Source organism: Haemaphysalis longicornis, unplaced genomic scaffold, assembly GCF_048455015.1.
Source record: "Haemaphysalis longicornis isolate Haplotype H1 unplaced genomic scaffold, Haemaphysalis longicornis Haplotype H1 scaffold_7, whole genome shotgun sequence".
Taxonomy (NCBI): Eukaryota; Metazoa; Arthropoda; class Arachnida; order Ixodida; family Ixodidae; genus Haemaphysalis; species Haemaphysalis longicornis.
The window spans coordinates 146,852,545-146,924,633 of record NW_027526422.1 but is presented as its reverse complement, the minus strand read 5'-3'; the positions used below and the strand labels follow the sequence as shown (position 1 = coordinate 146,924,633).

Here is a 72,089-nt window from a genome sequence, read left to right as displayed (position 1 = left end):
TCTCTAATTATTATACTTACGTATACACCCATCGCTATAGGCCAGGTATGACGGTTCTGCCTAGGTCGGTGGCTAGCCATGACTGTGATTAGGCTTTGGTAGACAAGCATCGTTACCCACACGTGAATTGAGAGCTGAACGGCACACTGTTCCTCAGTCTCGCACGCTAGATCCACGCGCTTGGAATTCCGGACCCTCTCCAGTAAAGCACTTCGCCGCGATATCCGCGTCGTGGTAAGACGCCGCTTCCCGCTTCCCGCTTCCGCGTAACACTTGGAAAAGGCGGCCCGGCGTCGCTCTCATCCAAGGCAAAGCTCACACTGACTAGGCGAGTGCGGCGCTGCTCTTAGCCAGGCGTGCGGTGAGTCACATGGTGAGGCGGAGGCGGCGGCGGAGCTCGGCGCGATGAGTCACGTGATTCGTTGCCAATGCTATGGCGCAGCTGCGGTCAGACGAAGTTCAAATTGTTAGCGATGGCGAAATCCGGCCCGACTAGGTAAGTAAAGCTATGCTTTGAAGAGAGCTTTTAATCGCTCAATAAACTAAGAAATGCCCTATCTCTTACCAAAGTTGGTTAGTCCCGATCTATGAAACTACAATAACCATTGCTAGTACGTTAGAGAGACGAAAAAATTACGCCCACCTCCCCTCGCGGGAACCCTGGTGTGATGCGACGCTGAGGGGGGTTCAAGCGCAAGCGGAGAGCAACCGTCGACCGAAAGCCCACCGGAGAGCGGCACACCGGTTATATGCGCAGCGCTGTGACGCAACACAATCCAACACAATCCACTTTAATCCAATCCAATCCAAGCCAAGCCAAGCCAAGCCAATCGAATCGAATCCAATCCAATGCCCCTCGCGAGAGAGTGTTCGCTATCGGAGAGGAGAGGGGGAGAGTGGCTGCGGACAACGGACGCACGCGGACAACAACGGACGCACGCAGGAAGGACAGGGCCGCCGACAAGAGATGCTCTGAGCGTCGCATCTAAAAACGAACTTGGAATGTAAGCCTTAAGAAAGGGATGGCGGCGCTGCCACTGGGATTCGCCCATCTCGGCGACATTCCAGGCCAAAGTTCAAATCGGTCATGAAGTGGAATAGGCTTGAAATTTTTGTGTTTTTTACGGGACCTGCAACACTCTTTGATTAGTGCGAATAAACCTGCCCAGCGTTTAGATTACACTGCCAGGAATGCCTCCGCCAAATATTACACGTGCACGTGAAGCGGTGAGCACGCACATCGCTGTGAAAGACGTGGAAAAACCTACCGCGCTCTGTCTAATTTCCCCCATTATGCACCACTGACGTAATTTGTGCGGTGGCTGTCCTATTGGGCGCCGCTAGCCAACTTCACGGCTTATTTCTCGCATTGCCTGTGACGATCCGTCGTCATCGGCCCTGTCCACCAGCCTCTTGTATGCCTGAACCTGTACGAACAGTTTCGGCGTTTCTTTCGTGTTTTGAGTGTGCGCGGAGTTTGAGTGACGAACTCAATACATCCTTCCAACAAGACCACTCGACCACAAGTGTTTGGTGCTTCAAAAACGCCCTACCAGCCTGAGGACTTGCTTCCGAGCAGGCAGCCATGCCTGCTTTTTTGTGGCACCAGTCCGGAAATCAACTCCCCCACGCTGCAGAGAAAAGGAGAAAACTTCACGGCATGTGATATATCGAAGGCCGTATAATAGAGCGCTACGAGTCGCCCCAATCTTCATGAGAGAAGCGCGCAGCTTCCGTCACGTTGTCCCTGGTCGAGTTGAGGGGGAGTGATTATGCGCGATTTCTCGTCGCGTGTAGTTTCGGTAAAAGCCAACCGATTTCCAAAGTTCTTGCGGGAGGAAATTGCTGGCAGAATAGGCCTTACCCCAAAATCCATTCCGAGTTGAGTATGGGAACTGCTGATTGGTTGATTGTAGGGTTTAACGCGCCGACGCAACGCAGGCGATGAGGCGCGCCGTAGGAGAGGGCTCCAGATTAATTTCGACCACCTGGGAATCTTGTACAGGAATCTTGTACTGGGAATCATGTGCGCCGAAATCTTGTACACACGGGTGTTTTTGCTTTTCGCCCCCATCAGAAAAGCGACCGCCGCGGCCGGGAATCGAACCCGCGATCTCGTGCTCAGCAGCACAACGCCTTTGTCACTGAGCCGGTGCGGCGGGTTATGGGAAGTGCTGCAGGGTTCCTTTAATGCACGAAATGTCCCCGGCTTCCCTCTTTAACTAATTTTCGCATAAATAGGAATAACCCACATTGGCGGATGACAACACTGCATTAAATATTGAAACTGCGGATGAACAACTTGACAGGAGGAGGATAGGCAGTTAGTAATTAAGATAACAGACTGATAAGGGGAACGATAGAATTGTATTTCTAAGTAATCGGTGCACTCAAAAGATTTAAATCGTGAAATTGACTCAAAATACATTTCTCCGTCAGCGATACAGGCCCGCCGCATTGCGGACAAAAAAATATCGCGCGTAAATACATTTCTCTTAGCTCGGTTCCAAGTTGCGTTCGATTCCCGGCCGCGGAGGCCGCTTTTCTGATGGAGGCGAAAAGCAAAAACGCCCGTGTGTACGAGATTTCGGCGCACGATAAAGATCCCCAGGTGATCAAAATTAATCCGGAGCCCTCCACTACGGCGCGCCTCATCGCCTGCGTTGCGTCGGCGCGTTAAACCCTACAATCAATCAATCAATCAATCAGTTCCAAGTTGCGTTTTGTACACAACAACCAGGGGGCTTGATCAAAAGAATTATGTTTCGCAAGTGTGTAAAGTCGCAAAAGCGGTTGCACCACTGCGCGTGATTTCAATGAAGAGAGATCGAACCTGTGCGGATTAGCGACAGTTCAGCGCGAGTACCGGTAGGGGTAGGACAGAACGAGTGGTAGTACAGCACGGAACAAGAAGGGCCGGTGACGTCAGCCTGACCCGCGCCTGCGCAGTAGAAGAGCGCGAAGGACTAGCAGTCCCGGGCTCGCATGTGGCTCATCACTCCAGTGTTCGTGTGTGTGTGTGTGTGTGCGTGCATGGCCTCCGCCATCAGTAACAACGCAAGAGGCGCCACGCCGATACGAGAAAATGGCGATAGGCGCACAAACAAAAAACTGTCCGGAGGAGTATGCGAGAGTGTTTGCAGTGCGAAAGAGGCACCCACTGCATTGAAGGTAGCTCTGGGACATCATTTTGCTATAGACCGCTAAGAGCACCAATAGTTATCCAAAGCAGTATTTTATGCGGAGTTTCATACACGTACGCTGTAGACAAGAAGCAAGATCAATTTCGGCAAGATTTGTGGCGTTACCGAAGAAAACCACGTAATAAGACTTGCTTGCTGGCTAGTTACTTCATGATCACATCGAAATTACACTTACGGCGCGATCGACGAGGACAAAGACAGGAGAGAGGAGCAGCTGGACTCGTCCTGTTAGCCACCTGTCTCGGGCCTCGTTTATACAAGCAGTAAGTGTACTTTTCCAATGAACGCTATTAGGCGTGCTACCGTTCCTTTAAAAAGACCCTGCAGGACTTTTTTTTTTTAATTTGATAAAGCCTTTATGCTTTTAGAACGTCCTCAACAAACGCATCCAGTACTTGAATAGGGGTCACAGACTACTTTTGCAAAAACTGGTGCTATGTGCCTATCAGAAAACTTTGAAACTTGCTCAAGAAATATTTCTCTCTTGTCCCGTCTTAAATTTTTTCCAGGGCTCGAATGACGTCAGTCGAGCGGTGTAATGGCTATTGGCCGGCTTCGTTTCAGTTGCAGCAATAAACGCATTTGGTAGCCCCTTCAAAGAAATCGCCACAAAAGCAAAGCCTAAACGGAAGGCGGATCTGCTGCCACGAGCAAATCACGCAGTGCCGATCCGCGCTGGCGATTCCTATAGCTTTCGCAATGCCTCGAGACACGAAGGAAAGAGTGAAAGTGTTAACCGTAAGTTTTGTGAAGTCCCTTGAAATCACCTGAATGTTACCATACAAATTTTTTTCTAAAATAGTTATTGTTTGTATAAAGACTCCTGCGCAGCTATAGCAACGACTACGTATAGATCCTTTTTTGTTTAGCATCAACCCCAGGGGAATATCTGAATTCTAGCCCGTTGCACACAACGAAAAGAAGGAACGCTCTTATTTATGTCAGCATACAGCTGCAATTAACGCGCGCAGGCGCAGCATGCATATCTGGAGTGCCAAAAAAAAAAAAAAAAACACGCATGCCCGGCGGATTGTTATGAAGCCGGCTGCACAAGATGAGACAGTGAAGATATAGGCTACGGCCTAGGTAGTTCCACCGTTAAAAGTTGGCTCTGCGTTGAAAAGCAGGCGTATAGAGTACTACGGGCTACAGTTTACCCAAAAGCACCCGCGTTCTCTTCGTATTCCAGCAAAGCGTGATTAAGTGTGGCAGGGAGTAAGAATACTGCACCAACGTCGCCTGCCATTTCTGAAGTGGGTTCGTGTAGTTTCAAATACAGAATGATGTTGTAAAAAACATTTCGAGATTATGAAATCGAAGCGTTTATGTCTTACTGATGGCGTATACGTAGCGTCGAAAACTGGCTGTAACAAATCCAACTTTCTCTGATGATGATGACGATGATGATATCAAGCGCCTTAAAAAAGAAAGAAAAAATCGCTTCCCGTGGTCGGAAACTTACCCGTGTCTTTCGCATTATGAAGCCTACGTATATGCGATTGCGCAATTCCGACACAGTCGAAGCAGTTTGGATTTGTAGAGGGTCACAATTAGAAAAGTCACGTACGTCTCCGTGTAACGACGATCATAGTTAATCGCGAAGCTTTCTTTGTGTGATATCAAATGGCGAAGGGTCAAACTCAAAGCCGCTGCCACCAAAAGTTCAAACTGCGTGCGACTCACAGTCAAAGCTCAAGGAGACAAAGTCCAAACCGCCTGCGAGCAAAAGTACAAACGTACACGACAACTAAGGAATCCCTCCCGAGTAGGCTTCGCGTTCAACCATCGTCGTCGTTATACGGCGGGGTGCATAGTTTTTTCGAACGTTTGCTATGAATGTAAAGATTGCTAGACGCCCATGCACTGGAATACGCGTTAAAATTGGATGTGATGTTTTACTGCAGATGAAGCGCTCGAATCAAGAAATTTCCGCTCCTCCTGACTTCTCCGTGCGCAGCATCAAGGATATCGACGACAGTGAAGTCGTAAGTGCCGAGGAATGCGGACTTAAAAGACAAAATAGTAGTTCACAAACTCAATTTATTTGCTTGGCTTCGTCTCTCTTTTCGTGATATGCCTCATATTTTTTAACCCGGAAAGAACAAAGTTTATGCATCACGTGCTGGCAAATGGCGCGGACTGTGGAGAACTGTGGGACCAGTATTTGGTTGCTCCAAAATCGCGTCATAATACCCGAGACAACAAACGGTTTCAAATTAGAATGAGAAAGTGACGTTAGCAGCAGCTTCTAAACAACTTTTTTTGATACGTTCAGCGTTGACACGACGATTGTCCCGCTCACAGGTGCCTCATCAAAGGTTGGCAGGATATTTCTGGACAAAGAAAGCTACATCCTTAGGAGGAGGGGGGGGGGATAACTCACTAAAGGTACACCTGGCCTATGACTGCCGCTGTAGTAGAGCGCTACGTATGAAAATGTACCATGTGGAGAACTTGACATGCGCCGAAAACTGAACACACGGGCATTTGTGTTTTGTGCATTCCCCCCCCCCCCCCCCCAAAAAAAAAAAAACAGCCAACGTGGCTGGCATTCAAAAAGCACCTTCAAACTCAGCAGCACAACGCCTTAGCAACGAAGAAATTATGATCGTGAGAAAAAAGGAAGCTGACACTAACGCGTAATACTTGAAGGCAGCGAAGCTGTAAGCACCCTTCACGACCATCACGACGCTTTAAGACAACAATTGCAACCGATTTGCTTCTTCTTCACTGCCGCAATTACGTTTACTCCACCATTGTTGCTATAAGTGTGAGCTTCTTTCATTTTTTTTTGCAAGTGATAATCATTGGACATCACTTTGAATGGTATGACGTGTATTTTTCGTTCCGAGCAACTGTTGTCGCGGTTACGGCAAACGCTGGTGTTTCTTTTTTTTAAGTGGGTATGCTTGGCTCGACAAACGTGCGCAGGGGACGCTGGGCGGCCGTCGCGGGGCCAGGCACACACGAGCGCTAGGCATTTTCTTGTCTTTGTTAACTGCCCGGCAGTCGCCGGCACAACTGCCGTCGCCGTCACCGGCAGTCGCCGTCACAACTGCCGACACGAAAGTAACGATCTGGTAAACAGCACCGCTGGTAAAAAGCGGGATAAGCAATGTAGGCGTGCTCTTTGCATTGATGACAGTTTTTATAGGTCGCTTAAATTTTTTTCTGCTAAGGAGGTGTGAAAATTTGTATAAAAGGTAGCGTGAAAGACACTTGGAAAAGCGTCGATTGAATTGTTACCCGTGTAGCAAATGTCCTGCCAGTTAAGGATTCATCATCTGGCGTCATTGTTTTTGAGAAGAAACGAACGTTCGGTTAACTGTGCTCGTTTTCACGCAATGTAAGTACAATTTCTTTCGTAATTCCTGAAACTCCAAAGGACAGCAAGAATATTGTCCTGTTATGGCTCGAATCTGGCATCGTGAATGTGTCTTCAAACATAATATGCTGCGGATTATGCCTGGCTACAGGTGTATGACAATCTGAGCATTCTAGAAAATTCTGCGTCACTAATCTTTTCGTGGAAAAGCGCAGGGGGGCTTTACAAAAAACTTCCTAAACCTTGTCAGGCATGCTACCGCTTTGCAGTTTCTTGTGTAAGCTTCTCGGAATTACCCGCCGCAGCGGCTCTAGCTAAGGTGTTGCACTGCTGAGCACGAGGACACGAGTTCGATTCCCGGCCGCGGCGGCCGTTTTTCTAATGGAGCGAAAAGCAAGAACGACCGTGTGTTCGATATTTCGGCGCACGTTAAAGATCCCAAGGTGGTCAAAATTTATCCGGAGCCGTCCACTACGGCGTGCCTCATCGCCTGCGTTTCGTCGGCGCGTTAAATACTACAATCAATCAAGCTTCTCGGAATTATGCAGGAATTGATATCGCGCTTAAAAGTTTCAACAAAGCTGTCATGTTGCTTAACGGTAATGAACAAAAAAATAATACTGTATTTTCGAAAGTATTATTGTGGGGCATTGTCGCGACAAAATTTGTCACAGGATGGCCTACACTGCATTACTTAACTGTTCTCCGCTACCCGTAACTCAAAGCATACCCGATTGCAGTCGCCTCTGTGGGCCGTACTGCAGAAAAAAATGTGCACTTATGTTGCTCTCCTTATAACTTGCTAATAATGTTCTTCAGTGTATTTAGCAGGACTTGGAAAACTCCGCTTCCGATTCCGGGCCGTGCGGGCACCCTTGCGTCGTTGTAAATAAAGAGAAAGTGTGTTTCCCTAGCACCTAATTGAAAAAAAACCGAACTTTTCTAAGCATTTCCTTTTAGTGAAAAAGTGGCCAAACTCTAACACGCCGACCAGCTTTGTTCAAGTAAGGAAGCAGTTGGATCTACGAATGTTTTAATGACATCTCCTCTACGAGTAGCGATAGCAGCCGCACGTACCTGAGTATTCTTTTTTTTCGACAGACCGCACGGTAATCCAGCTGGCTCTGTTCGCCCATGGTTTGACACCAGCGCAGGAGGCCAAGAGCGGACCAGTTTTTAAAGGCACAACCAACCGGTTTTTCCGGAATGCACGTGCTCTAGCTGATATGAAACCAAGCGCTTTATATAGTCGGGTAACCGCAAGGAATTTAATAAATTGGAGGAAATAATTTTAATTTCGCTCTAAATGTTCTGAAATCTAAAAGGTGGCGCCACGTAGTGTCTAAACGTGACACCACCGCACGTATACACACAACTCCGCCGCTTTCAATGCATGATTCCAAAATGGCATAAACGAATGGGGAATAAAGCAGTTTACTGGTGTTTAGGCTGGGGAAAAGTTTTTAAATCACTCTTTTCATCTCGGGTACATCAAGAAGCAGTTAAAAACATGTTGCCGCACTGCTGACAGCGATGGCTGCCAGCATATATTTTGGGAGCATTCGTAAGCTTGGTAAATCTAAAAATTCGGCTTTCAAACTATCTGGAGCCCTATGAAAGAAACCGTTTTTATTCAAGGTGATTTAAGTGATGCCATTTTATTTTGGATAGACATCGAATAGTCTAACAAAATATGTTGTCTGTCCGTTTAATACATCGGGCCTATGGGGAGTTCCACAACTTTACATATTGAGTAAGTTTACTTCTTACCTCTTGCCACTTTTCATAATCGATATTAATTACCAAGCAGGGCTATCCTTGTTCAATTATTGTAGCGCTAATTTGGATAGTATGCTGCTTTCTGGCCAGGGACCTGATATTACCTAATTCTTACATAATGTTGATTACAATAGTTCAGTTCCACAATAGCGGATGTTTTGGAAAGTCGTTTAGCTGCATAAGAGGTGAAACTTCGCAACGAATGTGACATCTTCAAAGCGTGCCTAACTGGGCTATCCCTTACGAAAACGATTGGTAAGCGTAGCATTAAAGTCCCAGTTGCATGTTATTTTGCCGCAAAATGTTGTGCAGACTTCGTAGCCTTGTTGCTTTGGTTTACTGCTTAATACATTTTCTACTAACGTAAAAAAATATCTGCTAGGTGCTGCACTCAAGTGATGTGCTTTGTTTTGTTTGCAGTGGGACTGGGAGGAATTCTTGCGCGTCGTACTGAAGGATGTATACGATGAGCCCATCACACCTATTACGCTGGTCCTCTATAAAAAGCGCTTTGTCGTCTCACTTATGCAACTGGTTCGCCGACACAACATGTGAGTGGTTGGCGTCACTTTTCAGGCGAAAGCCCTACACGATCCATTGAGCGAAAAGCCGGCAACGGGTGCCCGTAACAGAAAAAAGGATCCTCCGGAGGCGTTCCATTGCACCATGCGTTCTATAGTACGTGACGTTCTACAGCGCGAACTTGAAAAAAAAAATAAAGCCATTGCATGTAATGTGAAATCTGTCGGAAGTGCAGAGCAGTGATTCGCCATAACGGGCTGTACCGCAGTTATTCGCTTACTGCTACGACCCCATGCAATTCAAATTTCCCGCCTTCGCAGTGCTCGCGCGCCCCCTGCATGAAACTGCGCTTCTCCCCGCAAGGGCCGGCGTTGCACTGCCACATTTTGCGTTCACTATCGTTAAACCAACCCAACGGGCGTCCTTAACTAAACGAACGCGGGCGCTACCGGTCAATTACGTATATTTTTCCTAAAATGTGCCTATAGTTTTTTTTGCGGTAAACAACGGGAACATGTATGACAAGCGCCAGCGGGTCACGAGTTTCGAACCCTCATGACTATAATAAACCACTTGGCTTTCGAAGCCTCTGGGCTACGCCGCGAACAACGTCACCCCAGGACGCCGTCTTGGTGCTCTAAATACTTGGGTCGAGCGAGCGAGCTACGAAGACAAGGCGAGCGCCTAAAGTGGTCTGCACTTAAAAGGCTGCCACCCGGTGGCGTAAAAATAGAAAAAAACGACTTCTCGGGAGTTATCACGAGCCATTGAACAGCGCGAGCCTAGACTCGACCGTAGCGAAAGGTTGTCGCCAACGCACATGCGCCACAGATGAAGGGAGCAGAAGAAGCAGCAACGGAACTCACCATCGTAGTTAGCCCTTTGTAAACGCGATCCGAAAGCAAACCAAGGCGACTCAGGCACTCAATGAGCATCTATGCCTCTGGTTTTAAACCACATAAAAAGTGCTTACGTGTCTGCGGATTTCGTTTTAAATTGCCAGTTTTCAGCGCTTTCATTTTTACAATCGTGATATACGACGCACAGTTATATTCGCTAAGAAAAAGGGGGCAATGGACAATGGTTTACACAAGTACTCATAAATTACGCGGTTTGCTTCAACAAATTACAAGTAATCAGGACTTCAATCCGTCAATTCAAACAACTCATGAACACCACGATGAACACCACCATATCCAAACATTTTTCGGCCATTTCCGACAACGCGTGCGTGATTATCCTTTAGAAGGCTTGTGCTCAACACGACAAAGAAAAAACGCAATAATTAGGCATGTCCCTCCCCGCTTAAATTTCCGCGATCATTCCGCGCGTCTTTGCGTCCCTGGGCTCGTTTTTCCGCCTATTAGACAACTTTTCAAACTCTTTAATGAGGGAAGCATCATGCGTTCACCCTCGGTGGGTTTTGTCACACCTTTATTTAACTATCATTGCATGCAACACAAGTGCAATTGCCGCCGTCTAGGTTTAGGCGCCTCTACATGCCTTCCCACATATTTTGTCGCAAGACATGGGCGCAGCTTGCCAAATTACTCGTGCATCCTGCTTCAGTGCTGCAATCATTTGTGCTGTGTCGCCTTGTCGAGGCCTTCGCTGATGCTGAGAGTGCAGTCCGAGCATTTTTCAACAGTACGAACACACGCATTCATTAATGGTGAATTCTTCACCAATTCTAGCCTGTCGCTCTTGATGCGTAGGTCGAAAACGTCCCTGTCGAACGGCCTGCTCCAAAGCCAGCACAAAAAAAAATTACAATTTCGTTCAAGCCCACCTGTGCAGACGTGTCCGCCATCTCGCAATCACGATGCGTACTTATAGAGGGTGCAGGCAATCAGTAGCGGGAAGATCCGCAACGAGTCGCACTGCTCTGTTAAGCATCCAACCACAAGTTGTTCGCAGCTCTGCATGACCAGACATGCCCCGTTATGAGCTGGCGCCATGGTGCCGTGTACTGCTCCAGGATAATAAACCAACGCATAAATATGCGCTTGTGATGCTAAAGGAGTTCGTTCATATGAGAGAATTTACAAAATTCCGCCTGGAGCCATGTGCACAAATTGTAGTGTGCGGGAGCTTTTGGACTCTGTAACAACGGTAGAGGTTCTTCAAAACTCCTGTAGGATGGTGCTTGAAATGGAGGTTGTCGGACAAGAACCTGCGTATTCAGCATGGTATGGCCGATGGCGAAATGGAGGTTGTCGGTTCTTTGAGGATCTTGTAAGGTGGTGTTTGAAGAGTAGGTAGTCCAGCTGGTGGGCAATCGATAGAGTAGAAAGGGAGTTGGTGCGCAAAAGGGTGAGAGTCGCCGGCTTGTCTCAATATTTTAAATAGGTTGACCTAGGATTCGTATTCCCAGTCAAAACTAAGGTCTTATGCAAGCTAGGGTAAGGAAGTACAGCCGGTGGTTGCCTGGAATTGAGTTTTGGAGAGTATTAAACTTTGTTGCATTTATCTGTGACGCACCATTGCCACGGTGTGTTTGGCGCTAATGGTGCAGCTCGACGCGTATTGGTGAAACTGCAAAAGATGAAACAGCGGTGATGAGACGAGATGGAGGTGCGCTACGGCCAACTCTCTTGTCCCTTTGGGGTCGTAATCCTGACATAACTGTGGCTGTCGTACTGTAGGTGTAAAAAATGAAGCGCCACTCATCCGCTCATACTGAGGTGTTTCCACATGGTGGAATCCCGTGGACTCCTTCGTGCGACGCCCGCTAGCCAAGCACGCAATTCCATGAAATTAAGCAGCTCCCGCTTCATCAGCTCCGAATCGTTTTGGAAGTTCTGGGTAAAGAAATATCGTGTTGCATTTCACAACTACCGCCGGAACTGATTGCATGGACGATGCAACGCACATTTGCCAAAAGGAGCGTGACTATGACTCAGGCCACTACTCCCATTCGAGGCAGGCGGCCTTAAATTCACCCGAAAAAGGGGCCAGATGAGCCATGTCTTATGACGCAAGACAAGAAAGGCTTCAATGTCTTCATGTAAGCCAGCTCGTCCAGAACACTTAAGCTCTTGCTCGCTAGACGTCACATGCCTCGCGAAGCTGATTCTCTAGTCAGTGTAAACGGCGGGCTCCGCGGTAAACCTATGCAATAGGTCACGTTGTCGGGCCGATTCCGGCTTGCAGAAGCCCCATGTGCTAGTTTTCTGCTTGTGAGAATTCCCTGCCCGAACAAACTACATCTAAGAGCTCTTTGTGCAAGTTACACGTCTCAACACTTTGGGGCCTGAGTATCCAGCAGGGTCACTAGGCCACGAAGATGTGTCGCCAAACTGGCGACTTTTCGAGACTGGTGGCGATGGACATTTCGCTGTGGCGACTTGGCTACTTTCTGGCTCCTTTGAGCAATTGCGATTTCATATATTTCCGGGCTCTTCCAACGCCGAACTTTTCAAAAAAGTGGCTTGTGTGACCCTTCAGTGCACTTCAGCTATCGAGACAAACTGAACAAACGGAACAGAATGAACGTTCACGCATATGACGGTAAACACACCATCGAAGAGTGCTACTTACCGGCATAAATCGGAATTTGCCTTTTTCTTTTTAACATGCGACACCTGATGTCGTACGAATAGCGTCAAACCTCCATGCAACACTGTCCGTTAAAGTGTAATGCTTCAGTACTTTACGAGAGCTAGAGATTTCACGCAGAGTAACGTGAAGTGTGCGCGACGATGAAATAGTAGCCACGGGAATGTAAAGAGGCAGCGAAAGTGGTAAAACGTGGTGTGCAGCGAACGCCAGTTTTAAGCCCTTATTCTTTGAATGCTTTGCTAAACTTGCACATTTTAGCTTTTCTGTACACAGTAGTCAAACGCTGTCGCTTTCTCGCAAGACAGCAAACGAATAAAAAAAACGTCTTATATGGTTTTCTACTCCTCGCAATTTCTGCAGTTTTTTGGCGAGGGTAATCAAAAAGTATTTTAAGAGCAGAAAAAACTGCGCATCAAAGACAAGATTAGTACAAAGTGGACAGGACGGGCGCACCTTCTCCCCTCTGCTGTGGTGTGCGTTAGGAGGCAGGACCTGCGCCCGTCCTCACCCTTTGCAGCTGTCTCATCTTTGATGCGCAGTATATTGTCTACACTTGAAATGCAGCACCAACTAGCCCAACATGCTGCAATCAAATAGTACTCACTAGCATCGCTTTGCAGACGCTGGCGAGTTTTGTGGCTCCTTTTCAAATATTCACTTTACGGTGGCGACTTTTTCGGCTACTTTGGGATATTTCTTGGCGACATTTCTTGCTGAGGGCCCGGAAACCTAGGTAGCAAGCGACACAGGGTCCTCAGAGGGAGTCCCCAGCTCCCCAGAAACTGTGTGCACAGAGAGAACGTGACGTCCAACTAGTGTGCGTTAGGAGACATGCCCCATTTCCAAAAGGCTGTGTCTAAAGTTCCGTTCGACGGTACTATAAGCACTCCACCATATTGACCTCGACCTCTGTTTTGTAAAAAAACATGACGCGTCTAGTACTACATCGCTCTCCGCAGTGTAACTTAAGGTAACTCCCCCTAACCTAACATAACGTAACATAACATAACGAACAGAAAACAATCATTTAAAACTCCAAGGTCTAACCTAAGTCATGAAAATCGTAACTCAATTTAAAGATGAAAAGAAGAAAAGAGGCAACAGCCGGTATCAAACCACCATCCGCGGCACGGGAATCTATGACGGAGCCTCTACACCACAAAGGCACACGCTTGGTGCTGTGCCAGCCAAGTCTTCAATTACCGAATGTCGTCGGACGGCACTCTAGTCATGTCTGGAGCCTAGAGCGTCTTCGGATGGCACTTTAGACACCTAGTTCCCAAAACTAGTAAATCCCTGTCGCAAGCACCGCCAGGTGGGGCTCGGCGGGAGGGGATGAAGAGAGGAAAATGCTCGGTTCAGTACGGGCACACCTCACGAGATCCATCCCTTTACCCCGCTTCTGAAAGCACTGCAACACGTCCTTCGAACCTGCAATTCCGCCTTTCATTTAATATTATGTTTCGTGAATAACTGCAATTGAGCTCACGCGATGCAGCTGTGTGACCAGAGAAGTCCCTTAAGACTCCAATGATCCGTTTTAGTAAACCTCCACCACGCTGTCCAACGGAGGCCACATCGAACCCAATTTTTCCGTCTGCCGAGTACAATGGCGACTTTATTAACCCTTTCGGTCCTGATTTTTTTATTTCAAGCAAAACAGTGTTTTCTGTGTGTTTTCCTAAATTTTAGGGTCCCATAAGCCCACAAACAAAAAATAGTCTTGAAAGTAAAAGTAATACCAGATTTATTAATGAGGAAATTAGGACATTTGACAATTAAAAATTTTGTGTAGAGCAATGACATCACTTTTGCACATTTTCCTAAACGTTATGACTGTATGAAACTGCAAACAAAAATTCAGCTTCGTAGTGCACGTATTTATAGATTTACAAGGTTGGAAATAAAACTGAGACCACCATTTTCTTCACCCTTAGTGTCGTAATTTCGACTTCACCAGTCTGGTTCTTTTTTGCAGCGAGCAGCTCCACCAAAATGAAACAACACTGATATCAATCGCAACAGGAATCATTGAAGGACAATTAACCAAAAAACTATCAGTTTTGGTTTCGTTCTCTATGCGCTAGAGAAGCTACAATGTGATGGCGTCAGTGGACGCCACCAGGGCTGGAAGGGTTAAGTCGTAAAGACATGCCAGCTATCGCGGAGCCCTGGTCAGACATCGTGGCCCTCTTGGCCCTTAACTGTGGACACCCTTTTTGGGAAATCTCCTTAGCTGATCACCTGAAAGAAGATGAGCAGAGCAATTAGCTTCCACTTTGGCTTTATTATAACAGCTAAAAGCAGCGAAATAGTCTTATTCCCTTTCTATTCCCTCCCACGCGGAAATGCCACCGTAATGGGGCATTCGGCCCTACGTCACACTGTTGTTCTATGCGCTAATTTGCGATAGCACTATTTCGAATTTGCATTCCTGTTACCCCTAACATGACACGTCGAAGGGACTTCGTCTGTTGTGTGCATCAAATCGCTAATGTGGTACCGGTAACACAGCCTAAATAAGTTAGTCAAATCATCTCTAGTTTCAGTCAACTAGTGCGGAATATTTTATTCACACATCCAGTTGCAGCTCTGACATGTCTGTCCAGTCTGTGTGTCTATACATTCCCCAAATGTGAAAAAAAGAAAAGAAGAAGCAGCACGTTACCGTTCACACACCGTCTACGGTAATAATACGCAATTGTATTGTTAGAAAGTAATAATATATCTACCAGACTGAGTATTCTTGTGGACAGACTTCCACATGCCTCCCGTAGCAAGGAAGATGCAGGGGAAGCGCTGATCAGCGGGCTCTGCTAGAATAGCTACTACTGTAATCTTGTACCCATGGCGTAGACGCACATTGAATAATATACGATTTAAGAGATTAACTGAAGAGATTGGTTCAGATACTCCCACTTTTCGCTAACATCAGTTGCAGGACCGAGTCGTTTTAAAACTGACAAATGTCTTACGAGACGCGGGTCACAACTCGTCTTCGGAGCATCTCCCATATAACTCTAAAAGGAACTTTTAAATAGTGCCCTAGTTTTTCAATGCGTTCTTTTCTAACACCCGTAATTTATTTATAGTTGACATGACGAAGCTGGTCGTTTAATTGCTTTGTTATGCATCAAAATTTGCTTGCAGTGTGAAACTGATAGTGTCGCCGGCGCTAAGTAGACACTCGAATTAAAAAGGTACGTATTTGGATAGGCAGGCAACGCCAACTAAAATGCGTCCAAGCGCTGAGCGCTATTCGGGCAATGTTCGTACAAAACTGAGGTGAAATCCAGAATGTCGTCGTGCAGGCGTGGATAAATTTGGCACGGGTTCAACAAACGACTCAAGTTTTCTTGTTCACATATATGTGTTTCCAAGAAGGTGAACATTACTAAATAAACGGTAAGTAACGAAAATACGGATTCTCAGCTGTTTTAAGCAAACAAAGGGGAAAATTGGGTAATTTTTATGGATGCACTGCAGTCAAACGCAGTTATAACGAACAGCGTGATTCAACGCGACTTGTTCGGTATACGAAGTAGCTCGATACTGCCGCGAATCATGCATTGGGTTTGTTCACTTGTGTGTTTTGTTCTTGGTGCCCGGCTGCGCAAGGCTGTTATCTGTGCACGAAGCGAAGCGCGTGTTCCATTCTTTCTTCTTTATGCCACGCGGGTTATCTCACTTAATAGGAGAATGTTTGCCCTGTTGTTACTAGACTTCGTCTTCTTCATCTTCTTTGATCTCCAGTGTTCCCGATGTAATTCGACGGTTCTAGAAACAAGCACGGCGAATGATAAAGGCTCGCGAGCAGACACCAGGCCGTTCGAATTTCCGACGCTCGCCTGCGCTCGGTCGAAGTCTCGGCCATTCGAAAACACTCGTACGCCGACTGCATTTCACGCACTCCTGTCGACTCGCCCCCACGGGACTCCGACAAAGACTCCACGTTTCTCGGCATCGTGACGGAAAGCGACCTCGCCGCCCAGCAAAGCGCAGGCCCCGAGTTGCGCGTCATGATCGAAGGACGCAATGTCACAGTGACAAGGGGCTTTTAAGCGAACCTCTACTACATTCTGCTTGAAGAATTCGGTACTAGTAAAGAATTCCGACGCCACAACGAGAGATAAGTAACTTCTCATCATCCCCGCCGTCCTCCACGACGAAATCTTGGAAGCACGTCACGACGAACCATCATCAGGGCACCCCGGAACGGCACGTATGCATGCTCGCAAAGATCCCGACAATATATTGCTTGCCCCGCCTTACGACCAACGTCACCCATTGCCTCCGGAGCTGACGCGACTGCCAGCTGCAAAAGACGCAGCCGACGAGACTCGCCGGACTTCTCAGCCGATTGCCGTACCATGGAGGCCCTTCGAACAGGTCGGAATGGACCTTCTGGGCCCGTTCCCTACGCCACGAGCGGAGAATAAGTGGGTTGTTGTAGCGGCTGACTATACCGCCGCTCTCACAAAGAAGACTGCTCAAGAAGTCGCGTAGTTCTTCACAAACCAAGTTGTGGTGCGACATGGAGCCCCTTAAGTCCAAATCACGGACCCCGGAACGGCCTGTACTGTGGAGCTCATGCAAGGAATCTTCGTTACAGAAACACGGATCGCCGAAGAGCGACGACCTACCACCCAAAACGAACGGGTTAACGAAATGTCTGAACAAGACGATCGCAGATATGCTATGTACGTCGACGTTGAACATAAGACGTGGTACTAAGTCCTCCAGTATGCTACGTTTCCGTACAATGCGTCTATCCAGGAAACTACGCAGATGACACCGTTCGAGCTTGTCTACGGAAGACGGCCGACTACGATGCTTCACACCATGCTACCACATGTGGACGACGACGACCTCGACGCCGCCGTCCAAGAATACCTTCAGCGTGCGGAGGAGGCCCGCCAGCTCGTTCGAGTTCTTATAACGAACCAACAGCTGGTGGATGCCCGAAGCTGCAACCTGTGACGCCGAGACGCCGATAACCACTCAGGGGGTCTTGTCTGGGTTTGGACCCCTATCCGACGACGCGGACTCCAACGGCGTGTTGGACAACTTACGAGGTGAACTCCGACGGTGATTCCGGCACATCGCGACTGCGAACGCGGCCTGAAGTCGTCCACGTGGTTTGCCTCAAGCGTGCTACGCAAGATGACGGACTTTTAGGGCGTTGCCCTTGGGCCGCCGTCTATGGGGTGAGCCGTGTCGTCGGCGTCACCCAGCGAATGATGGCAAGACCGACGAGTGAAATAAAAAAAATTACACATCTTCACGCCGTGAACGATGCCGAGGGTGCGAAGAACTGGGACGCAAGTTGTATATTCCCTGTGTGATGAGCGTCATAGTCCGTGCGTGCTGATGCACTCTCACTTTTAAAATGATTTTGAGGTGCAGTAAATACACTGTAAATGACAAGCGCCACACGAAAGGCAAATTGCGTCCCAGTGCTTCGCAACCTCGGCATCGTTCACGGCGTGGAGATGTGTGATTTTATAGGCCCGAATTGGGCTGAATTGACACTAATTATCGCGCAATACATGCATTAATTAATGGACAAACGTGTGTGCTGTGTATATATGTACAGTGTTTTATTGATGGTATAGGTGGTCCGTTGTGACGAGTTCCGGGTTGCGTTTACCCTTCACGATTATGTGATCGGTGAAGTGCAGAGACAGTGATTCTTCGAGCGGGGCTAGATTGCAGTTGGCAAAGATGAGGTCTATGCACGCTCCCCTGATGGTCGTCGGTTTATTCCGGAATGCGCTTATATAGGCATTGCACGGCAACGCCCTCTCGAGTAGCTGGATGTATTCACTGAAGTTCTAACTGTAATTGAAACTGCTCTTTTTCCGCGAATTATCGGCGACAGTTTATGGTTTTTGCTTTGTTTTTGCGTTTTATACCCTTTGAGAATCGCGCTCTTTGCTACTGCAGTTTGCGGCGCTCTCCCCAGATGGCGCGGGGATGGTACTAGGTGGCTTGACTCAGATATTTCTCTTACAATACTGTGCGAACGAAGAACGCCAACGGATAACGGAAATAGCAAAATCCTAAGGTGCTTCGCACCTTACAGCGAACGATAAAAGAAAGCAAAGGCGGAGAGTCGCGAAATTGGGAGGGGAGGGCGGTTCGCTCTGGCTGCGCGAGCCAGCGTTCTCCCAAAGGGGGAGCGGAGGGGGCAGTATGCTGTGCCCGCATGAGGCGCTCGACGGCGCGACGCTTGGCGTTCGCTTAAAGAAACCATGAAGACAACACATAGGTTTGGTTCATTCAAAAGATCGCCACATTGGAATCATTGTGACACCACTTTTAACGTAACTTTCGCTCAAATAAGCTCTGTAATTAGGAAAAACGGGAAAGGCCATGCGACCCACTGGCTCATTTCCCGCAACAGAACCTATTATGTCATACCAGCCAGCTCTGTGATTTGCGGAGGCCGGCAAACGCAAATTCAAACGCAAAAGCAAACGCAAATTAGGCATAGCTTATAAGCTTTCCGAATGAGCTATTTGCGCTTAAATTTAGGCCACATTCTTTTTAAAGCAGTAAGAATGGTGGGACCGACAGTGGAAGCTACGAAAGCACACATAAGCACAGAAGTACCCATGCCTACTGCTGCAGGTACTGCGCGAACTATGCTTGGTTTAGCTACACAGCACTGCGGGTCATTGGGGTTGTCTCAGACGATACTTGCCGATTGACGCAAGCAACGGTGTATTACGCGACCATATTTGTCGAGCGAGCACTCTGTTTCACGAAACGATTATTTTCTGCCTGAACAAAAACAACCCTGGTTTAATACGGTCGAAAACAAACCAGAGGCAGGAAACGGCTTGCAACACTATGGTGTGGTGGCGCCATCTAGGTTCACTAATGGTAAAAAAGGCTTTCCAATCGGCTGCAGAGCGGACGCATCCTGTGATGCCATTGCAGACCACGAAAACACAGGATTCAGCGGGTTAATGAAACTTTTAACGCAAATGAATTCCTCAGTGAATAAAACATCGTTTGCATCCGGACAAACGCTGGGGACACTATAAGGTACGAAATCTTTCGAATAAAACAAACTTGTAGTTTGCCTTCATGGCTCCTTTGCGCGTTCGCTTGAGACGCAGCTCGCTGTCCCTACCTGAGACGCACTTCGCGCCGCCGACGTAGAGGCTCATCATCGCTGCCGTCGAGAGAACCCACGAGTGAGTGCTGCATCAGCGCACTGCTGCTGCGCCCAAATATCGCATTACGGAGTACCGCAATCGCCAGCCATTTTTTTATTGTTTGTTAGGACTGTCCGTTTATTTTAGCATCGAGTCGATGCACTTTTAGAGGGGAAGGGGGTAATGCGCGAAATATGCACAGGGTTTATTTACGTATGTGTTTTGTTTTTCGCGCCTGGCTGCGTCTGGCTGTGTTACCTGTGGGCCAAGCGAAGCCCGGGTTCCATTCTTTCTTTTTTATGCCGCATGGGTTGTCTGTTTTGATAGGGAAAGTGCTTTGCCTGTTATTACTAGACTAGAATAATCTTCTTTGATCTCCAGTGTTTTCGGTGTAATTCGACCGTTCGAGAAACAAGCACGCGGGAAGATAAAAGCCCGCCGGGCAGAAGCCTCGGCATTCCCTTGGCCGACGCTCGCTTGCGCGCGTGACTTTGCTGACTGCTGCCTCGCCACCTTGTATTCTTTGAGTTGTTAGGGGAGCACAAGTTCGCTCCAATAAACTTTGTCCCTGCAAGAAAACTCAGTCACCTTTGGCTTCGTGACAATGTAAACGAGCCCGCTTATAACAAACTTCAGTGTCGAATTCCTTATAGACAATGTGAATAGTTGATTGGTAACGCGTTAACGAAGTGAAGACCAAGTCACACACCATGAATAGGAAGCTACTGGAAAAGGAATCTATTGGAGAGAATTTACACCTTCGAATGCGTGTATCTTGAAATGCGCTTCGGCATTAAACTTATTTTCGTCAAGCTCGCGCAGAGAATTATCTCAAGTTTGTCGGAAAGCGGCACGGTTGCATTCCAGCGTTTCATAGCAAGGTGTCAACGTAGCAGTGCCAAGTGCACGGGACGTAGGTATGGCTGGAATGCCGGCATCGTGAGAGCAGCACAGCTGTTCTGGCCGTTTTTTTTTTTTTTTTTTTTTTCATAAAGCGCGGTCTCTCCGGAGCTGCTCGCACGTCCTTGATCACGTGGCAGGCAGCTGCCGAATAGGAGAGCTGCAAGGCGAGGCGGGCAGAAGGCGCGAATTTCTCGCAGTGCAACAATGTTCTAGAACCCTTATTCTAGAACACTCTGCCACTGCTACGTTTGGCCTGGACATTAGGCGCCGGCTAGGCACAGCCGGCGCACAGGCCCGTTGGCGGCCGGCTGGTGGCCGATTGCCCGCGCTCAGAGTTCGATATACCGAATGTTTATTTCGTCATAAAAAATACATTTTACAGGCATAATGGCAGAAAATTCGAACCTTGAGCGTTCGCTATAAAGCATAATTAGCTCTATCCGAGTTCGTTACAGTAGGGTTTCATTGTAAGAGGGTGATTCTTAATGGCACCCCAGCAAAGTCCGTAATAGGAGGTTTAGATTTCCTCCCAATTTTTCGTTCTTTCTTTTCGCACGGTACAAAGGGAGCGATGCGGTCACTCAGCTTGAATCTACACGCTTACGAAATGCGGGAAACTGCGACAGACTGAGTTGTTTCCCAAGCTTAAAAACATTGAAGTTCGTATCAACATTTCCCAGGTCAAACGCTGCTCATTAAGGTTTGGAATTTTACGATTAGGCATTTTGCATTTATCATGGAACCATTCGCAACGAAAATAACGGTAAACCCAAAAGCTACCAGTCGGACGAGGTTATTTACTGCTCCTTACAACGTATCTTGCGTTCTCTGACGTCGCAGGACCCACGTGATGACTTTCCTTGGAATGCGCGCCGTGCTGAACCTGCTGCCAGCCGCAATGGGTGACGCTCATGACGAACCGTTCCTGCAAGACGTGCTGGCGCAGCGCTACGGCGGCCGCGTGGAGCACTTTTGCGCGGAAAAGACATTTGCGCTCTTTCGCTTCCACTTCATCAGCGTGTTTGCCCAACGCATCTCCAACGACACTACGCAGAAGGTACGACCAGTTCTGCTGGCGAGAAGGAACTGGCAGTATGATAGCATGAAGCAGTCGCTCAAAGCAGGCTGTGAAAGGCCCAACCGCATGCACGCGTGACATCGAAGCACGCGTATAATCGACGTACTCGCGCAACGACGCACGCCTGCTGCGACATACGCTGCGGCTTTTACGTCGACTGAGGACGCCGGAGAGGGAGAGTAACCACATAGGCGCCGCACCGCGCACGTGAACCCAGCGTACTCCAATGCGTCGCGCAGTGCGGCTAGGCTACCCCGGATTCAGCTTTGTGGCGACCTGTTCAACTACATTTTAACTGAAATAAAACAGATAATACCGGTTATCACAAAATACAAAAACAATTGACTTAGTTCTTGGGACAATGAAAAACTTTAAGAATTAGTATGCTTACCTGGCAGGCACTGAACCCTCCGCATATGGCGCAAACTCCCTTGCTCCCGTAGTTGCTCCTTGCTTGACGTGTTTTCTTTCGTTGCCTGCTCTCCGTATTTTTCAAATTGTTTAGTTTTATCGCATAATAATAGTACATTTAGCTTATTTATCAATTAGCTTTACCTGCTATGCGACCGGACGTGCAGGTAACATCACCTCCAGTGGTGGACGTCAATGCTGTGAGCCCGATAGTTTGCGTCGATATCTGGCTGGCTCAGAGTTGGGCGTAACAAGTGTGCAGCAGAGTTTTCCGCGTACGCCGGAGTACGCTGATCTTACGTGCACTTACGCCGGGCTACGTCGTTGCGGGAGTACGTCGATTTTACGGCGCACGTTAAAGATCCCCAGGTGGTCAAAAGTAGTCCGGAGCCCTACACTATGGCGCGCCTGATCGCCCGTGAAGCGTCGGCCCGTTAAATCCACATATTTAAATAAATAAGTCGATTTCACGCGTGCATGTAGTTAGGCCTTAATGGACTACGTTGTGTGCATCAGAACTTATAGCGCTTTCCGCTTTCAATCCCACGGTTATAACTATACATGTCGCCTTGTATTTGCGTGTGCGTGGTGGCCTTTCTTGCAAATATTCTAATACGAACAAAATTTCGCTAAACAAAAGGAATACAAGGACTGTAGATGACGACACACGTATGTCTGAATGTCCTCCAAGCGGGCATAAAGCAGTCCGCAGCTCCTCTTCCAGCAGTTCAAAGTGAATTTTCATAGATTTATTAAGGCGTGTGGATTATATTGTTTTGCGCAAATTTACTTTTTGTTTTACGGTGCAGATCCGGAGCGATATTAAAAATATTTATCTACCATCTATCCAAGAGATCTTTAAGAAAGACGTTGATTCCCCGCCATTGTACCAAACTGTCGAAAAGAAGGTACGTAGGAAATTTGCAGTATGTGCATCCTCGCTCTTAAAATATTGATTTCACTTTTCGCTGTTTCTCTGAAGAAGTGATGTCTGGCTTGAGTTTCTGCGAGAGCTTTGCAATTGCGCTTCTTTGCTGTCGTGCGGTCATAAGATTCGCATGGTTTGAAGAGTAACGAAAAAAACACGGACAGACAGGACAGGCGATATCCTGTACTCTGTCCTGTCTACTATGTGTTTACCTCTATTCTGTCCTGTCTACTCTGTGTTACCTCTAGCACCTGTCCTGTCTACTGTGTGTTCACAATCCTTCTTTTGTAGCGTAAGCTACACTGGCTGAGGTTGAGCAGTTTCGCGTGTGCCGTGAAGGGCCGTTCTGCGCAAGCGCGAGGGGCATCGGATTGGATTGGATTGGCTTGGCTTGGATTAAATTGGATTGGATTGGATTAAAGTGGATTGTGTTGCGTTATAACCGCGGCAGACGCACTGGCACAGGCGCGTGCCCAGATGCGCAGTAGCGCATCTGGGCAGTAGCGCAGTAGCCAAGTCTGACGCTGCGTCGGAGCCGCTTGATAGCCGTTTCGTGTAGCTCGTAAAGAGCCGTGCTGAGCATGCGCCAGCACGGCTCTTGGCAGCATGCCAGCACGTGCGGAGCATGCGCCAGCACAGTGACTGGACAGGACTGGACTAGACTGGACTGGACTGCACTGGATTGGGCTCGATTGTACTGGGGTGCTGCACTTTAGCTCAGGCAACGTATATCCTGGCATAGCAGAGCTAACCACTACTAATTTTTTTCGTTGCGCTTCAAACCCTGGTAACAACACACCAGTAAGCGCAGGCTGCAAAGGACCTATTTACATGCTATCATTATAAAGGCGTGCGAAAAACTACTGTCACTTGCTTAGTCAAGTATTTGATATTAAAATCGCATTTTAATTCTTGCCAGTACCTAACTCACTTGTGCGTGTAATCTTTGCTCGTACATTTCGACACTTCAAAAAGTGCTAAGGAAACGGGGGTTTATATACACTCGCAAGAAATGTTTAAACTGATACTCTACACAATAAACGTGCGCTAAATGGAATGCATTAGCATTGTTTCCCATCGGGAAATTCGTAAGACACGTTTATTTTTTACAAAAACACCTGAAGTAAATTTGGTACCTCGCTTTGCCATACATTCTGAATTACGCGATTCCAGTTTTGAGAAGTCATTTACGGCATGGGAGCTTAAGGATCCTGCACCGACACTTCGCAAGATCTCAGTGACCTATAAGCCAACGTAAAATTAGGCATCATGCAATAGCTCATGAATCTTGAGACAGCTTTACTACGCTTGGACACTCACCCTCTGTCCGAACAAAAGATTTTGGGCACGTGGGCTGACAATAGGAAGCAAAGCGTAGCCGTTAAAGCCCTGCTTATATTACTTGGTGACTCCTTTTTGGATTCTCGCCTCTAGGTTGCGAAAAATTGAACAGACTGCGAAGTAATGTCTGAGCAGTTTCTTTTTTTTATGGATGATAGTCATGTGCTTAAAAGTGAACTGTAGTCATCTGACTCAGCACCCCGTTGTACATGAGACGTTTATTGGTTTACTGTTGTACATAGTTCATTTGTCGATTTCATGGTCACTTGTCATACCTTCCATATTCATTCCTTTCTCTTTCTGTCCCCAGTACCCTCCCCCCAGAGGGAAGTAGCAGGCCCAAGATCAATTTCTCAGGCCGACCTCTTCCGCTTTTTCAATAAACATTTACTGTCTCTCTTAATTCTAAAAAAAATCGTATTCAGGGGGTTAGCCTTCGCAACCCAATAGTAGGCACCAAAATCAAATTTATAAACTAAGTTTACCACCTTGGTTGTGTCTGCTCCGGTAGCGTAGCCGCCTTATAAGTCGTATGATATATCAGACAAAGCCACTTATTCAAAAATCGTCTGTGCTTAAGGGGACACATCCTATAAACCAAACAGCGCAATATTACCGAATGTTGACACTCTGTATGCTCATTCTCCTCCGTGGTCACGGTGTTGACTGGGACCTGACTGCGCCTGCGCGCGAGGGAAGGGTGAGGAGGACACCCTCCACCATAACGAATGCGCGGGCATGGCGAGGGTCGGCCTCCTGAACTAATCTACCTTACCGCGACCAATTGCGCGAGCGCCCAGACGGGTCCCGGTCAAAACGACATGCACGCATACCACGGCGCATACGGAGTGCTAAAATTCTCTAGGATCCGGTATAAGCCGTTCGCTGAGCAAAACAAAATCTGTAAACATCTGTGTTTTAAAGCATTTAAGTAAATCGATTTGTTAACATTCTGGTTCAAGCCTGTCAGTAAACCTGTCGAAAGTTGAGTGGTCATGTTTGGCTTGAGCTAAGAACGTCAACATGGAATTGGGGTCATGTAGATCTCCACCTCCAAGATTTCTCTCGCTTGCCAGCGTTGAGATCTACTTCAATATCATTGAAACCTAGGTATCTTTTTTTCCTTTTGTACAGGAGCGCCGAAGTGATATGTAAATATTGTAGAGTTACTTGTGCAGAAAAATGTCGAAGTTGGTAGGCCATGTTGCAACCACCCGGGGTGTTTTCGCAAATTTATACACTAGAAACATCAAGTCGTATTTCTGCTTCCCCCACCCCCCTACGACGTTCTGTAAGACGTGCAGGGTATTTTTTTTCGGAATTGCCACCCGCGGCTTGCCGATCAAAACCGCCAATCAAATCGTCCGACCGACCCGCTGACAAGCCGTCGGAAATCAATTGGGAAACGAAGACTGAGCATCAAGAGGATCCGTGCTGTGATGACCGTTGATCTGCTTTGTTAGCTTGTAGCATATAAGGTTCTACAGTCAAAAGCGGCCGCGGCGGCCGCTTTTCTGACGGAGGCCAACATCAAAAACGCCGGCGTGTTCGAGATTTCGGTGCACGAAAAAATCCCGAGGCGGTCGAAATGAATCCGGAGCCGTCCACTACGGCGAGCCTTATCGCCTGCACTGCGTAGGCGCGTTAAACCCCACAGTCAATCAAATCAGTCAAAATAACTCCGCATTAGCGTGAATGTGATCCGAATTTTGGTTTGATACGCCGCAGTCACTTCGATTCAAAAGAGCTCAAGCTGCATATGCGAGCCGCACTGGCACGCTTGTAGAACTTCTATCAGCCAAGAGCAGAAGAGTTACCTAAGTTAATATAGATAATCCGGAAATAAAATCGACCTACGCTTTTATCGTGAACCGTGAAACAAAGTTGCCAGGCGCCCTTTTTGCGCAATGTGAAGTAGAGATTTGCAGGACGACCGCCCATCTTCGAGCGCTTTCCCTGTCCGCAACGACTGCGTCACTTAATAAGAACGAAGTCCCTGATGATTGTGAAGAGCTAAGAGGAATCTTAGAGCGCAAGCGTTTATTGAAGATCTTCTGAGCTAAGCAGCTTAGAATGCTGCAAGGAACACATTAGGAGCTTTTATAACCCGAAGAGATAGTCATCAGCCAGATTTGCCCTAATTTTTACGATTACCGGTCAGTTCTTGTGGCTTAGTGATCAAAGTAATGGGAACGGTCCAACGTCACTATGCGAGAAGTTCTCGTTTGAACCCATTCCCATTTCAACTTTCTCGTTTGGTCCCTCCCGTTTCAATCTGGTACGAAACGACCTTGCCGTTTCGAATTTCCCCATTTAGCGCCTTCCCAGAATACGCACTCAGTTCATCTCGGGTGACTCGTACCGAGGTGTGCGATTCGTGAAATTAAAGTTACGTCCGACTCTACTTTAACCCAATGTTTTGAGTTACGTCCGACGTGACGCAATATAAACATTTACACCTACGTCCGTCGTAACCTAAAAATTAAATCGAAGTTGCGTCCGACTGTACTTTAACCCAATGTTTTGAGTTACGTCCGACGTAACGCAATAGAAAAAATTACACCTACGTCCGACGTAACCTGAAAATTAAATCGAAGTTACGCCCGACTATACTTTAACCCAATGTTTTGAGTTACGCCCGACGTAACGCAATATAAAAAATTACACCTACATCCAACGTAACCTGAAAATTAAATCGAAGTTGCGTCCCACTTTACTTTAACCCAGTGTTTTGAGATACGTCCGACGTAATGCAATATAAACAGACGGATCATACGAAGTGCTAAAACTCTGTATTATTGCGCTGTCTGGGTTATAGGATATGCCCCTTAAGCGCAGACCATTTTTGAATAAGTGGCTTCGTCTGATATATCGTACGACTTATAAGGCGGGTACGCCACCGAAACAGACACAACCAAGCTGTTAAACTAGGTTTATAAATTTGATTTTGGTACTTACTATTGGGTTGCGAAGGCTAACCGCCTGAATACGAATTTTTCCGGAATTAAGTGCTGAGATACTGCATGATGCCTAATTTTACGTGGGTTTAGAGGTGACTGAGATCTTTCGAAGTTGCGGCGTAGGACCCTTAAGTCCCCGTGCCGTAAATGGCTTCTCCAAACTGGAATCGCGTAAATTAGAATGTATGGCAAACCGAGGTAGCGAATTTACTTCAGGTGTTTTTGTAAAAAATAAACGTGTCTTACGAATTTCCCGATGGCAAAAAATGCTAATGCATTTGATTGAGCGCACGTTTTTATGTAGTGTATAAGTTTCAACATTTCTTGCGAGTGTATAGAAACCCCCGCTTCCTTAGCACTTATCGCAGTGTCGAAATGTGCGAGGAAAGATTACACGCACAAGTGAGTTAGGTTCTGGCGAGAATTAAAATGCGATTTTAATATCAAATATTTGACTAAGCAATTCACAGTAGTTTTTCGCACGCCTTTTTAATGATAGCATGTAAATATGTCCTTTGCAGCCTGCGCTTACTGGTGTGTTGTTACTGGGGTTTGAAGCGCAACGAAAAATTGCCCCCATCTCCCCGCGAGGGAACCCTGGTGTTGTCCGGCGCATCTGGGGGTTCAATTGGCGTTTCCATTCGGTTGATTCTCTACATCGCGTGAAACGTATTGTGAACGCGTAGGATGCCTTTCATCACATACGGATATTCTCATACGCGCACGATGGGGGCAATTCTACATTTTCATGCACATGCATACGCGAAATGAGAGAGTACACGTGTTTTAGCCATAACCTCTTCATCGAAGAATCAAGTGAAGTACGACGTAGTCAAGCACACAGTCTTCAAGCAAAGTGACGCGAAGTCGAACGAGAGCGAGCGCTGACTGAACCACCTCGGAGCAATACCCCCTTTATATTCACAGCGCTTGAAGGAGAGGAGACCGCGGGAGAGAGTCGCGCATGCACGCACATGCGCACCGGAGCAGCTTGGTGCTCCGGAGCACCGGAGCACCAAGCGCGCCAGCTGTCGTTATGCTAATGCGCCAGAGTGAGAGTGTTGCGCACAGCTGTGGGAGAGACGAACGAAGGAGAGTCGCGCATGCGCAGGTGGCGTGCGGACGGACGCCGACTACGCAGGAGGGACAGGCCTCAGAGCAAGAGATGCGCCGCATCTAAAAATGACACCTACGTACGACGAAAACCTGAAAATTAAATCGAAGTTACGTCCGAGTCTACATTAACCCAATGTTTTGAGCTACGTCCGACGTAACATGAAAATAAATCGAAGTCACGTCCGACTCTACTTTAACCCAATGTTTCGAGTTACGTCCGACGTAACGCAATACAAAAAATTACACCTACGTCCGACGTAACCTGAAAATTAAATGGAAGTTACGTCCGAGTCTACATTAACCCAATGTTTTGAGTTACCTCCAACGTAACATGAAAATAAATCGAAGTCACGTCCGATTCTACTTTAACCCAATGTTTCGAGTTACGTCCGACGTAACGCAATATAAAAAATTACACCCACGTCCGACGTAACCTGAAAATTAAATCGAAGTTGCGTCCGACTTAACTTTAACCCAGTGTTTTGAGATACGTCTGACGTAACGCAATATAAAAATGACACCTACGTCCGACGTAACCTGAAAATTAAATCGAAGTTACGTCCGACTCTAGTTTAACCCAATGTTTTGAGTTACGTCCGACGTAACACAATGTAAAAAATTACACCTACGTCCGACATAACCTGAAAATTAAAGCGAAGTTACATCTGACTCTACTTTAACCCAGTCTTTTGATTTGCGTCCCACATAACGCAATATAAAAAATGACACCTACGTCCGACGTAACCTGAAAATTAAACCGAAGTTAGGTCCGACGTATCCCACAGTAAAAAAGTTACGGCTGGCGGAACCAAACTGCAGACACAGCTCTTATTCTACACAGTCGTTTTGCATCGTGTGTTTGACGATACGTGGTGTCAATTAAAAAACAACTCGTAGGTTGCTGCGTTGCGTCAGACCCGGTGCAGCGTTGAATTACAGCTGAAACCACACCCTTCTGTCCGCTTCCGCGTTAGTCGGGCGGTCTGGAGCGTGTTACGCGCATGCGGACTCCGGCAGAGGAGTGGATTCCAGTCCCAAAGGTTGCATGAGAGTTTAACAACGTTTAATTGTTTTACATACGAATGCACGCGCACTTCGTTCCACATGCAACACACGAAAGCAAAGGAAAACACGGGAGTTAACAAAATGGAACCTGTTGCCGCGGTTGCAGTGCCAGTTTGTAGCGTTCCTTTCGTTCCGAGAACGAAGTTGGGTCGTTGATGAACAAATACAATTATTACTTTACTAGGGGTAGTAAAAGGATACCCTTTATTTCTACGCGCGAAAAATCTTTCGAAATTTATTACCAAATCTGGCTCATAATGAAAGCGGGAATTTTATGAAAGCGGGATTCGCTATGGGCCGAGAATAACGTTTTTACGATCAATTTATTGTGAGTCTAACGGTTAGTTCATATGCAAACCGGTGTAAAATTATGGCCATTGAAGTAAAAAGCTGACATTTTTTATTGGAGGAAATGGTTCGCACAAATTTTTCATCCATGCGTTAGCAACCAAGGCTTCATTCTTCTGCGTGTACTTGTTACGGATGATACATTGTTGGGCACGCAGTACGTCGAAAAGCAAAGCAAATGTAGTGCATAACAATCAGGTAGTTATCCTTTAATGCTTCAAGCAATTTTTGCACAAGGAGCTGCCAGATTGAGAAATTTTCTGTGAAATGCCAGCGCGGAATGCATCACATGAAAGGCACGCACTTTCTTCGAGTGGATCGTTGCAGTAGTCGCATTTCCAACTGGCTAATCTACCAATTATGCATTGTTGTGAAAAATCAGTGCTAGACTGCATTTTCACAGCAATGCATATTTAGCAGATTTAGCCCATTAATTTATTATAATAGCGCAAACGCAAGTCATTGGCAAAAAGAAACAAAGGAAAGCATAAAACAACACAAAAATAACCCAACCAAATTCGTTATCTACTGGTATCCAAATGTGGCTATAAATATCACAGTGAAGACACGCGGCGTAAGAATGCTGTGTAGTAGTAGACAAACCCCTGAATTTCTGCAGATTCTTTTTTCTTGATTTTCTAATTAATCTTATAGATCACTGGAAGATAAATACAAAGTTACGCTTTAAACAATGAGCTTCCAAGAGTCTGATCAATGCAGCCGCACCTATGTGCACCAAATACAGAGAACACAAAGGCGCATCCCTTCTCAAGTTCTTAGCGATCTCTTACACTACGCTTCCGTATCTGCCAATTCTGTAGAAAAAGCACAATATTGGCGCCAGACATTTATAAACATTTATAAATATGTACCCTATGAGCAATTCGCTAAGAGTCCAGAGTTTACACTAGTGCACGGCCCGTTCCGTGTATGCATATTTTTTGGAACGCTTTAAAAGCTGGTAATGCCTATTTTTAGATATTGGAAGGGGTTGAAAGGTAAAATGATACGGGCTCAAATGGGAATTTCGTTTCGGGAATGGACGCACACGGGACGGGCTAAACGGGAAGGGCGTTTCGGGAATGGGTTCAAACGGGAATGGATTGGTTTAAGCTACGCTCCACCATGCAGTTTCAAATGCCCGTTCGCAAGTTCACTGTGCTGATAGACAGGGTGTTTTTACAGTTGGTTTCCGCCATTTATATACCGCACTAACTATTTTCCGCCACAACCTTCATTACTCGATGGCCGAGCCATCAGACTGCATGCGATCACGCGCCGCCGAGTTATCGCCGCTGCCGGTAAACCGCCTGTCGGCGCGGTGCTGCTTGTACACCGACAGCTCGCAGACACAGTGCCTAACAGCAGACTAACGGCCTGGAGTCCGTAAATATCGGAGTGCTCCGAACACGCATCTTATGACACAGAGCACCAAGGCCAGCTCTAAAACTACGGCCCGAAACACTCACAAGGCTATATTGACAGACACAAGGCCAGATAATTGACACGAGGCATTGAGCGTCTCCGATGATGCGAATGACCTTCAGACGCTGCATAAGCCCCGCCGAAGGGGAGTGAAAACTTCGTATCACATTTGCCCTGAGCGTTGCAAGCCGGCTTATTCTGGCTGTTCTACAGCCGAAGACATCGCAGAAGCGCTGCATGCTGATGGCTGAGGTATTCACAATACGCAACCTAGGATTATGTCGGACGCCAAGCCTGTTATTTCAAGAAACCGAAACGGACGTAGACAACTCGATAAAAATATAAGAACAGCATTCCGCGCTGATGCTTTTTGCAGACAGAACAAAAGCTCTTCCTTAAAGAAATAAATAAAATTGACACAGCCGCAAGTACGCATGCATAACACTTAATAACTCGGACATCGCCCAGTCACATTACAAAAACACTGAATCCCACTGTATTTACTACTGTAATTCTTGTGGCCACCCCAGATATCGCAGGGTATTTTTCTTCTTTATAGCTTTATAAATCAAATATTGCTTTAGCATCCAGACAAACGCTGAAAAGTATATTTATTTCATCAAGTCTACGTAATACAAACACCAACTGAAGTTGAACTATTTCCCTTCATTTACGCTTCATTTCGCACAAAGTTCTTGTCGGCCTAACCTTCTCAGACCTACTGAAACTTACAGAACGTAAAGCATTTGTTAGTTGCGTGTTTGTATTATCTTTTGATTTATGCAAGCCCGAATGTTTATAAATGCTATTTTTTGAATCTCGAACGTATACCCCAAGCGGCTGCACACACATCCCCCTACTAGAATTACTTTGGATTCAGACATTTTTTAATTCAGCCTCCTTGTTTACAAATAACATTCGTTAGATTAGGTCCTCCCAGGTGAAAACCTGAGCCCGCATAAAATATTCCCGGAGAGGATTTGCGCCATTTCGCTAGCAATGCTGCCTTCAATCCACAGTTTCAAAAGTAGATCAGATATGCATCACCCATCATAGGCCGCTTCAATTAGTTCAGTTTCGCCATCCTCTAAAGGACGACGAGCCATTTTGTGACCACAGCTTGAACAGTTATCTCGGGGGCATTTGAGCTCCCACGACCACCTCATTGACAGCCAATTTCAAATATTTTATCATCTCTCAGTCTCGTTTTCACCAACAGTGGCTGAGAAAAATACTCCGCGTGGGTATTTAAATGTGTATGCTTTTTCATATCGTTTCAGGTGGCAGAGATGACCGTAACTATTGGTCCCATCAAACACACGTGTGGCGACAGTGCCGACTGCGCCGCCTTGTACAGATACGTGAGTTAGCTGTGTGTTTTTGATACCTGAGAATAATAGAGTAGACTGCATCTTAAATACACGCCAGTAAATTTGACATCCCCTTTTCAGGTACCAGTCATGCAGGAAGACACAAAATACAACTTACTGACAATCGCTCTTACGATGGTGACTCATATTGAGCTCAAGCTTACGAAAAATCAACCTGGGTAAGCGTAATAAACTCCCGACGATGTTGACGACCTTGTCGAACGTGATGTCTCCAAATTTAGAGATATTGTGCGTTAGCAATCGGGCTTGCTCCTAAACTGCAGACAAGAATTAAGAGCGCAGAAAGAAGACACACAAAAACATGGAGGCACGGACAACTGCGGAATGTTAACTCTTCTGTCGAAGGCATCACGGCTTCTGCAGCGATTATTCGCTAGTCGAAACAGCGCAGGAGATATATACCTACATGCGAAGAAACTAAAGTAGCTCCACTCAACGTGAAAACGCGGAAGAGCAGTTATTCGCCATACGGCCCATGGCGCCTTTGTTCGCTCTTTGCTACCAGAACTCACGCTCTTCCATTCTCTGTACCACTCTTCTTTTGCTGAATTGAACGGAGATTTTTTCCATGCACTTTAATTTTTCCGTCGTCGCAGTGCTCGAGCGCCTTCTCCAGGGACAGTCGCATCCTTGTCTTTACCTTTGTTTTTTGTTCTGCCAGGAACAGCACAATAAGGAATTCTGAAATTTTTGAGCTTGCTTTTCTCTTTCACGTGCTGGCGCCTTTCTGTACCATTGTGAACGCGTCGCATTTTTTTTCTCTGGCGGCCACTTTGTTTTCGCTTACTATTGCAAAAACCAACCAAATGAGCATTGCTAAGTAAATGGATGCGGGGACTGCCGAGTAATTGCATATATTTCGCCTCAAATCTACCTGCACTTTTCTTAGCGCTAAATAAGTGGAACATGTATGGCAAGTTCCACGGTTCCAGGAGTTTCGAGCGGCTCTGCTTATATAAACCTCTTGGTCATGTTTCATCTTCACTCTTGGCCGGAAGGTTAAATCGAGGGACAATCGGGTATCTTTACGAAAGCTCCGTTTGAGTGCGTGACGCCGCAGGGCTCAGTTTAAATTTGTGGTGGCGCGTGACTGCGGTGGCTTGAATAGGTGACCGCGGAGAAACTACGACGACAGATATGGCCCCTAAAGTGTTCTGCACTTAAAAAAGTATTACCATCCCCCTCTGTGAAGGTTGAAGACCAGCGAAGCTTTCCAGTGCGAAATGTCACCAGTTTGAGAGGCACATAATGGATATTTCCAGTTTATATGTAGTGCATCATTTCGTTTGCACGTAGGATTGGTTACACCGCTATCTACGTACGACGCACCGCTGGTAAGCGAAGAGAGTGTGCCCTATCTCTGAAGTGCACCCCGAAGAAGCACATGTGGTAAATAGAAAGGGTACACTATAGGTATGGGTAGACGCTACGAGATTTTCTGGTTTACTCGCACCGTCTACGCATCGTTCGAAAACAGGGGGGTTTACACTTTCGGTTTTGGAGGCATTGCTCTTGCGATGGAACACTGACTTGTTCAAACAGACTACCCAGCGACGTACGCGCATCGATTGGAAATTGTCGCAGAATGTGCCGGCACCGGCGGATAGGCCAATTAGTGTATATCTTAGCGACAACAAAGCAATTTCAGCCGTTGTTAATAATTAACAATGACTTGCTGCTCCTATGGTCAGCCACATTCGCCAAGCGAAAGATCCTTGAAAAATTTCAGCAATGTATTTAATCACGGCTCTTTCATGTTCTTTATGTTTCAGTTGGAGTGACCCGACCTTCAGCGCCAAAGGAACCATGGCATTCACAACAAACACGCTGTGTAAGTAAAACTTTGCAAGCTCGCACACAATGTCGATGAACTCGTAGCAGCCCATATACATAAATTTCTTGCTTTTAGTAGTATTGTGACATGACAGAGTGATTTTACTGCAAACAAACTGTTCATAGTAAAGTATTGTAACATTTGAACAAGGTTAAAACCCTGCTGACGATGAAAAATAAAAATTACACTGTAACACAGAATATTCCTTTTTAGGAAGTAGCGATAAGAACGATGCTCGTTGAATGACAGCTGAAGAACGAAGCCAGCTTTCAACTCGCACGCTACGCTCGAGGTCTTTCAGCAGCGCTACCAGCGCCACTTTCAATTGAAAACTACAGTCGGCTAAGTGAAAGGGGGAAATGCTCGCTTCTGTTCGTCATTTCTGTCACCCAAATCAGGCAGAAAAGTAACTGGTTGGTCGTCTCTCTAGACGCACTGACTCATTGACAATTGGTTGGTCATTCTCGTCCCGCCAGTGATTACCAGCGACCCGCCAGTTGGGTTGTACACGGGTTGTAGCACTGGTCACCACTGGTGGGAAACGCCTCCGTCACCCGAATCAGCCAGAAAAGCACCTGGTTGGTCTGTGTACTACAATGCTGGACGGGCGCCTAGAGTGCGGATTGCGCAATAGACTAGTCGCCGCTGAAAACCTACAAAGGTTTGAGCTTTTGCTTACCTAACATGACAGGCGCAATATCAGGTTCTGGTTCGGCTGCATGCGAACGTGCAGACATTCTAAGCAATAGACGTGGTGGACTCCGGACATCTCTGAGTGCAGCTTTTAACCACCACCACGGCATAACGTCGGCCAATGATTAGGGCACGCGGAGACGCGATGAAGTTCTAATCCAAAAACGTTTCTCCATCTGGCCATCGGTTAGCGTAGCTGGTACCAGCCCTTAGCGTCAGCAGCACGCAAAGAAGTCGCCCTAACGCTTGTTCCCGTCCTGCACTGTGGGCTAGGAAAGAGTTTTGAATTTCGGAGATGGTCCCTAAAATTGTCTGTGTGTCGTCAGGTTACACTGCGAAGCTACAGTAAACAGGAAGGTTGGAGACCAAGAGGGCGAGTTAATAAGAAACACGAAGAAAGGGGGGGGGGGGGGGGCAGAACCTCACAACAGCGGCGTCTTTTTGCTTAGAAAGGTGTGCGGGACGTCTCCCACTTTAAGGTGTCCAGTCGTGCGTCCTACATCGCGCAAAGACAAGCAACCTGCGTGGTCAACTTCAAAGAAGGCAGTACCGCAGTGGTGACTTAAAGCACGTGCATACTAAATTTTTTTCCATTCTTACACTGTTCTCGCCGGTTTGCTCCCGTACGGGGAGGCCCTTTGTTTAAGGAGATGAGAAAAAACAACGCCCGTGTGTCAATATTTCGGCCCACGCTAAAGATGTGATGGTTACTCGATTATTTCGTAGTTCTTGCACTACAGAACGCCGAACAGCCACAACGTTGTTTCAATTTGTAAAATTACCCTCTCGCGCTGTTCCCGACCTTAGGGGTGTTATGGTGTAGGGTGGTTACATTAGCCAGCGCATTTATGGCGTCCTCTGGAGCAAGCAGATAGAAGGTTTTGCCGGGGTATTTCTCTATGGTTTGTGAAGGCAAACAAAGCGCTGACTGTAAACAGAAAAAAGAATATCACAGGTTAGATTGCCAAGTTAGAGCTTAATGAGGGACTCCAAAACCACCAGGGCACTCCTCTGAGATTTCAGTTGACGTTGAAGTCGATAAAGGGGCACCATATGGAGGGTTATCTGCTACGGCATGCCGAATAGCTCACGTACATCCTGGGGATTCAAACGGAATTACTCTGCCTTCATATTTGTGCGTGCAAAGCAAGCAGCATTGCTACACCGAACAAATAGTAAACAAGTGAAACATAAGGAAAGCCGCCTTTTTTGTGGTGACTCTCATTTGTGGTTGCTCTCAATTTAGCCGGTCCTTGTAGTGAGTAATTGCAACAAAACAAGCCACAGAATTCTAATCACAGCCTGTCTGTGCCCTTCGGCTGCATTGTGGTTGTGTTCGGCTGGCGGAATCACACTTTTGCAGATTTTTGACCTCATCTTATGAGAAAACTTTTGGAGTTACGCCAACTCGTATCTGCCGCGGTTAATATAGAGGCACAAGAGTGTGCCCGCAAACACTGTGCTGACGGTTGAAGTAAAGTACAGAAGGTTAGCTGACAGAGCGGAATCAGACGTAGGCGAGCGACGGTTGCCAGTCAATGTGACAGTACACAGTTTGAATGTGTACAACAGGGTGGTGGCTATGGTAATAGTTTAACTCAAGCTGAATCTAAATCAGCTGGCTTAAATCAAACTATGTTAAAAATTAAAATATAGCCGCTAAAACCAAGGCAGTGTGGTTAAAACTGAAAAATGAGGTGTTCACACTGTGACAAAGATATTGAAATTGTGTAGGAACATAGGGTACTTGGTATGCCAGTTTTTACTTAGGTTGGAATAATCACGCAGTTTCTGTATTGGCGTCTGTCTGTTGCGGTGGCCACATTATCCTCCTGTAAAGCACGGATGCCAATAAATGTCAAGGTTCGATTGTACTGTGGTCTATTTACGTCTCAAGTAAACTACAGCAGCCTTATCTGGAGTTCTGCTACGAAAAAAATAACATCAATAAAGTTGCTCTACTGAAGAAGGCAGCTTTACACTGTGAAGCACGTTTTGTCCAGATGTTAAGCACTGGAGACCAATTTCCAAATTTTAATGTTATTCACTTTGAACACCATTGTTAGTATCGAGTTCTAAACTCGTTCTTTCTTCGGTAAATGCGACTCAAGCGATTTTATAGTATTACTAGCGTCGCTGCAGATCCATAATAACACTCTCAGTATTAAAGATCCCGCGCCATAGTTCGCATCTTACTTTAGTGCCCATACAAAATGCCAACTTCAAAACGCTATCTTGCTGCACTACTTAGTATATATGATTGAAAGTATGGTTTCTCGTAACTGTGTACCCTTTATACATCTTTAGTGGCTTGGTGCGCTGAAATTTACACTCTGCTGGTAATTGCACTAGAATGCCTAACAATGTTGTAATGAGTGTACACTGGCTATACCTGTTACTACAAGCGAGTGAGAGTTTGCATCTGTTTTTTATGACATATAGAGTGGGCTGAAAGCCTACAAAATTTATATTTCTGTTTTATTCCACATATATGCTTGCATTCATATTACTTGTTTGAATTTTATATCCACTGCTACCATGTACAACACTTCCTGGGCCCTTGTAAAACTTCCTCGTAGAGCATTTAGCCTCTAACACAGGCGAGATTTGCACAAGTGTGCCTGATAAATAAACTTCACATAAAATCAACATGCAACTAAGTGTCAATAAAGAACTGCTGGACGTGCACAATTTTCTCCAGCCAGTGATAATATGCTGGTACTCTCTAATAGGCCTGCAATTCCAGATTGTGACAACGCAGCTTTGTGTCAATTCTGGCTGTCCGTTTTGAATGGCGGGACCAGAGTAACCTGCTCTTTGGCCAGAGTTCTTCTGCCCTTGAGCGGCATTGCTTCAAACGCATATTACATAGTAGCGCATACATATGCGGCCTCTGAATTTATTAACTCATCTCCTTTAATTAACGCGGAATGAGAGACAGCAAGCGCCGCGCCCGCACAAAGTGATGATGAAAGAACGTTCACACTCCTATACCAAGATCAGTAATTGTGGAATCGCGCTTTCGCTCTTTATCGTAGTGCGTCGGCGGGATCGCTAATAGCGTTCTCTAAGTACCTGATTTGCGTCCACCACGTGACACGGATGAGACGGTGGTGATGTGCTTGCGATAGCACCCCCTCATCGTTTTTCGACTTAGGATACGATAGTATCCCTCCGCCTTGCAGCAAAATAACCCATTATAGAGTAAATTTCACTGTGGGGGTTTCAGCACTAGTACGAGTAGCGCACGATCATTCGATACCTAAGGTATTTTTCGAGACGCACGAGCTTTAAGGCTACCGACATTTTTACTTGTCAGATTTTTTATATCTTTGCCCTTGAAAGCCAGTTTGAAAATTATTTTCTTTTGCCCTGTGCAGACCTCCCAGCCCACTTGGCTAACGCTGATTTTGTTGGTGAGGAAAGGTAAGTCAATGGCACCTTGTGAATGGTTTAGTTGCGCTCACTTGTGAATCTTAGCCCTATCCAAACACATGTTCTATGCGGAATTATTATTTGCCGTGAGTGCAAGCAAGTGACGGATATTCCACATTATCGCCATTTTTTAGAGATGTGCATTAAATGTAGCGTGTTTCGGAGCGCGGAAAATTGCAGGCTTGATGTTTATTCTAGCACAGGAGCGTGTAGTCTACATTCCTACATGTAATTATCGATAAGTGCATAAAGATTTGAACAAATGGCCCACTACGTTTTGGGGAACACTTATTGCATTCTTCTTTGCGCGCATTCCACGCCAAGAGCCTGACCGCTATATTTGAAACTATTCAATACGGTAAATATTAGGTAAAGGAAATATTGTAGGCAAAAATGGGACAGGGTTGTTAGAAATAAAATAACATTTTCAAATGCCCAAGCCACAGTCTTGCCGATGAAAAGTAGTAGATTATTTATTTCACCAGAGATTGAATGAGATTACGTTTCCTTACGGGAGAATTCTTTGCAAGACTGCTTGCCCCGCATTCACACACCATGCACGCAATAAGGTATGGGTATGTCCCTGAACGGGGGAAGAAAATCACTTGGCAGTAGTTTCTGGCGCAGGCCAAACAGCCAATGGAAACCTCGGTTCAATGCCTCCACCTTCAGCAATCCAAAGGTTCACCGTCCATGACTCCCACGACCTCCGCTTTGTGATTTCTGCTGTTACCACCGTACGCGCGAGTCATTTACCGGCGGGAGTCTCTCATTTTTCAAACCTAACTGCATGTCCCTGCCTGAACAAAAAAAAGCAAGCTGAGGCGACTCGACCATACGTTTCCCAGGAGATAAGGGAAGTTCAGTTCACGTGCACAGAAGCAGATGCCTTAAACAATGCAAGCAGAACCGAGTAAATGGCTTTCCGACTATTCCTTTCCTAATGCAGATTGCTGATAAGGCAGCACAGACGCAAAATCACTTTGCTGATTTCAGCGTCATTGGTTGTTTTCGCTTGCTTGCTATAAAAAGTTATTTTATAAAAATATAAAAGAAATGTAGAAACTCCCAACCCATTTTTGTGCGATTGAGTTAATGCATCAATATTGGGCTACTTTGTCGCGTCGCTTCCGCATTTTATACACCTACTGAGGGGCTCCTCACGGCACACTTTGCTAAAGCACCTATCCTGCATTGCTTTCATTTACAGTTTCATGCACATCGGAAAGTTTGGAAAGGCCATCGTCGAAAGCCTTCTTCCAGCATTTCTACAGGAAGGTAGGAAATAACCACAGTAGTTAACTTTGCTTTCATTTGATTGCAATGCCCCGTGTTACCGCCCGCAACTATTACAAAATAAATCTTACGTTCTGTGCTTTCTCAGAAATTACCGCCTCGTCTTGAAATTCTGCGAGTGCGGAACAAAATCTAGCTTGCAACTATGCGCACTTATGCAAAATATATCGGATGCACCGTTTACGAAATGACGTCAACTCGGAACAGGCCTGTTCGGCGGAACAAACACCAAACGGCCGTGACGCCCATGATCAATCTCCGGAAATACGAACAGCAAGAGACCCCATTTCCTCGGCGAAAAAAAAAACACAGACACGCTTGATAAGAGAAGCGGGACAAAGGAGAACGGTACCGAAAACCAGGCCTCGTATAATTTGACATGTTCTGTTTGGTCCGCGATTGGCCGGCTGTCCGAAATGTACCGGTACCCAGAGTTCGTCGATAAAAAATTGCGTGCTGTTTTTGCACACACCGGTATGCAGTGTACAGGTGGCTTTATATCAGGTCTGGCAGTAGCAGTTCGACGCGGTGTGGTGCAGTGACCCTGGCCGCTTACGTCGACGAAAGGCTAAGCCACGCTATGCGGGATGGCCCTCACTGATATCTCATTATTAATTGAAAACAATTCTCAACAGTAGGGTCATACTCATAGGGTCAAACATAACTGAATAAAAAACAAAAGCAGCTAGTTTGCAGTAAAACCTTGCGTCAATTTTCTGCCAATATGACCTTCCAGAAACAAATAAATGAATAGCTTGCGGCTTGTCATAAACGACGCAGGTACTTTTGTTTGCCGGCGGCTGTTGGCGACGGCAACCTTTTCCTTTACAGCAAGTAGACATTCTTTAGCGGTTCTAGTCCCTAACTTTGCTGTAAATACACCACTCGCATCTACACAACTCATGTTCGGAACACATCGTAAGTTGGACTGACAATCAACCTTTCCTGTTCAACCACGAGTGATCATGGCGGAAAAAGTTTGGCATCCTGAGTTTCGAAGTTTAAAACAGGTAGCGAGAAGATTGAAATACCGCGTATACGCCGAGGATGTTACCTTACTTCGCCACTGCTTAGTTTCATTCTTAATACTAGCTATTGATGCTTTGGTTTGCGCCCAAGAAAGCCTGTGGCGAGATGCCCGAAGTATCTCTGAACCCGCTGATGTTTAACTAAGCCTCGAGAAGAAGCTTATTGGCGTAATAATTGCATTCGCTATTCTAGATGTCCAATTCCTGTTAAAGGGACTCACAATTTCTACTCCGCAAGCACCATTAGAATACCTCAGCTACTTTCGCGGACATGAAATCTGGCGAGGCACCTGGAGCAGAAATTCGCATTTCTGCTCCAGGCACAACTCACATTTCCCGCTTTTAAATCGCTTGCGCAAAAGTGGATGGCGCCCTAAAGGGGGTGGGGACAACGACGAGGACATGCAACGGCCCGAAACTTGGCCTACCGTCACGCTTTGAGCTCGCACGTCGTCGACGCCTACTCGCACATGGACGTACAATGAGCACAGCCTTACTTGACAGGTCGCAAGGCCCATCATTACGCTTAAGCGTAAGACGTTAGGTTTAACTTCGGGCTTTGACGCCTGAGGTTGACCAATACACGGTAGAAAAATGACTAAATATATGCACCGTACCACAACCTGCGGCTTTAAGTTGATGCACATAAAAATCAAGGCAAAACGTTAGGCCTAAGCTCAGCATCATACCCAACAGCTGCTGCTGTTAATCTAGCAAAGTGATAACATCTACAGAGTTACATATACCCGTAGCGGTGTAGTGGAAAACGCATTCTAAAGAGGAATGAATGCTGCTGCAGTCGTCGTTGCTGCAGACACTGCGGGCGCCCTCACCAAGTAATCAGTGCATCGATCTGTCACTTCAAGCGCAAGCACTACGGGAATTCACCGCAAAAGTGTAACTTCTGAAAACACTATCAGTTGCAGCCCTGGGATGGTAGCACCATTGCACGGCTTTGTGGTTTACATTGCCGTCAGCAATCGTGCGACGTATTTATTTCCGCGTTTTCATAAAAAAATTGGATCAATCCACTATGTGAAGGTGGAGGGCCACCGAAGCTTCTGAAGCAGCAACAAAAAGCACCGCAGGCAACACGCAGACGCCGTTCGGCGCCATATTGCCAAAGCACAATAAACTAAAAGAAAGCTGAGGGTAATCGAGTTACTCATAACCATTACCCCCCTTGTCAACCCCCCTCCCCAACCCCCGCTAGGAACGAACGTCTTGACCAAACGAAAAGTGGGTGTTCCAACTCATCACTCACGTCGTCTGCACTCAAGGAAAAGCCGGTGTTTCACATTCCGTCAAGCGAACGAATTTTCCACTTACACCGGCCAGTTGCATACGCATGCACAATTCCTTAGGCCACCGACCGTACCAGGAATTGGTACGGTCGGTGGCCTAAGCGTATAGTCGGTGGGTCTTCCGTCCCCGCCGCAGAACCGCACAAGGCTCTAGCTTAAAGGTCACGCGAACGCTACCAGCGGTTCTTGGGTTGATACCTCAAACAATGAATTACGCTTAATATGAAATAATTGTGCTGGTCTCGCCGCAGAGAATTTGAATAATTAACCTCAGGGAACGCAGTGTTCGTAAATGTATCCAAGTCCTGAAGTAGGTTCTGCGCAACACTGTTTACACATAGCAGTAAAGCATGCGGAACCGTGAAGTTCTGGTTACCTTAAAGGGGACATGAATACAAAAGAGGAGTTTGTCTCATTCGAAAGCGTTGCCTTCAGCGCCTGCCCGGAAGAAAACGATGATTTATTCACTGAGAAATTTAACCTATTAGGCCAAAATCTCAATTTTCCAGATAAATCCCATGTTTCGCGACGTCGGCAATGACGTATCCAGGTCAGCACCAAAACCTAAAGATAGTATACTCACCAGGCCAGCTGCCATCTCACAGACGGCTGTTTGGCTATGTTCCTTATCTCCCGCTTTCAGAGATGGCACTGCAATACCGCTGAGGTACCAGTGTTCGCACTTAGATTTTGACCACATTTCTCTACGTGCCGCATTTTTATTACGAGTGATAGTAATCGTTTCCTAAAACATAGGCCATGACTCGACGTGACATAAGCCGCGACGCTTATGTTAGCTGGCCAATATTGGGCTAAACAAGTCTAGCGCGTCCGACGGCTCTGGTAGGCTGTGTAATTCGGCAAAGTGCCGCACTACCTTGTTCGATGTTTACGTGTTTGTTCGTAGCTTTCACTGTTTACCCCAACATTCCTGCGGCTATAAAAAGAGTATGTAATAAATTTAAACGCACACAGCTCGTTGTGCATGCCTATAACCCCTGTTTGATTTGCGTCAGATTTTGACGGCCGCAGCCAATAGCACAGCTACCGATAATACGTCATATGTTCTGGTGCGGGAATGAATGAATGAATGAATACGCTTTGTTATAAATGAGGCAGGAAGCCCTTTGGTGGGAAGGAGGTGAGCAGGGAGGGGATGAAAGGGGATACCACTAAAGTTCATTGTGGGATCATAGGTCCTTTCGTGGGCGTCTCCGTTCTTGTGTGCCGCCTCACAAAATCATGGTCAGGCCCACTCTATACTGGTTGATAAAGACCACTCGCGGCTATAGCTCCGACTAAGGATGCGTTTCCCCGGAGTAGCTGTAAGCGCGTGTGAGCGCCGGATGTCAATGGCCAAGTGCGGAATATGATCTACTGGGTTGAATGGTCATTCGCTTTTTTTCCGAATTCAGTGATGTTTGCGTTAAAAGTGGTTTCAGTTTTATTCTAATAAGGCAATTTTTCGAATGAACCAAACTTTCATTCCATCTTCATGGCCTTTTTAACGACATGTGTGTACTCAGGCCTGGCGTTCTACCGGCGAGGCGGCTTCGGTGCCCAACTGGACGAAGCAACGCAATCGAAGTGGAACCAGCTGGCTGAATGTATCTCGCGGGGCTTTCCGGGCTTCAACCGTTCATCCAGCTCGGTGGGCGTATTACGCTTTTCTGGTGAACCTAAAACAACACATTCGCTGCAGCTACAATATAAAACTAAACATTGCCTGCGAGTTCAGTTGCGTTGTAAAAATGTTTGTTATGTTAAGAACCTGTGCGGTCAAGCCGCCAGTGTATCTTTTACACTCATAGTTCTTTATATTGCATTAGATTCTAGTCAATTTGTTTTCCAGAAAAACAGGGCGCGTCTGCAGCCAAACCACTGCGCTATCGAGCCATAATGCGGAAACCGATACAATGTGCAGCAGCAAACAAGCGGCGCATTAGGGCAGAATACATGGAGCAAACATTCCCGGCGGCTTACACGAGGCGGGTAAACTCCGGCTGCACGACGCCAATTGTACTTTGGGCTGCATTATCCGGCCCGGCGCGAAAATATGGCGGCCTCCGCTTCCTCACGGCTGGGTTGGTGTCAGTGTACGGCTGGCGTGGACAATGCCTAGAAGTGATACTCATGAGAAGCAAAAAAGCTAGTAATTCAAATAATATTTCATTTTAATTGGGGAACACCCCGATGAACCGCAACTATTTGTTTAGAAACGATTGTTAACATCTTTAATGTACTTGGGGCATCTGTGTTTTAAAAAAAACAGCGATACCAAGTCATCCGGCTACACTGTGCGACGGTGCATACGCACAAAACCGATGTCGGCGTTGAGCAAAGAAGCACCGTACGCATGAGCGTACCTCTTTCGAACGCCGTTTGACTATCGTGCTTAACTTAAAACCATTCCTATGCTGGAAGATTATATTTAAAACTTCAGAAAAATTTCCAGGGACACCTCTGCCCTGCTAGGATGAATTCATATTAGAATTCCAGGCGCCACGTTTTGAATGACACCGTTTCCAGAGTTTGCAAAGCTTGCGGCCGGCCTGAATGTCCCGGGATCAGCCTGGACGCGAAGACGCAGGATGGGAGGAAGGCGGTGCGGGCGGCGATATTCGATTTGGTTCGCCGTTTGTTTTCGAATGCGGTGTGGTCGTGGACGGGCGAGCTTTTTTGTTCTAGTCAGACCGGCGGCGGACCACCTCGCGTCATTTGCCTATTTGTTGCCGCATATTCACTCCCTGTATTCCTGTCATTACGTATTTTTTGGATAAAGATGAGGTATAATGAGCATCCGGTAGATACTTCCGACATTATACACACAGTATAATTCATACGTACCTGAAGTGCTCAAGAGGGCTATGAAAAACGTCTTAATCCAGTATGATTAACCTTCCCCATTTGTACGCTTTTGTTTTTCAGAACCTTGTTATTTTTATACCTATTCCACAAGGATTGTTCCGTTTTTCAAATCTGGTGATCGTACCTCACACCTGAACTATCGCCCTATTTCACTAACCAGTATCATATGCAAACTCATCCAGCATATTATTCACTCCCAGATCATTAACTGCCTCGAAAAATATAACCTTATTTTTCGGCATCAGCACGGTTTCCGTAAAGGCTATTCATATGACACCCAACTAGCTGGCTTCATTCACGAAATACATTCATCTGTAGACGCTGGAATTAAAGTCGACGCAATTTTGCTAGACTTTTCAAAAGCATTTGATTGTGTTCCTCACCATCGACTTGTTCACAAGCTTACGCTACTGAACATCGACTCTGCTGTTATAACATGGATAAAAGACTTTCTTTCTAACAGGATGCAATTTACATCAATTAATAATCACAACTCCTCTCTAGTCCCCGTAACATCTGGTGTCCCTCAGGGAAGTGTACTCGGGCCCTTGCTGTTTCTAGTTTATATTAATGATCTCCCAGACTGCGTTAAATCTAACATAAGCTTATTTGCTGATGACTGCGTATGATACCGTAAAATTCAATTAAACCATGACCACGATATTCTACAATCTGACCTTATTGCTATAAACACATGGTGCTCAACCTGGCTAATGCCTCTAAACCTTGCTAAAACAAAACTAGTGTCCTTTACTAATCACGCCTCCCAAAATTCAGCATCCTACATATTAAACGACAGCCTCGGCCCTCGTGGGCAGAACTTCCACCTATGAATACCTTGGCGTAGATCTAACCAGTAACTTGACATGGAATAATCACATTAACCATATCCTCGCGTCTGCTAACCGTTCGCGTGGTTTCCTTAAACGTAACCTCAGACATGCTCCCGCGCGTTTACGAAAGTTGGCATATATTACACTAATACGCCCTAAACTAGAGTAGGCGGCAGCCATTTGGGACCCTTATCAGGCATATCTAATAAATGACTTAGAAGACTTACAAAACCGTGCTGTCCGCTTCATCTTTTCTGCTTACTCACCCTATACCAGCGTAACCAATTTAAAAAATCGTGCTGAACTCGAAACCTTATCGCATCGTCGCCACATATCTTGCTTAACATTATTTCATGAACTGTAGTACCATGCATGCCTTCGTAACGAATTTATCTCTGAACCCGCCGCCATTTTTCCGCGTCGACATCATTCATGCAAAATCAAACGCATCACATGTCGTACCGTTGCTTTTGCCGAATCATTTGCTCCTCGTACCACAATAGACTGGAATAATCTACCATCAAACATTGTTACTGAACCGAATACCACGAAATTTACTGATGCTTTGAGCAAAAATATAAATGTATAATGTGTATCATTTCACTGCCTCATCTTATTCAGTTCTTGCGTTGTCAGATGACATGTGGTAATATAACATGTGATTATAATCTGTGTAGTTTGTTCTAGTTACTGTACCAATAGTTGTTCTTATTGTTCTACCGAATTTTTTCTGTTTGTTTGCACTCTAGAAATGTTAATTATTTCTGCCATTTTGTAGGTCTTGTGCTTATTCTGTTCTTGTTCTAGTTTATGTGACACCTGTGTAACTCCCCTACCCTATGTAATACCCTCCCCAGCGGGCCTTTAGAGTTTTTTTGAAATAAAAAAATAAAAAAATAATGGAAACACAAAACAATGCTTTGTGCTAGAAGCAATGCACCCTCGTAATAATGCTTGCAGAGCTGAAAAGTTGAAGGCATATACGAGAAAACACTAAGGCTGCCCAAAATTGGTAAGCTCTTACTGCACCACTAGCCAACAAAGGTGGGTATTCTTATATTTTTCAGGCAAACAATTTGCCAAATAGACGACCGATGATAGATGTGCTCCTTTTGGGTGCCACATACAAGGTAAGTATTCTTGGTTACGCTCACAAACAGTTTGTTAACATCCTCTTAAAAGGCAATGCCGTAAATATGCATAAAGTAACCTATAATTAAACTACATGACCTCTTTCTAAGTTCCCTAATTCGTAGCAGACACGTCAGTAGTCGGCAAATGATGCCAGAATACATCCAGCGAGGCAGAAAATTTCAAGTGAACAGACCAGCGCTTATTGGAGGGATATTGACTGTCATCCAATCCCAGGTGGTGAACACCGATTTTGTGATATAAGTCACAGGAACAAGAAGGTCTACTCCCCTACTACACTAACTCCACTTACCGTTCGAACAGACTTTTATTTATGTTTTTTTTAGTTTGTCTACTTTGTCTTCTAAGCTCGAAGCTTCATTGCTACTGATCGTGTTATGATAGAGGTCGATGCCGCAGGCCTTACGACTTGAGTGCGAGGTATTCTTCCCAGAACACAGGCGTACTGACTGATTTATTTGCGTTATAAAATAGTACACGAGGCACACCAATTTAGTGGGCTTGATGCACCAGCATATGACGCCTGTCGTAGAGATGCTGACGCTTTCTTGAAGCCAGAGGTTAATGTCCTCGCGTTGCGGCTAGAGGCAAGCCTTCGTGTCTTTGGCCCCTTGTTCTCACCCTCAATTCCCAGTTACGGAGGCAACCAAAGTTGAAGCTTTACGCGTATGCGCAAGCATATCTGCGGGTGCTTCGCGTTTCAAAGAGGCGTCAACATTTCTAGGATCCATGCATACTTTGATGCTGCCATCTTTTCTCCTGAGGACAACGAGGAGGCTTACCCAGAGAGTGGGTTCATCCACTTTGACATTGATGCTTAAGGCGAAACCCTCCAGCAGGCCATTCTGCAAAACAACCGTTGTTGTGGCAGTCCTCTGGTCGTGAAAATAGCAGCTGCTGTAGACAGTGAATAAATAAACAGATGAGGGACCCCGTGAAATTGGAGCCCGGGGACGCGGTTCTTTTTCTTTTCTTTGTGGCACATGACCACTTGGGAGTTGGCGAGGAATCGGGAGCTTTAAGGTGATAATGTGCCGGCTTCCCCTAATTCCCAAAACTCTGGAATGGAAACGTAAAAGTTGTAAAAAAGTGCGTGCGGCGTGACACATGAGCTTGATGGCACGTGAGTTCAACAGGTGCACAACAGCCCAGCAGAACCGTCTTTCTAGAGAAGCTGCAGCATGTGCCAGACTGTTTACTAACGTAATCCGCGCCATGTGACGAAGAAACAAACGCGAAAAAATAGACGCAAACGTACGGTTTAGCAGAAAAAAAAAGCCGGTCGAAGTAATCGAAGCGATTCGCTCCAAAACACTAAAAAACAAAAGCGAAGAGATGTGAAAATACGATGTTGCAGCCAAGGTGCAGTTGATAAGTGTCGCCAGGCTTTCGAGTTCAAAGCCCGCAAGCAGTCTTAAGTGCACGTAGTTTTGACCGCAAGAGTTTCTTGCATGCCAATTGTATGCACCGCGCTAGCTGCATCACTGGAACTGCATCACCAAGAAACACCATTCGGACTTTCGAAGAGATTGTTCAATGTCTGCACCGTGGCAGACTTGGCATCAGCGGCCCAGCCTACAGCAGCGGAGCCAACAGATCGCGACACTCAACTTAACAACTCAGTCATGACCATTCGGAAGTCTGCGACGCACTGACTATCCCCGAACTTTACCACTTGTGCTGCGATGCCGCAGTCCGTAGTTGCCTTCGTTCTGTAGCAACGTAGGACAGAAGAACTTGTCCTAAAAGATGCATGAAAACAGATAACTTGGCCAGCTGCTTTTGATGTATTTTCACTAGGCGCAAAAATACACGGACGAAAGACTGAGGTCAACATGGACAGGGCGCCGTGTTTTTGTAGACCTCAGTCTTTTGTCTGTGTCTTTTTGCGCCTAGTGAAGATGAGCCTAAACGATGGTTTGGTGCTGAGCCTTTTACTCGCGCATAGCTGTAATACATTGGCTTGGGAGCCAGCTTCCACTTTCGACGCCGTTCATGTACGGCAAATGTGTGTTTTTACAATTCTTTTTTTTTTCTTTATGAATGCCGGTAACTCCCACGCATAAGATGTTAGAACTTTCGCCGTGGTGTTGCATTTCGCCGACTCCGTTTTAGCAGCAAACTCCAAGGTGATTTCTGTCTACAAATACGCGGCAAATTTTGTCCGAACCGAGGCACTCCGACGCTCGTTCCTCTTGTTGCACATAAAACACTAGAACGCGGGTTTTTGTATTCTCCTCACCTCTTTTCTTGTCTTTCACGCTTCATGTTAGCCCTCCGCCTCGACTTTCTCGCGTATTTGCTCTTTGCTCCCCCTTTTACGGGTAAAGTCATCTTCCGTCCACATTTTCTCACTCAACTTTCTGTTGCTCGTCCTGAAAACTATTTGGTCGCAAATCATCGAGTCGGAGAGTGAAGCAAATCTGCACAATGTTGCTCGTCTCCGGTGTTCCATGATGAATCGTTCTACAGATCCATTATTCTGCTTCCGGTACTGAATGCATAGATCTCATACACGTCATTTTGGGGGTCCGCGTAGTAGTCTTCTGACTCCTCTATCACAGTCCTGTAAACCTGCCTGTTCTCGCTTTCGGCGAATGTGAACTGGTTGCAGACTTCTAAGCCGTTGTCTCCGGTGACGGTGAGGAGCGTGGAAGATTTACCAGCTTAGGCAAGTGGTTTTGCAGCGCCGTGGCTTGCAGGTTCAAGACAAAATATTTTGATTGTATAGTGCCCAGTTTTCTGCCCTTCTCAGAATGTGCGTACGAGGTCCAACGGATTTACCGTAGCTATCACAACATCTTTGATGCGACGAAAACAACCTCAACTGCACCGATACCGTTTCTGACACCGTGAATCAATCGCCACCGGCTGATAAATAATTGAAACGTACAGATGACATCCCAAAACAGCAAAGCTATGTGGTTTATTCATGAAGACTTCGTGAGAATACATTTCACGCATGCTGCGCACCCAACTACAAATTTAATGGTTGCCGGGACACTGCGCAGGACATGATTGCCTGGCGTGACACTGCACAACAAGCACATAAGGGTGAACGCGCGTATGCGACAGCCGGACGTCAGACCAAACATAAACCTTTCACGTTAAATGTTGACAAACAGTCCCAGCACCTCGACGCTCAATCCATAGATTGGACATTGCTTTGCACGTCACTCGGCTCAGCCTTAAGGGTACCTAGAATCGAGCCTATAAACAGAGAACGTTAGAACCAACGTCAAATTTGGCGTCCTATGTATACGTAATGAACCGCGCACCGATTGAAACAGTACTTATTCGACCCACTGAACTTTTGTACTAATGCCACCGCACGTTCAGCAATCTAACACTTGCGCTTTCGTATTCACTGAAGGCGTGCTGAACTGTGGTGGAAATTTTATTTGGTGTCTTCATTATTCAATCAAAATGTGTTCCTTCCGTGCCAAAGTACACAACGTTGCATTGGTAGTGGTTCATGTGTCTCCCGTCTGCAGGCCTTCAACCGACTCATCGACAAGACAAAGGCGAAGAGGAAAGGGGGCCAGAAAATGCTGCGCCTCAGCGACTCAGTGTTCATCGAGGCAGACCAGCTGTTCTTTGTTCTTTACGGATGGGTAAGATGGTAGTGTCTGCGAACATTACATTCTACAATCCGCTAATTCTCTGTTTGAACCACATTGTACAGTAAAAGCTCGTTAATTCGAACTCGGTTAATACGAACTTACGGTTAATTTGAACCGACGCCCTGGTCCCGGCACAGCCCTGTACATTTCAATGGGAGAAAACGCCTGATAATTCCAACCCGTCGGTATCAAGAACGGTTAATTCAAACTCGGATACCCTGGTTTGCATGGCTCCTCGCAGCAGAAGTCGGCCCGATTGATTGATTTTAGGGTTTAACGCGCCGACGCAACGCGGGCGATAAGGCGCACCGTAGTGGTGGGCTCTAGATTAATTTTGACCACCTGGAGATCTATAACGTGCGCCGAAATTTCGCACACACGGGCGTTTTAAATGCAGAGCATTTCTTTAACTCACAATGTCACCCGTCCGTTGGTGATCGGCGTCCGCAGTAAGCCAGCACGTGCGCACCTCCCCCGCTCCTCTTCGCTCTCAACAACAGGTGCGGGCGCGCATGCGCGTGCTCCGGCGCTGAAAGAGGCGTTGCAGCAGCCGGTGCTACCTCCTCTCCCTCTACTGCGCGCGCTACGAATATAAAGCGGGTATCGGCGCGGCTCACTCCATTCTACTCCTGCGCTCTGTTCTGCTTACTCTCGAGTTTGGTCGTCGTCGAAGTTCATAAGCGATGGAAGCAACACCTTCAACCAGTACCGCGACGCGAGCCAACGTCAGCGTTGCAGTACCAGTTCAAGACAACGTGCCATCCTCTTCATCGACGGCAATAATACAGATCCAACCGACTGCCCCGCAGAGAGGGTGGGGCGTAAACGATGGCAATAAATAACACGTTACGTACTTACGTCTCTCGTCTCTCTCTCTCTCTCTTGTCTCGCAACCCAACTACCCAACCCCTACGACAACAACAACTACAACTACCACCGCCAGCTACCACAACCTACGCCACGTGACCACCCCCAATGCTCTGCATTTACTCGTGTCCCTCGGGCGGGGGCATGCGACGGAGGCTTTTTTGCTTTTCGCCTCCATCAGAAAAGCGGCCGCCGCTGCCGTGAATCGAACCAGCGACCTCGTGCTCAGCAGCGCAACGCCTTAGCCACTGAGCCACTGCGGCGGGTAGAAGAAGTCGGCCCAGAGTGATTAAAATGTGTTGCAAACCCAAACCAAACCAAATCAACTAGCGATGCAAAACAACGAAATAAACACAACAGCGTTGCGCGCAAGCAGCGCCATTTTGCTTTCGGAGCAGGCGCCGCGCCGCCGTTCGCTGTTCGAACTCCATGAACGTAATTTACAAAATTACCTGCCACAAACGTGTTGTAGCGCTGAATTCGCGATAACGAGTCCAGAGGCGGGTTCTTTGTGTTCCGCCTGGGCAGTGTGGCGCGATGTCCATTCATTCTAGCGCTCTCCCGCTAATTCGACCTGCGCTTAAATCGAACAATTTCATGGCCCCCTCCGAGTTCGAATTAACGAGTTTTTACTGTATCTTTTTGTAAGGTAGGAGTGAGGTTGCGTGAACCTAAACGAATGGTATGTATGCCCAATGTATTTATGTAGAATTATTTCTCACTAGAGCCAAAGTACAAATTCAGTCTTTGTCTCGCGTGAAAGCAGCCTCAAAGGAGGAGGTCTGAAGGTTAAGTTGTATATCCGTGTTGTGAGGACATAAAAAATTAGGCACGAAGGAATAGCAGTAACTCGCCAGATGATTCCGCACTGCATCGCGAGCGATGCGTGTGTATTTGCCAAATAACTGATGCCGATTAAAAACGTCGTCATATAATAGCTTCGTAGGGTTGCCACTGCAGCTGACAGTGTTTAAAATAAAAAAAAAAATTCGGACATTAAGCCATTGACAAACAGCTCTGGAAATACGTGGAAATATGACACAAGGCAAATCATGGCTTGGACGCGAACGCCAACAGAGGTTTTCCAAGCCTCAGTGATGCCATTAGAGGCTAAACACTCCCAGTGTATTTTACAAGGCACTGGGGGTTAAGGTACGTTTGGCCAGCGGCCCAAAATTCTGATTCCTTGCGGCAACGCTGACCCTGTGGCCGTTTCCTACTGCTTCACAAAGCAAGTCACAAATTTCGCCACACCATTGAATGGTGTAGGATGTCCGTAATTTTAAATGTCCCCACTTAAACACTAGGTCTTGACTGACGACGGCGATGTTTCTTATTGAACAAATTTGTAGCCAGCTGTGAGGTTCGCAATCTTCCGAGTAGAGCAAAGGTTGTACGTTATCTTTTCGATCCTGCGAGACCAATAGCAACGACAGTTGCGCTGCGTTGAGAGATTCCATCAGAAGTCACTATACTACGAAGCCTTTTTTCATTGTTATGCTTAACCAGGAAACATTGCCAACACCAGTCTTCTTGGAAAACGGGTATAAGAGCGCTTCGGACACATTTTCTTTGTTGTGTCTACACCTTCATTGTTAGTGGTCATGAGAATAAACTGGAGGCCTCGCCTCTGGTGACCGCCCCCGATGCGAGATTCCATTCCATTGTGGTTACAAGCTCGTAACTTCCTGTGCGCACCCAATGCCATATTGTGGTTCGCATAGAACACCGCTTCTATTCGTTTAAGCCGCTGCTAAAAGACCTCCGCTGTTGTACCTCGTAGCCTATGTGTATTATCGTGGGTTTTGGAGCGACTGCCCTGAATTCATGCCCCAGCAGCACCAATTATGTTTTCCGAAGGCCAGCGCTTTTTCTCTAAAATGTTCTTTTTGCTCAATCTATCGCATTAATTTCGGATATAAGGTTGGCTTAGACTATAGGACTTGGGCGTGGCGTGCGAACAGGAATAATTAACGTTGTGCATCTCACCAAAAGTTGAGGGACTGTACCCACAGGGGTACAGAATATCGCACGCAGATATATACCTCTCATATGTAGCCTACATTTAAAAGTACGCCTTGAAACCCAAAATAACAGCCCCATTCTGACTCACCAGCCTACGGCTGTCCACTTCTCTTTGAGGTCAGACAGTGTTGGCGTGTGTTACTGTTCTGTCACCATATCGAGGTATTTCTACGGCTTATTAGCTGAGAAATGAATGGTAGTATGACCAGAGAGCTGCGCCATTGCTTTTCTGTGCATTAGGTCCCAGGTGTGATTTCATACTTCATTGTGTATTTCTGGTGAAGGTGGAGAAGGACAAGCAACGCGTCCACTCGGATTTTAAAGACGTTAATAATCCGTTGTTGAACTAATATGTACCTTCATCAGTTTTAGGCGCGCAGTACCTTAGGAACGAACAATGTGCGTCCGCGTCCGTGCGCATAGCATTTACAATCGCCAAAAATCACACGTGCAACGGCAGGATTCGAGCCTGCGTCTAGTAGACCAGACAGAGTTAGTGTCAGTCGTCTCACTCGTTTGTCTACAGCCGTGAGTTGATACCCGAGAGTCAAATGGCTCACTCCCTCGCTTGTAACGGTGCTGAGTATCTTAGGACCTCCCAATGTCTGTCCGTGTCCATCTGTGCGCACACCACCATGAAGCGAAAATCAAGCGAAATTAGATTTGAGCCGTGAGTTGCAGTTTCATTTAGGGAATATTCATGGTGCAACTCACGGCTCAAATCGAATCACGGTCGGGGCGCAAATCGTATGTCACTTGGGGCGCAACTTGGATGTCATTTCGAGTCCCCGTACTCCGCACCCTCGCCATCATCCACGGAGTGGAGATGCTGCCATTTTTTATCTCCTATTTTAGTGGCGAATTCGGCGCGTAAAAGCTTCATTGAGAACTTCTAGCCATATGCCGTACGGGGAATGTAGTTTCAAAGAGGCCAGAGGGGAGGGAGTAAGCAAGTTACTTAGAAAGCAAGCTAACGGCAACATTCCACTGTTTTGGTCAGTCTTCTAAAAGAGCCCTACCACGCAGAAAAATAGATTCATTGCTATCACGATGGCAGATATATACCGGCGACTTACAGCGTCGGTTTGGGTATTGTGAACGCACTGTGGGAATGAAATACACTTTGCCCTCATTTCAAACAACTAGCCTTTTGTGACTAGCTAAACTTTATTTTGGTCATAAAAGACATTTATCTCACAATAAAAGATCACAAATGCTGAAAAACATTGAAATTTCACGTAATATACTAAATACCGAAAACTTATCACTGCGATAAATCGATTTCACCATTCAAGTAGCGCGATAAAATGGATCTGGATGTACCACAACAATCTCAAAATCATTTTTTAAGTGCGAATGCACTTTTATAAGCGACCCCAAACCATCCACCGCCGGCGGCGGCGGCGGCGGCGTCCGCAGTGCTCCTCTATATTTAAAAAAGAAACAGCATCCGGCGCCAGGTTTCGATCCGGGGACTTTGCGGCCGCAGCGCGACGCTCTACCGACCAAGCCACGGACGCGACGGTGATATCAGTGTTAGTGACGCGCCTTATATCTTTAACGCATTCAAACTACGTCGTCAGCGGCGTGCGTTGGCGACTCAGCGGCGTTATAGCGGCTTGATAACTGCGTGTTGTACACGTGATACTACAAACCCGATGGAAGAGAAGGCGGCGAGGCGGTGGGCTGCGGGGGCCGAGCGCAAGCGCCGCAAGCGGGCCGACAACCGTGCATTCGCACTTTCACATTCTCCCCCTCGGGGAAATGCGGGGGAATTTTTCTTGTCAGTGGCTTTAGTCATAGGCCTTTAATCTTACAGACAAGTCCCTGATACGTGGTATTGGGTGGTTGAGATAGTGGTTGTTGAAGTAACATTGCTTCATGCATTCTTATTTATTCCCTTTTCTTGAAATTGGGGTCATTTATTTATTTGTTTATTTTTTATTTATTTATTTATTTATTTATATATATATATTCAAATACCTTCAGGGCCCGTACGCCGTTACAGAAGGAAGTGGTTGTTGGCCGAAGTATTACAACAAAAATCTTTCAAATACATGAAAATTCGGAACATACAACGGCAGCAATACATACAAAATCAAAGAAAAAACTGAAACACGTCACGCAAAGTAACACAATCTTCTACGTAAAGAAAGAAGAGGAAAGTTTAGAAAAAAATTGCCTTCATCTCCCCGCGAGGGAACCCTGGTGTGATGCGGCGCATCTGGGGGTTCAATTGGCGTTTCCATTGGGTTGAAGGAGAGGAGACCGCGGAGGAGAGTCGCGCATGCGCGCACATGCGCACCGGAGGAGCTGTTAACGCAACGTTAACGCAGCGAAGCGCGTGCCAACCAAGCGCGCCAGCTGTCGTTATGCTAATGCGCCGGAGTGAAAGTGTTGCTCACAGCTGTGGGAGAGGCGAACGGAGGAGGGCTGCGGACGGACGCCGCCGCCGCTGACGACGACGCAGGAGGGACATGCGTCAGAGCAAGAGATGCGCCGCATCTAAAAGCTTCATGGACGATACGCTGGCAGTACGACGATAGTCGGATAGTATGAAGCGTTCCCTGCGATTATGAACTGATTTTAAGGTGTTTGAAAGATGATCGAGGGCGGTATGCCGTACCCAGGAGGCGTACTCGAGTTTTGTACGGACAATGGTCTTATATAGCAGAAGCATTAGCGATGAAGTTGCCATGTAACAATTTCTGGGTAAAAAGCCAATCATGCGGTTGGCGTTGTTTGATATGTACTCCATGTGCTTTTCCCAAGATAGGTTAGCGGTAATATGAACTCCTAGATATTTATATCGTACTACGTATTTTACCATAGAACCATCGAGGTGATAGTTGCAAAAATTGGTACAATGTGCGTTACAAGAAATTCCGATTACTTTGCATATTTTAGTATTTAGGCGCATGTGTCATGAAGTACACCAAATAGAAATACTGTCCAGGCCAGTTTGAAGCATCGTAGTGTCAGAGCTATTAGAAATTTCCCGGTAAATAACGCAATCGTCGGCAAACAGTTTAATGGAGGTGTTAACAACATTAGGCAATTCATTCCTGTAAATGAGGAATAGCAACGGTACGAGTACAGATCACTGCGGCGGCACCTGAAGGGACCAGTTCAAGTCATTAGCTGTAACGAATTGGGTTCGGTTCGAAAGGAAATTCTTGATTCATTGGCACAAAGCCTTTTTTTAATCGACCACTCTGGTATTCTATTATACCGCTTAAGTCCTCGCACATCTTACGCAGTGACCGATAATCATTCGTTGTCCTTACTGGCTTCAGGTTTGCACCAACACTTTAAGCCAGATGTGGTATCGTGATTCGTATGTGCATTGTGCGTTTCGAGTACGCGACACAATTCCGCAGTGGAATTTTTCCAAGAATTACCAGGGCTCCGGCTTTACAAGAAGCTGGTGAAGGGATTAAGAAGGGCTCACGTTTAGAAACGCGCTGTGGTTCACTACGGAGCAAGCTGACAAACGGGTGTGAACATACGAGCCAACGAGAACGCAGCTGGTGGCGCTTTGGTTGTGTATGGTTTCGGTCGCAGTGAATTCTGCCATGTTTTAATATGTGAGATGTTGCATCGTTTTCTTTCTTTCTAAGCTTCAATAACAATCCCGAATTTGAAAATGCGCGGATACAAAGCAAATGCTGAAGAAAAGCAAGTCGGTGTCTACTGCGTCCAAAGTAGACGCGGGCGACGAGCAAGCCTATTGACACGGACTAAGGCTACAAACTAATATACTGTATCCGGGGATACAACAGGCGGCGCAATTGAGACACGTGTGCTTTTATTTTTAGCCTGCATTATGAAACAGCCCACGCAGCCGGGAAAAAGATATCTTTAGTACTCCTTATTCCCTTGCGAGGAATAAACCCATACGTTTGCTTAAAAGTTCCAACGTCTAACAGACATACTTGGTTTGATTCTTATTCAACAAGCCGAAAAAAATTCAAACAAAGAATGGGGTGAATCAAAGCATCTTTTGTAGATGTTATGTATAGTGATTCACCAGTAAAGATAGCAATATTGCTTTTCTGCTCTTTTCTATGTACAGTCAAACGCTTCTATAACGAAGCGTGCGGGACCATGGTAATTGTTCGTTATACACGTCACTTCGATATATGCGTCGCGCACTAAATTGACACCCTATAAAGCAGGTAAGCACATATAAGAAGCAGAAGTTTATTCAATATCACAAGAAGATGAAGGTTACAAAGCAATATTATACAGACGAGGGTCCCATAGTCGAGACTGCACTAGGACCCTCGGTTAAACATTACATAGAAGAATAAAACACAGTGAAAGCCGCTTGAATCATATTATACAGTGGCATAATATAGGGCTATATGCATTGCAGAGTAGTAATATAAATTTTAAAAAAATATTGACAATATAATAATACAAAATAAGTAGTATATTTAGGGCGGACTCGAAGGGGGAGAAAAAAAGAACAAATAGAATAACAGGAAACGCAATATTATACAGGTAAAACTATAGTAATATTGAAAAGAACACAAAGGAATTTTCACGAGATAGAAAACACTAAACCGCGCATCTAGGTGAAATTTCTAAACACCCTATGCCACAAGAAACAAAAGCAGGTATAATTACATTCACTCAGTATCAGAAAGCACGATGAAGCAAAAAGGCAAAGAAGGAACTAAGTGAAATGTAACATAAATTAATAAAAACCCAGTGCAGCACTACAAACATACATTCAGCGAGAAAAAACAATACGCAAAAGTGCAACGAATAATACTCAAAAATACACAAAAATGTCACTATGACTGTTATGTACCATTCAGCACTGTAGAAGAAACTTTTTAAGAAGCCTTTTAAATGATGATAAAGATGATAAAGCTTCAATTTCATCGGGCAGGCTGTAGTAGTTTGCAATAACTGAAAAATGCGAATGCATTTTACCGTAGTTAGTTGAATAAAGTAAGCAAATAATTACAATTAGCCCCGAACCTATATGTTTATTTACATCAGATTTAAACTCCAATAGGCAAAAAAAAGCCAACAATTTTCTTCTGCACAGTAGTATGACGTACTGAATGTGCAATCACCACCGACCTGATGCTATCGAGGTTCACGGCATGCTGCGGCGCGAGGTCAGGGAGTGACGAGATATATATCTGTAGCGCGTCAAATGCCGCTATCGCTTTGCGGGTAGTCATAACGCTTGGCTCCTCTGCAAGCTCTTCATCGCTACTCGCCTGGTCATTTGTGGCGTCCCTTTTCTCTATGATGGCCTCCACGTATGTCGTCAGTTGTAAGGTAAGAGCAAATTAGGACCTGGTCGTCCACCGAGACGTAATCGTCGGCCGTCACAACCAATGCGGCGTCGCAACAGGCACTGTACGTGTTTATGGACTCCTGCAGCTCCTTGGCCGAAATGGGTGACTCACGATCGTCAGCACATCTATCGGCTGTGTCGTCAGCTTCAGTGAAGCCAGCACTGCGCCTGCAATTGCGTACAACGTCGGCGGGCACCTTCCACCATGCGCCGGTAACCATTTCAATGGCCTGGCGGACGTTGATCCTAGTTGGCCCTTCAATGTTGTGTTGGAGGTTCAGCAGAATTCGCCGCAGCATCATAGTGCGGCAGCGGGCTCTAACGGACCGTATGATCCCTTGGTCCAATGGCTGCAGCACCGACGTGCAATTCGGCGGCAGAAAAATCACTTCCACGTGATTTAGCACCGGGGTCTTGGTGTGTGCGGCGCAGTTGTCGATTAGAAGAGCAATCTTGCGATTCTGAAGGCGCATTGTTTTCTCCAGTTGCAAAAGCCAGGTTTGGAAAAAGTCCGCCGTCATCCAGCCCTTTTTGTTTGCAACATAATCTGCTGGAAGGCTACGCACGCCCTTAAGCATCGTGGCTTTGCCGACCTCCCAATCACTAGCGGCTTCAGCTTTTCAGTCCCTGCTGCATTGCAGCAGAGCAGCACAGTCAGACGTTGCTTGGACTTTTTTCCCCCTTTGCAGCGATCTGTTTTTTCGCACAGGGTCTTCTGAGGTAGCAACTCATAAAAAAGAGCAGTTTCGTCGGCATTAAATGTGTCTTCCGGCCTGTACTCGTGCAGCACCCTCAGCAGTTCGGACTCACGCCAATTGTCGACGAGGTCGTGCGGTGCGTCGGCCTCTTCGCCAGCCACAGTCTTGAAAACAATGCCATGTCGTTGTTTAAAGCTTCTCAGCCAGCCGCTCGACGCTTTGAAGTCCGCTTCATCCACGCCGAGGGCGAAGGCAAACTGTTTGGCCTTCTGACACAGCAACGGCCCGCTGACAGGAATCTTCCTTGCACGTACATGGGCAAACCACGTGTAGACGGCGGCGTCAACATCCTGAAATGTGGCTGCACGAACCCGCTTCCTTGACGGGTCCGTTTTATGTTGTGCCACTTGCTCCTGTATCTTTTCTTTGTCCTTAAGGAACGTCGACAAGGTCGATTCCCTGATACCGTACTCCTCGGCTACGTCCTTTTTTTCCGGCCGCTCTGCACGGCACTGATGATCTTCATCTTCTCATCGAGGCTAAATTGTCGTCGCTTTTTAGCCCCTGCACCTTCACCTGCACTCATCGCGATTACAAGACGTTGCAACACGAACACGGCGCAATCGAACAACCACGCTACAGACCAGATCAGGAAAAGACTCGCTTCTCTCCGCAGTCAGTCAGTGCGCGCATGCGCACACTTAGCTGACTCTTCTTACGTCGTTTTTCTGCTGCTGCCTCCCCAAGACTAGCACGAAAACTCTCCGCCAAATCCTTATTGCCCTTTGTCCCTTCCTTCTCACAACCGCCGTGTCATTCTAAAAAAATCTCAAATACGTACACGTTTCATCCCAAATTTGCATTTGTTGCGACCGGGCGGGGGCACCCGATCCGAGCTCTGTGGCCTCCGATATACGAGTGGTAGCGTGTATGATGCGAGCGGCCAGCCGCTGTTGCAGCCGTGAAGAAGTCCGGAAGCCGTAGGCTAACGTAACTGTTTACTTCATAGCGAGAGGTGAGCCGAAGCCAAAGAACAATGCCCCTACGGGCGAGGTTACAATACAGGACTCGAGCAGAGCGACAGCATCGATTCGCTGCTCTAACAGGAATGGTTTACAACGCTTGAGGGGGTCTATTTATACCCAAAAGCGGTAACGGTCAAACGCAACAAGCTGGAACACGCCACGAACGTCACAGACACACACAACGCTCTTTCCAGAGTTGGTAAGCCGTTCATAGCCTCGGCGCACGTCGAGTCCGGGAGAGGGGAGAGAGGAGGACTCTGCTGAGTTCGCGGGGCCTCTGTGTCCTTGAAGAGCGTGGAGACGAGCCTCGCCGCCAACCGCCGAAGTTTTGAAATGCGCCGAGCGCGAAGCGTCTGACGCGGCTTGTCGCAACTTGTCACCGACATGGTTGCGCCTGTTTTCGAAAGCGCACGCAGGGGCTTCGCCGCACAGCCGAGGACTGATGCGGGACAGTACGGCGGCGCTGGCCTATTCGTAACAATACCGATCGCCCCTTCCCTTCTTTCTTCTCGCTAAAAAAGTGCAAGTGCTCCGGGAACAGCAGAACAGCCAGTCAGGACTTGGGACCACGCCGACGTACCGTGCCTGTTTTGTGCCATTTCTCATTTCATTTATTACACTGTAGACCCTGCTGCGACGACGAAACTCGGTCCAGGCTGCTTTTCCGCCAGCAGGAAAACAGTGAAGGGAGCGGAAGAAAAGGGAGGCCACCCAACGTTGGTCCACTTAACCTGGAAGTTAAGAAGTTAACCTGGAAGGGGGGGGGGGGTCGAACTCCCTCCTCCCGCTGGCTACATTCTGAGCAGCAGTGCAGCGGCATTATCGCCCTTTTTTATTTTTGTAGTTCTTTAAAAGATAGCCCGGGGTCACCTTGGTCTGGCCGTTTGCATTAGCGAGTGCCATCGGCGGCAGCAGCGGGCCGCGGCGACGCAGCCCGGTTGCTCGGATTCGGTTCGCTGCTGCGCGTTACCACGTGTGCGGCTAGCCGTATTCGTTATCAAACAACAATTCAGCGATTGGGAACGCATGATTTTCTTCGTTAAACAGGCAAATTCGCTGTAGTGGTATTCGCAGTAGTGGCGTTCACAATACATAGGAAACACCAGAATCTAGCCAGGCCATATGGCATGCTTCGTTGTACAGGCCATTTCGTAGTAGAAGCGTTCGTTGTAGCGGCGTTTGACTGTACATAGAAGCAGTGCTTTTGCAAATGTACACGAAAACGTCTGCACGAAAAGCTAACCAAGGTTTCGCTGGGAGCGTCTGCTAGCACGAATGTTTTGTAAATTTCTCACAAAATAAGATAACGGTGCAAAACTAATAATATCCGCTCATTAGGAGCTTTAATAAGAGCAGCTTCTTCAGAAACCCTCATCTTAGCTTGCAACGTTACTTTCTAGAGCCTGTGCCACGGCGATGGAGCTGCACATAAAAGTTTGGAACCGGAAGACGCTGCTCGGAAAAGGTAGGCGAGAAACTTCTACTTTCTAAAAAAAAAAAACACACAATACTCTGGCTTTTAAGTACGCTGCCGTGTTCTGAAGGCGAATTCCTAGCGATACCATAAACGTCTTTCCTGTTACATCGTGCTTGCCTGTCTTCCTTCAGTATCATTTCTTCGTTTTTTCTAAACGTAACCGAGCTATCTTCGCTCTAGGGTGTCCTGTTAGCGCTTTTAGAAAGTGAACATCAGCTCTAGTTTTGTACCCATATTGTTTTGTACTTCTGTACAACCTTTATGTATGTATTGGGTTTTCACATTGCAGTCATTTGATATTTGTAACTTGTATGGAATGTTTTGTTTGATGTGCAATCCCCCCCCCCCCCCCCTCTCAATGTAATACCTTTTGGCCCTTCAGGTATCTGGGCACCTGCTAGCCGGCGAAGGTTATTACGGCCGTCGATAGTTTTTCAAGCATTCGGCCGGGTAGTATTTTGTATCTAGGCGCGTGGAGGTTTTTGATGAGTTCGCTGATTGCAGTACTGGGTGTGATGCGGTGTACCACGTTACGCGATGAGTCTTCCTAGGCAGCGATGTACGCAGTGATTTCGTACTCGTCGGGTCATATATGTAGGGAGTGTAAGTCTCGAATGTGTCACGCCACGTCTTGGTCCGCAGCGCTCACGATGGCGATGTTCGTTATTTTGTCTACGCGTGTTTGGAAGAATGCTTTCGCGGTCCGCTTGCTGCTGTGTTGCGTCTTTTGAGCGACTGCTCGTGAGAGGTAACGATCTCCAGGATAGAGAGTTTCAGGGCTCCCCTTGGACGTATAATGATTTTGTAGTCACCACTTGGGAGGGGAGGGAGTGTTTTCTATTAACTTGGGACCTTGATTTCGCCATGATGTGAGGCTTGGGGCTTCCGGCGTCGGGGTTGATGATTTGTCAAAGTCAAAGTCAAAGTAAAAATCAAATTTATTTCTATGTAAAGATATACAAACATATTAATATACAGACGAGGGTCCCAGAGTCCGCAGGCTGTAACGCGCCTCTCTACAAAAACGCAAAAAGTGAGTTTGTGGGAGCAGTGATTAAGAAATACACATGAGCAAACCTACTAAACAGAGAAGAGAAATACAAATAACTGCACAGTTTTATAATTATCAAACGTTGGTTTAAACTAAGTTACATATAAATGCACAATATTTGAAGCAACAGTAACGCAATGTAGTACAAAGCAGTAAATGTAGGTTGCCTTTTTCTTCTTGTTGCATCTTTTTCGCTGTTCTAACCAGTCGTCTTTCTCGAGTGATTCTTCTTCCTGATGTGTAGTGTTCATGTTCTCCGGGTCATCCTCGTCACAGTCCATGCCTGAGTCGTACGCCTGAACCGTCTCATGCTAAGCCTAGCCTCGGTTAAGCTTAAGACAGCCGTCTTCGCCGTTCATCGGTGAACTGATGTTCAAAATAGGGTTAGCTGGGCTGGGCCGCTTGAGATGGAAAAGCTGGCAACAACAAAACGGCCAGCCAGTGTTCCTATCTCCCAAAATTTGGTGTCCTCAGGTAGGGGATGCTTGGAGACACTCAAATCAATAATCCGTTCCGACGTGGTTAGGAAATTATTGCCACAGAAAGTGAGGAAATTTAGAGCCCATGTGGGCTGTACCTGAACAGCGCGGCCCCCTCGTGGCTTCCCTCTCTGTCACAGGGACCCGCATTCTCTAAAAGAGAGACCCTTTAAATCCCAAAACCGAGCCCATATGGGTCTTAGCACACTTCGAAGTCGAGAGCAAGGAGTTTGCCCATCAACAGGCCCGCGAAGCTACCCTCCGGGCCAAGGAGACTGCACAACAATCCATCATTGGCTACCGCGAAATACTCACACACTACAGGGAGCTCAGGGCACGTTTCGCCAACCTCACCACTCCCTCACTCGACAAGAACAACGCATCTATCGGCAAATTCAGGCCTGGCCCTTTCCACACCCTCTAGTGCAAAACAAAAGTTACCCCGCGCGATGCGACAAGGAATGCCCTTTCTGAAAACGTCTCGGCGACTCCGCCACGTAATTGGAGAGTGCGACGTTTTCCACACCGTCCCCTCTCCCCTCCCCCGACTAGCACCGCCTTACTTGAGCGATGGGAGGCTTTGCTGCTCAGCCCCACCCTAAAGGACAAGACCCTACTGGTCGCCCTGGGCCTGGAGGCCCGAACAGCATATGGAGCCCGTGAAGAGGGCCCCACTCCACCTGGCGCCTCACGGCGCCAACATTTTTGGCTCAATAAAGACTTTTCTCTCTCTCTCTTTTATTGGTACTCTTTGGCCCTGTTGCCCTTGCGCCAATACCACGCACATCCATGGGACCTTCCTAAGCCTAATAAAAATTTACATGTAGCTCCTTAATCCTAGGTATCAGTATACCAGAGCGATGGTAAGCCGGCCACAAATACAACGACCCAATAATAAATGGGTCTAGCCGCTACGGGACAGAGATCCTGCATGACCGTCACGGCGACTATTTGGGAGTCTTTTCCATGCAGCTTTGCGTACTTCCATAGAATTTAAAGGTTTGTAATCACAAAAGAGAACTCATATGCTTAACGAGTGAATTTCAATCAGGTAAAAGACTCGCACACCAAAAAAAATGAAATCAAAAATATCTGAATAACTCTGTTTTCTTGTTCACAGCCTACGAAATCTTCTCGGTAACAGCCCGGCTTTCCAAAGCGCCTTCCGCTGCGAAGTCATCGGGGGCTCCACCGCTTGCCTTGCCAGCATTTTGTGACCCGACAGTACAGCCACACCTCCATGCGAAAGGAGATCTTAGTATTGGTCATGACACTTTAGCTCGATATTCTATGATTGCAATAGCGAAGAAAACATTGATTGAATTTTTTAAATTAAAACTTTGCTTAATTCAGCCCGGTATTGTGTCCATTTTTTCCCACCGTCACATGTACCACATTAGATTTTTGGCGTTTCAATTGGCATCGGTCACTGTAGCATTATGCAAGCGCGAATGTCACGGTTACCATTCTGTTATTCAATTTTGACGACTCCCGGAAATTATTTTGCTGCTTAGCTTGTGACACTTTTGTATATCTCCATTTATAATCTGCTTCTCTCGCTGAGATAGTTAAACGGATTGTTTTACCGGTAATCGCCTTATAACAACTACAGTTGAATCTGATTACCTCACGTTGTCACTTGCTATGTCTACGCTTTATTGCTTTGCCGCAAAGATAGCGAACTTGTTCTGAACCATTGATCAAACCTGCGGCCCTCGGTCTCTTACTGCGTGTTTTAATTTCTTTCCTTTCACTAGTTTCGCCGTTTTTATTCTTAGCCCTAGGCATCGTATAATCTTTGCTCTTGACCTTGGTCAGTACCCCTGCGCCTGAAGAATATCTGGGCTGTTAATATTGAGTGGCGCGTCAAAGGCAGATGGCAGACGCCTCGGACACGGTCGAGAAAGGGCACCTATTCGGAGCGGCAGCAGAGAACACAAGCTCCAGGAATGATGATGTCGACGGCTAGAAGCAGCACATGATAGCATTAGGCCACCTGTTGATTAAAATAATGGTAGTGACAAGAAGATTAAGTGCTAGATAACCTACACACATAGTTAACCAAAAGATTGTTGCTCACAATATAGACGAAACAGACTTAAATTATATTTTCCCTGCTTTGGCTTTTGCATGTCCGTGTACTGTGAGCAGATGGATGTGTTCATTATTCTTAGGTTCATTTCATTATTAATTTCTTTCGGCAAATTGAATGGGTACATCCCCTCGGCTATTGCGACTACAGATTTCGAAGTCTTCAACTCCGCGTAGTGTACTTGCTTCGCTCCTACTATTGCGTTCAAGTCTCGCACCACAATAGTATACTGACTGTTCACCTTATTCACTGTCGATTTTATTTTTTTATAATAGGCTGTAAAACAGTTTGATCGGCGTATCTAGACGCCGCTGCATAGGCATGCACTGCATTCAACCTTGTATGTGTCTCGATCACAATGCGGCGACGCCATCGGTAATGCGGAAGCATTCTTATTGACTACGAGGTAGTTCTTTATTGATTAAGAAACATACAGGTATGCCTTAAATTTTTAATGTCACCTGTGACGCTTAACCCCTTACACACTCGTACTACATATGGCGCAGAAAACAACAACAAACAACTTCAGTTTGGCTAGAGGGTAGAGTTGTACATGAAAGACAAATTTTATTTCACTGGTATCTTGGTTTACAAAATATACAGTGTTTCCAAACGAAACAATGGCCCTAAGCGTACGCGTGTGCGCGGCACCAAATGGTGGCCACAGCCCTCCTTTTCGTGGAATGCGGCGGCCCCTTTCCTTTTGAAGGCGAAAAGCAAAAGAAGTGGCTGGCGATTACGATACTCCCTAATGCGAAATTTGTGCGCAACTGTTTGGGTGTTTTGACTGCACAAAATATCTTGAGGCAAATAATTTCAGATAGACATATATACATGGTTCAAACTACTTTAATTAGTCACATGTTGCTCCTTCTTTAAGAAACAGAGCTTTCCCAGTCCTTGATTGTCATGAACAAGGCCTTGTGGACGGAAAAATGGACGGACATATGATCGAATTGCTGCACCAGTGGCTGGTTCTGAAAGACGAGGTCTATGCAAGAATTTCGCGAGGTGGTGACAGCGACTAGAGGCGTTACGAGGGAGAGGAACGGGATGGTCTCGCACATGAGTGGTAGCACATTTCTGTTTGACTTTATGTCTACATTAAAGTCTCCCACCATAAACACTGGTGTAGATCGATGGTAGGTGTAGATCGACGCAAGACACAGAAAGCGCGCTACGTCTTCAGTGAGCGCGGTAGGCGAGAAGTAGACAGCCACTACCAGCAAGACGTTGTCCAACTTTGCGGTGCACAGATCCCTGACTTCACAAGACTTACGAAAGGCTTCGATGGGGATTGCTGACAGACCCATACGCAAGTAGATAGCCACTCCTGCTGCTCTTTTGCGGTCTCTGCGAGTGCCACAGCAGTACTGGTAATTTAAGATTAGGAGACGTTGCTCAGGATTCATCCAGGTTCCAGCAAGGCAAAGTACAGAGGCATGCCGCAGGAAATTATAGTGATGTACGTCCTTGGCATCTGCCGCGAGGAAACAACCGTTAAGTGCGGAGATCGACAAGCAGTGCGGCTGTTCATTCATGGCGCAGCACTTGGCTGTGATGTTTTCGAGTTTGTGGAACTGCAACCAACAAAATTCATCCGCTAGCTTTCTGTCCCTATTGTGGTTTCCCTGGTAGAATGTGAGGTCATTGTCAACATTCGTGAGGTAAATCCGCTGATGTCTGAAGCGCGACTCAGTGCCAGGCATACCAGCTTTTGTGGAGGATTCTTAGCGTAAAACTGCACGACATCAATACACATGCCATCCTGGGATTTATGAACGGTTGTAGCACTTGTCTGCACAACAGGCAGCTGGGACCTCCTCACCGATATCTTCCACCTTCTATCGATAACGCAGGTGACCAAGTGCCTTTCAATCGGCATCCAGTTCCGCTGTATGCTGCTGTTAATCTTGGGTAACTGGTGGGATTTTGCGGCCGCCACGGTTCCAGTCGATACTTTGGAGCCAAGCTCAACATCCTGCAGCCATATGCGTTGCGATTTCCCATGCGTATCGCATTCGGTCTATTGAAGTATGACTATCGACCCTTTAACCCGGCCATCGGAGACATACGCATTGAGAGTGTGCATGTATGGTTTTCCTATTCAAAGGATTATATTGCGTGGTAGGTTTCCCAGTTCGGCCTTGGGTAGCGTTTTGACCTTGAGCATTGCCTGTGTTTCCACTCCCATAGAACTATTTACAAAGACAGTTTCGTGACTGGCCCCCGACATGTCCAGCTTCAGCAAACGAGGCATCCTCCTGTGCGGACCGCTCGATCTCATTGAGCACCTTCACACCCCAGGTGCTTCAGTGCCTGCCTGTAATCAATGCCGCCCTTCTCTTTGACAATTTCTTGCAATGCCAGGTTCGGATTCCACAAGCCACGGTGGGTCTTATTTACATATTCTACCACGTAGGCGAAACACGGGGATCCATGTTTGAGTCTACGACGGACGCCACCCATGGGTTAAAGTATTTTACTCACTTTTGCTACGCATTACGGGGTAGCGTGACGGTAGGATGAGGAGAACCCGCTCGGAGAACTGAAATCTACTCTGCCTTATCTGCGGCGCCGCGATGTTCCCAGAACTGATCCATTAAATAATTATCTGGTCGTTTCCAGGAACGGCTGCATGACTTGGTACTTGTTTCAGAGGTTCTTGATGTGTTTGTTCTGCGCCTGACAGAACAGTGCGGAAAGGCTACGGGTTCATCAATGGGCATGAAGGAGGCGTTAAAGCGACACTTGGTGCTGTTGTTCTTGCGGCAGGTGTGGGTGTGTTGGTGCCCCTCCGTTCGCTCCCTCTTCAAGTACAAAGTGTAGGCAGGACGTGGGGCAGTGGCCCTTTGTAGAGCCACTGGCATTTGCGTGGAGAGCTCTTCCTTGGGAGAATTATCGAGCCACAGAATGATGTGCGCGTGTGCGGACCCGCGGTGCTCAAATTCGATGTGATTAAATTAGTCGACCACTACATAACGCCCGAAAGGGGATATCCCGGTGTTGCGCAGGACGTTGACAATGGCGCGCATCAGTCTGTCGAAGTATACGGAACAGACTACGCGATCGTCATTCCTCAACTGAGCTCGATAAGTGCTGTTCATTTATTCGACTTCCACTCCCGTCCCACCAGGTTTTAGGCGGGGTTGCTGAAGCGAGTGCAACAGGTCGGGCTAGTGGATTTTCGAGGCAGGCAGGGTGCGAGACGCGGTAGCCTTACTCAACTGGTAGATCACCGCAAACAGGTGTTTCTCGTGTTTAGTCCTGTACTGCACTGTGTTGGGTATGGCATGCATGAAAGCCATGGCGTGCTCGTCCGCCCCCTTCACAAAGTCCTCGTCGAGCAACTGTGGCTTCGTTAGTGTTCCACCGCCTTGGTAGAAACACGATTGAGACGCACCTGTTCACGTGATTGATCCCAAACACACCTTCAGAATGCCACCTGGGCTTAGCAAGCGCGAGGAAGCCATTCTGCATAGGCTGCACTTGAATGTGGCCTACACGGGACATTAAATGTACAAAATCCAGCAGGCATCCTCACCTCTTTGTTCCACATGTGACTCACCAGAAGACATTCATTATGTATGCGTGTGTCCAAAGTACACCCTGCACAGAAAAACTCAAATCGTTGTGCAGGCAGCTTGGTGCGGAACTTGAACTGAGGGCTGTGTTTGGTCCTTGGTCGGGCCTCAGTCAGGCTATACGAGCAATAAAAGCTCTCTTGAAATTTCTTCGGAGCACAGAACGGGACAAAGTTTTGCGAAGGAAAATTTTGAGTGAATCAAATGACATCTTTCCGTGTTCACATTCTTTTCTCTTTTTTCTTTGCTCTTTGTTTTTCCTCTATCACCTAGCTTAGCAAGCCAGCGCGATGCCTGAGCTAACGTCGCTGGTCTTCATTAAAGTTAATATCTCTCTCCCTGTATCCTGAGAAAGACGAAATATATGCCATCCTGGGCCTCACCCTAGATTGTAGTACTATTCTGAATATCTCCTGTATTTAAATGCCCACCTGCTTAACAAGACATTTTCTGGGGGATGAAACGAATTTAAAGGATCAGACTACCGAACTAATAAAAACAGTATCCGTTATTTTTAAAAAGTAGCGCTAGCAGATTACTTAGCTCTTGCTTGTAAAGCCACACTGCTAAAAAAACTGCCGCTGTATTTTAGGCCATTTAATATTTGTGCTTCACGTTTTTAAGTCCGTTGATCTTGCTGCGTTTCGTTCTCCACATGCAGTAAAAGTGAACATAACTAAGCCAAAGACAAGACACAGTGCGGACAGCATGCGGTACAAATTGTCATACGAGCCCATGCCGTCTCGGAAGACACCTGCAACAGCACGAAAAAAAACGGTTTCAGAGGTCTCATCATCTAAAATAAAAGTGCCCACTGCCGAACAATAAGGCAATGAGAGAACTCTGAGAAATCTCGCCATAAAGGCCAAAAGAAATTACGTCACCTTTATGAACATCGTATAAGCAAGCTCTCGCAAGTAAGCTTCTTTTCAGGTACGTAATGGGTTTATGAACGGTGCCGTGGAATTAAAGGAAGAGACAGCTAGGCATAATCCGGTAGTGTCAATACTAGGCGAAATGCCGCTCGTGAGAACTAACGGCAACACCACCTGAAATGGTGTATTTATGCTTATTCAACAACAACACTTCAGCGTGGCCTTACAAAATACGAGCGTTTGACGTGTGCGAACAATGCTACAGCAATTTTTTGTGCACGTGTTTCTCGTTCTCGATTTTAGGCCCTGCTAACGGGGAAGATATCAAAATGTGTCTAAGAGTTAATTTTGCAGCAACTCGAAAATTCAGGCCGAAAGTCAGGTCAGGGTAGCATTAAGGTAATAAAATTAACGTTGAAAAATTGGCTTCTGCGTGACGTTTAACGACAAAGGATGGTAAGGCTTTAGTGTGTACACATGCGGCAGCGCTCTGCTTGGGAGCGACATTCCGCTTCGGAGTCAGTGTAGGCTGGGAACTTCCTGTGCGAGGAAGAACTTCAATTAGTCCCCTGCCGGCGCCTAAACGACATAAGAGGAACCAAGCCAGCTGAGCTAAGGGAGCACTTTTACAAATGAAGAAATGCCAGAAATGAAGCGCCAGCGGCGGCTCCATCCCAGTATATAAATGGAAAAAGCTACGACACTACCTACTAAAGCACCGAGGCTGAACAACAAGCTGGCTTGAGCAGTTGATCAAAAAGATTGCGGCAGTGTTGAAAGCTGACAACTATGTGGCGAGAGGTATTACACGTCATTCCTGGCCTGCAGTTGCTTGGAATCGGAATGTCGCCTGCTGGTACAGCGCAACAAATCAAATAAATAACATGAAATCTTTATTAGTACACAAACGCAAGGTGCCGTATGCCCACGAGATAGGGAAAGAAGACATGCGAAGGTCTCCTGAAGGGGCCAACGTCTCGTGCTGCGAGAGCACAGTGACGCTATCATGTTTAGCGTGAGCTGTCCACATTCGTGCACCCAATACTGTTTCAGGGCCTCCAAACCCAATCGAAATCATTCCCGCAAATTGTAAGTTTGTCTTTTGCTGCAAAATCGGCTATGTTTTTCGCATGCACTACAGCCATCGCTGCCTATGGCAGCGCCGCTAGGTATGCGCGACATAATGATAAAATTTCGTTGCCCGCAAGCCCATACCTGAATGTGAAGCTGCCCGGTAAACCGAATAACTTCCAATACTTTAGGACCACAATGTGCTTATGTGTGTCTTTTTGTCTATGTCTATCCGCGCGTGTGTGTGCCTACGTAATGTATTTTCGGCAAAAATATGACCCAGTAATCATGTTTCGCTAGAAAAGGAACTCACTCTTTCAATCATTTCAGCCACAAAGTTACCTAAGTTATTATCCTGCTGTGCGGAAAGAAATAGAAGCCCTTGTCCCTTCTGCTATTTTTCAAACGTTTCAGATATTCTCGGTGACAAGCGTATGAATAAAATCTGCGAAACAGTATCTTCCCATTGTTGGAATTATTCAACAAAACATTCTGGTTCACAAAAATGTCACTGCATTGTTGGCGCTATGCCAGCGCCAAGAAGTCCACTTGCCTATGAGTAGTGGCCCGCCGAAGGCGACTGGAAGCAGGGCAACACCGGCGAACCCCCAGCACAGGGGCAGTCTATGCACGCCCAAGTAATCACTGAGCAACACGGGTTTCATCGCCACCACGCAGCCTGAAGCAAACCCTATTGCCGCTGCAGTGACGGCCACTTCCACAAAATTAGTGCAATAGGGCGTGACGACAAGACCGACGGCTGCTACCACAAAGCACAGCGCCACGAGGAAGCCGCGGCGAAGTCCCATCCGGTCCCAGACGTACGGCAATGTCAGACGCCCAACCATCTCAGCCACGGCTAAGCACGGTATTATCGGCTCAGCTTGTTTCTTCGCCGAACCTTTGTCTATGGTGTAATCTAATATGGTGGTCTCCA

The 72,089-nt window shown here is 46.7% G+C and overlaps 1 protein-coding gene, 1 long non-coding RNA gene and 1 pseudogene across 2 annotated transcripts in view; 1 reads left to right on the top strand and 2 right to left on the bottom strand.

Annotated features, from left to right (window-relative positions):
• Positions 1–32,582: 32,582 nt before the first annotated feature.
• Positions 32,583–38,475, top strand: LOC144147224 (uncharacterized). Its single transcript, XR_013317865.1, has 3 exons — positions 32,583–32,680; positions 34,295–34,353; positions 38,430–38,475. It is a non-coding gene; the product is annotated as an uncharacterized LOC144147224 (long non-coding RNA).
• Positions 38,476–66,497: 28,022 nt separating this feature from the next.
• Positions 66,498–67,795, bottom strand: LOC144146589 (uncharacterized; annotated as a pseudogene).
• Positions 67,796–71,649: 3,854 nt separating this feature from the next.
• Positions 71,650–72,089, bottom strand: part of LOC144146588 (monocarboxylate transporter 9-like) — a 22,393-nt gene continuing 21,953 nt past the window's right edge. The window contains exon 3 of the mRNA XM_077678529.1: positions 71,650–72,089. This exon is cut by the window's right edge and continues 831 nt beyond it. Within this exon, the coding sequence (XP_077534655.1) occupies positions 71,650–72,089 (440 nt within the window).